At 41.4% G+C, this 70,931-nt stretch overlaps 5 protein-coding genes across 15 annotated transcripts; 2 read left to right on the top strand and 3 right to left on the bottom strand.

The window, feature by feature from the left end:
- Positions 1–4,146: 4,146 nt before the first annotated feature.
- On the top strand, positions 4,147–6,065 carry glrx2 (glutaredoxin 2). Of its 5 annotated transcripts, none has more exons than XM_014123060.2 (4): positions 4,147–4,211; positions 4,966–5,035; positions 5,110–5,286; positions 5,718–6,065. In XM_014123060.2, the coding sequence occupies exons 2-4, from the start codon at positions 4,967–4,969 to the stop codon at positions 5,880–5,882; spliced, it is 411 nt and encodes a 136-aa protein (XP_013978535.1). In that variant the 5' UTR covers positions 4,147–4,211; position 4,966; the 3' UTR covers positions 5,883–6,065. The 5 variants fall into 5 exon arrangements, with proteins under 5 accessions (XP_013978535.1, XP_013978533.1, XP_013978531.1 ...); XM_014123058.2 differs by lacking the exon at positions 4,147–4,211 and adding an exon at positions 4,218–4,257; XM_014123056.2 differs by lacking the exon at positions 4,147–4,211 and adding an exon at positions 4,218–4,425.
- Positions 6,066–6,251: 186 nt separating this feature from the next.
- uchl5 (ubiquitin carboxyl-terminal hydrolase L5) lies at positions 6,252–17,609 on the top strand. 3 transcript variants are annotated; one of them, XM_014122847.2, is made up of 11 exons: positions 6,252–6,507; positions 7,049–7,112; positions 8,031–8,136; positions 8,622–8,747; positions 8,874–8,935; positions 14,098–14,228; positions 14,903–14,966; positions 15,070–15,172; positions 16,075–16,188; positions 16,334–16,432; positions 16,656–17,609. In XM_014122847.2, the coding sequence occupies exons 1-11, from the start codon at positions 6,432–6,434 to the stop codon at positions 16,698–16,700; spliced, it is 990 nt and encodes a 329-aa protein (XP_013978322.1). In that variant the 5' UTR covers positions 6,252–6,431; the 3' UTR covers positions 16,701–17,609.
- A 2,702-nt stretch (positions 17,610–20,311) lies between these two features.
- LOC106560302 (regulator of G-protein signaling 21) lies at positions 20,312–22,295 on the bottom strand. Its single transcript, XM_014123055.2, has 5 exons — positions 22,133–22,295; positions 21,935–22,024; positions 21,693–21,754; positions 21,270–21,436; positions 20,312–21,147 (listed from the first exon to the last, which is right to left on the bottom strand). The coding sequence occupies exons 1-5, from the start codon at positions 22,219–22,221 to the stop codon at positions 20,953–20,955; spliced, it is 603 nt and encodes a 200-aa protein (XP_013978530.1). The 5' UTR covers positions 22,222–22,295; the 3' UTR covers positions 20,312–20,952.
- Positions 22,296–29,058: 6,763 nt separating this feature from the next.
- Positions 29,059–32,227, bottom strand: LOC106560300 (regulator of G-protein signaling 21). 2 transcript variants are annotated; one of them, XM_014123054.2, is made up of 5 exons: positions 31,635–32,227; positions 31,266–31,322; positions 30,828–30,889; positions 30,506–30,672; positions 29,059–30,320 (listed from the first exon to the last, which is right to left on the bottom strand). In XM_014123054.2, the coding sequence occupies exons 1-5, from the start codon at positions 31,718–31,720 to the stop codon at positions 30,132–30,134; spliced, it is 561 nt and encodes a 186-aa protein (XP_013978529.1). In that variant the 5' UTR covers positions 31,721–32,227; the 3' UTR covers positions 29,059–30,131. The 2 variants fall into 2 exon arrangements, with proteins under 2 accessions (XP_013978529.1, XP_013978528.1); XM_014123053.2 differs by having other exon boundaries at positions 30,828–30,892; positions 31,635–31,947.
- A 17,730-nt stretch (positions 32,228–49,957) lies between these two features.
- Positions 49,958–52,618, bottom strand: LOC106560359 (regulator of G-protein signaling 21). Of its 4 annotated transcripts, none has more exons than XM_014123200.2 (5): positions 52,431–52,618; positions 51,835–51,904; positions 51,656–51,726; positions 50,776–50,942; positions 49,958–50,582 (listed from the first exon to the last, which is right to left on the bottom strand). In XM_014123200.2, the coding sequence occupies exons 1-5, from the start codon at positions 52,495–52,497 to the stop codon at positions 50,406–50,408; spliced, it is 552 nt and encodes a 183-aa protein (XP_013978675.1). In that variant the 5' UTR covers positions 52,498–52,618; the 3' UTR covers positions 49,958–50,405. The 4 variants fall into 4 exon arrangements, with proteins under 4 accessions (XP_013978675.1, XP_013978674.1, XP_045543655.1 ...); XM_014123199.2 differs by having other exon boundaries at positions 51,656–51,747; positions 52,431–52,615; XM_045687699.1 differs by having other exon boundaries at positions 50,776–50,939; positions 51,656–51,747; positions 52,431–52,615.
- Between the last annotated feature and the right edge of the window lie 18,313 nt (positions 52,619–70,931).

Raw genomic sequence — 70,931 nt, 5'->3', positions numbered from 1 at the left:
GTCCTAGACTTGGTGCTCCGGTACTGCTTGCCATGCGGAAGCAGAGAGAACGAACAACTTGGGTGACTGGAGTCTTTGACAATTTTTTGGGGCATTTCTTTGACACTGCCTAGTATATACATTACCGTTCAAAAGTTTGGGGTCACTTAGAAATGTCCTTGTTTTTGAAAGAAAAGCAATTTTTTTGGTCCATTAAAATAACATCAAATTGATCAGAAATACAGTGTAGACATTGTTAATGTTGTAAATGACTATTGTAGCTGGAAACAGCAGATTCTTTATGGAATATCTACATTATCAGCAACCATCACTCCTGTGTTCTAATGGCACGCTGTGTTAGCTAATCCAAGTTTATCATTTTAAAAGGCTAATTGATCATCAGAAAACCCTTTTGCAATTATGTTAGCACAGCTGAAAACTGTCGTTCTGATTAAAGAAGCAATAAAACTGGCCTTTATACTAGTTGAGTATCTGGAGCATCAGCATTTGTGGGTTCGATTACAGGCTTAAAATGGCCAGAAACAAAAAACTTTCTTCTGAAATTTGTCAGTCTATTCTTGTTCTGAGAAATGAAGGCTATTCCATGCGAGAAATTTCCAAGAAACTGAAGATCTCGTACAACGCTGTGCACTACTCCCTCCACAGAACAGCGCAAACTGACTCTAACCAGAGTAGAAAGAGGAGTGGGAGAACCCGGTGCACAACTGAGCAAGCGGACAAGTACATTAAAGTGTCTAGTTTGAGAAACAGACGCCTCACAAGTCCTCAACTGGCAGCTTCATTAAATAGTACACGCAAAACACCAGTCTCAACGTCAACAGTGAAGAGGCGACTCCGGGATGCTGGCCTTCTAGGCAGAGTTCCTCTGTCCAGTGTCTGTGTTCTTTTGCCCATCTTAATCTTTTCTTTTTATTGGCCAGTCTGAGATATGGCATTTTCTTTGCAACTCTGCCTAGAAGGCCAGCATTCCGGAGTCGCCTCTTCACTGTTGACGTTGAGACTGGTGTTTTGCGGGAAATCCAGGATCCAGTTGCAGAGGGAGGCGCTTTTTCCCAGGGTCCTTAGCTTAGTGATGAGCTTTGTAGGCACTATGGTGTTGGACGCTGAGCTGTAATCAATGAACAGCATTCTCACATAGGTGTTCTTTTGCCAAGGTGGGAAAGGGCAGTGTGGAGTGCGATTGAGATGGCGTCATCTGTGGATCTGTTGGGGCAGTATGTGAATTGGAGTGGGTCTAGGGTTTCTGGCATGATGGTTTCGATGTGAGCCATGACCAGCCTTTCAAAACACTTCATGACTACTGACGTGAGTGCTACGGGGCGGTAATCATTTAGGCAGGTTACCTTCATTTTCTTTGGCACAGGGACTATGGTGGTATGTTTGAAACATGTAGGTATTATAGACTCGGCCAGGGAGATGTTGAAAATGTCAGTGAAGACACTTGCCAGTTGGTCTGCGCATCCTTTGAGTACAAATCCTGGTAATCCATCTGGCCCAGCGGCTTTGTGAATCTTGACCTGTTTAAAGTTCTTGCTCACATCGGCTATGGAGAGCGTGATCACACAGTCATCCGGAATAGCTGGTGCTCTCATGCATGTTTCAATGTAGCTTCCCTTGAAGCGAGCATAATCAGCATATCAAATTAAATCAAATCAAAGTTTATTTGTCACGTGCGCTGAATACAACAGGTGGAGACCTTACAGTGAAATGCTTACTTACAGACTCTAACCAATACTGCAAAAAAGGTATTAGGTGAACAATAGGTAGGTAAAGAAATAAAACAACAGTAAAAAGACAGACTATATACAGTAGCGAGGCTATAAAAGTAGCGAGGCTACATACAGCCACCGGTTAGTCAGGCTGATTGAGGTAGTATGTACATGTAGATTATGGTTAAAGTGACTATGCATATATGATGAACAGAGAGTAGCAGTAGCGTAAAAGAGGGGTTGGCGGGTGGTGGGTGGGACACAATGCAGATAGCCTGGTTTGCCACTGTGTGGGAGCACTGGTTGGTTGGCCCAATTGAGGTAGTATGTACATGAATGTATAGTTAGTGACTATGCATATATGATAAACAGAGAGTAGCAGCAGCGTACAAGGAGGGGTTGGGGTAGGCTCGTGTCACTGGGGAGCTCGCGGCTGGTTTCCCTTTGTAGTCCATAATAGTTTTCGAGCCCTGCCACATCCGACGACCGTAAGAGCCGATGTAGTAGGATTCAATCTTAGTCCTGTATTGTTGCTTTGCCTGTTTGATGGTTCGTCGGAGGGCATAGCAAGATGTCTTATAAGCGTCTGGATTAGTGTCCCGCTCTTTGAAAGCGGCAGCTCTAGCTATTATCTTGGTGCGGATGTTGCCTGTAATCCATGGCTTCTGGTTGGGAAATATACGCACGGTCACTGCGGGGATAGCGTCATTGGTGCACTTATTGATGAAGACGGTGACTGAGGTGATATATTCCTCAATGCCTATGGATGAATCCCGGAAAATATTCCAGTCTGTGCAATCAAAACAGTCCTGTAGCGTTGCATCCATGTCATCTGACCACTTCCATATTGAGCGAGTCATCATGGTCAGATTTGACAAATGGAGGGTGAGGGAGAACTTTGTATGCGTCTCTGTGTGTGAAGTAAAGGTGGTCTAGAGTTTTTTCCTCTCTGGTTGCACATGTGACATGCTGGTAGAAATTAGGTAAAACTGATTTAAGTTTTCCTGCATTAAAGTCCCCGGCCACTAAGAGCGCCACTTCTGGAGGAGCATTTTCTTGTTTGCTTATGGCATTATACAGCTCGTTGTGTGCGGTCTTAGTGCCAGCATTGGTTTGTGGTCGTAAATAGACGTCTACAGATAATATAGATGAGAACTCTCTTGTTAGATAGGCTGTAGACCACACTATCATGAGGTATTCTACCTCAGGCAAGCAATACCTCGAAAATTCTTTAAAATTAGACATCGCGCACCAGCAGTTACTGACAAATAGACACACACCCCCGCCGCTCGTCTTACCAGACGTAGCTGCTCTGTCCTGCCGTCTTGGTGAAACATAAGATATTACAGTTTTTAATGTCCCGTTGGTAGGATAGTCTTAACTGTAGATTGTCCAGTTTGTTTTCCAATGATTGCACATTGGCCAATAATACAGAGGGTAGTGGTAGTTTACCTACTCGTCAGCGAATTCTTACAAGGTACCCCACCCTCCTCCCCCACTTTCTCCAAATTTTCTTCACACTGATGACTGGGATTTGGGCCTTGTCTCGACAAAGCAGTATATCCTTCACGTCGGATTTATTAAAGAAAAAAATCTTCATCCAGTTTGAGGTGAGTAATCGCTGTTCTGATGTCAAGAAGCTCTTATCGGTCATAAGAGACAGTAGCATCATTATGTACAAAATGACTTACAAACAATGCGAGATTTTTTTTTTACAAAATAGCACAGTTGGTTAGGAGCCCGTAAAACGGCAAGCATCTCATCTGGCGCTATTAATCTCTAAGGAGAGATTGCGTGAAAATGTTAGAAAGGCTGGACAGGGTTGGGGTTTGGGTAGTGTAGTGGGGGAGGGAAGTGGTGTTTAGGGCTCTGTTTCACTTTCTTAGAGGAACAGGACTCATGAGAATTGAATTTAAGTAGGCCGTGACTGGCCTCACACTCCAGTAGGTGGCGGTGTATGCACATTAAAAGTTGGATGCGATCTGCCAACCCAATCTCAAAGAAGAAGAAGAAAAATAACGTTTTCTCACCACCAAATATGGTAGTGAGAGGAAGTCCAGTCGCAGGTAATGGGAGATGATGGAACTAGGTGAAACTGGGCCGACATTCTGCTAATTTTGTCATCGATGAAACATCTGATCTCAATACATTGTTCTGTTCCCAAACCTAAAATATGTAACGAAAACAGTACACTAATTTGTAGAGACTTGACGGTTTGCCAAAGTTTGTTAAATAATTGCGTTTTTTAGAAGGAGCGCAAAGTCGAATCGAATTTGTGCATACGCACAGAGGCGTTCCCTAACAGAAATATACAAATACATGCTACAACGCACCAATAGGATCTCGATAGTTTGTGGTTGGCTTTGCCCACCTCCTTGCTTGTTCTGCCCACTACGCTTCATTTGCTCCCACTGTAACTGACACAGCTGAACTTTCTTGGGTTAGTTATAAATATCTTTGACCCACCCCCTCTTGTATAATAATGTACTTCCGGTAGTCAAGGTAAGCATGTGCGGCCAATTGTACATCGCAAACAGAGCAAATGGAGGTAGTGGTCACACAGAAACGCTAATGTTTTTCTACACTACTGAGTGTATATGAACCGCATGTTCCACCTCGGCCAACAGGTTGATTCTATGTTATTTGCTTTCTCTTTGCTAATGATGTTAGCGCGAGGAGGACTCCTGTCCAGATTCGTATGGAACGGTTGCCGAAGGTCACTTTCCCTGCTAGTTAACATTGAAATGCCAATATTAAATAATACTGTCAGTATAATATAATGTATGTTGGCAGCCATGTGTTATTCATTTTAAACTATCGTAATATATGTGGACGGCGAAACCTTGAAAGCTAGCGAATCAAATGTGACCAGCATGCTAATGTTTACAAGTCTCGTGAAGATAGGTAGTTAACGTTAATTGATGGTTGCGGCAATCCTTATCCCACCGCAAACTAATCCTTCAGATTAGCCAGTGCCTTGCTGTGAATGTTCGACGGGTTGCTAGCGAACGCTACAGACAGCTAGTTTACCTCAGAATGGACACACAATACAAACTGAGTCTCACCTGTTTGATTGTTCTATTATCACTGATAATGGGAATAATCTCTTCTGCACACGCCTTGAAATGTTTAAGGTTATTGCTACAATATTTTCATTGATGGGTTGGGTGCATGTCTGTATCAGTGCTTTAGCTAGCAAGTTATCTATTTACTGACATAACGTTGGCTAGTTGACAACCTGTGTGTGTCCTTTCAGGATGGGGAATTTCACATCCTTCAGCTCAAGTGGTCTGTCAAGCACAGCAGCGTGTGGTCAGTTTCTACAGGTAAGATTTAACATTTATCTCATGATTCTGTGTGTGTTGGTGACTTGGTCTGACATTGATTTTCTTCTCTTCAGGAGGTGGTGTCTCATAACTGCATTGTCATATTTTCCAAGACCACTTGTCCATATTGCAAAATGGCCAAGAATGTATTCAATGAAATTGGTGCTACATACAAGGTGATAGAGCTGGATGAACACAATGATGGAAGACGACTACAAGAGGCCTTGGCGCAGATGACCGGTGCCAGAACAGTATGTAACAACCTCATGTTTATATCATGACCAATTTGCATTCTCCATGCCGTTTTACATTGCTATGTGCTGAATTACGTATCGCATTATATATCACATATGTCATCTTAGCTTTAGTATAATAGATAATTCTCTATAACCCTGAAAGTGAAAAGTAGGTTGTTGATTGAGTACTGTTCATGGTTTACCCTAAATACAATATGTACGCTACATAGATGTACAGTATGTATCTGACTCTACTGGTGATTCTGACATTTGACCTGACTGTATGTTGCTATCTTGTTGATAGCAATAGCACTAAGTTAACACAACTGGTACCCGACCAGTAGGGACATTGTTCTTATTAATATGCACACAGAACAGCTTAACTGAACTCTAGTTTAATGAACACCATTTAGTGCTATTTTTAATGGGATTACTTGTGGTTACAGGTTCCGAGGGTCTTCATCAATGGAAACTGCATTGGAGGAGGCTCTGACACAAAGGAGCTACACCAGAAGGGAAAGCTGCTGCCTCTGATAGAACAATGTGCCCCGTGCTGCGTGAAAACTAACTCTGAAGGCTCGGGCAGCGGACAGTTTGAGTCCACCAAATGACTAACCGTTCTAATTCTCACTGTAATTTATCCTGTGTTTATTTAATGTTTCTTCGACTTTGTGTGATACATTATATGGGTTTTATGTGGTTTATTTACCAAGATGCACACTTGTTATTGTCACTCTTCGTCTACATTCAGGGAATGTACAGTATTTTAATGAATTAAACTCCAATCTTTTCAAGGGAGGACTGTGCCTAATTATTTGCATGCCTGTGAAGTAAGAAATGCATTAACTGGTTTAACATGATACACTGGTTAAAATTATGGTAGTGCTTCATAATAAAAGCAATGTTATTTTTAGCGAAATAACGTTGTAGCAGCATTTGAAATGACAACTATATATAGTATGTAGAAAATAAATGTAGGCCTATGATAAATCTGCACAGACAGCCCCCCCTTGCGCGGTTTGCACACGATTCCTGTTGAAAGACATGCCGGGAGATTTTGCTTGAACACAACGTACGCAGCGGATTGATTCATTTTACTAGCCACTACAGATATAAGCTTGTCTACTGCAATACAACTACAGTTCTTGAAACAAATAAAAATGTCTGGAAGCGCAGGAGAATGGTGTCTTATGGAAAGTGATCCTGGGGTTTTCACAGAATTGATCAAAGGCTTTGGTGAGTGTGCTATATGCTAGCATGCTACTAGTACTTTCTAGCAAGATTGCCAACAAGCCATAGCAAAGTCTGAGCTAATTAAGTAGCCTTGGCTACGCACATCCTTTGTGACCGTAGTGTTAGTTTGCAGTGCAGCAAATTTCATAAACAGCTATTTGTGAATCAGATTGAACACCATCTAGCTATCTGCTACAGCTCACGTGCTAGCGTTATTTTTTCCAGCGTGGTAGCTAACTAAGCATGATGAGATAGCATTAGCATGATACCCACTGGCTCTGTACTGGTTTAACTAGCTGACTACTGAAATTCCTTTAAAAGCTGACACATTTTTACTGCATGCTTTTCCAGTTGAATATTGTACACATTAAGGCCTAACTAGTTAGATAAACTGGTCATAGTCGATGCAATCTTCTGCGAATTCAAATGGCTAGACTAGTTAGATTGAATAGCTAGTGTTCTGTCCACTATCCGTATAGTTAGTTAGCTATTGCTTTAAATTATCATAGTAACTAACCGAGATTTCCCCTTTCTACTAACCCAGGTTGTAAAGGAGCTCAGGTGGAAGAAATATGGAGTATGGAACCAGAGAACTTTGAAAACCTGAAGTAAGCCATGCCCTAATCTCTTTGCTTCGAAACACTTCACAAATGCATAATATTGCTGTGATGCTGTTGACTAACCCCATTCCATACAAATTTGCGCAACCCATTCAAACGAGGCTGCAATGAAAACTGGACTGTTGCGTCAACCTGGGGTGTGAACTACGTTTCTATTCAAGCGTTGATTGACATGGTAACAGCCCGATAGTATTGGAGAAAAGTAGAAAAAACGGACCCTCTGACGCTATACGTTAAATTGTGACCTGTCATAACGTGCCGTACATCACGCATAATGCAACTCATTCTGTGTCGTACAACCTCTCTCCACCAGGCGCAGCGCTTCTCTCGCAGATTAAAAACAAGAAAGGGACAGGGTGACGGGGATACCTAGTCAATTGTACAACAGAATGTATTTTTGCGTTATCACTGCAAGCCATCATGAATCTCAAAAGCCGCGGCAGCCGCTGTTTACTTCTGAAGATAACTTTAGCGCCGCCCTAAAAACCTGATTCAAATCCGACACTAACCTTCAAATAGGTATGTAATGACACATTATATAAACTCTTTATAGTTTTTTAGTTACATTTTAGAGGTGATAAATTGGACAGATTGAATGAAAAAAAAACTTTTCCCTACATGGCTTATCTACCCCTTTCCCTATCATGCAGTAGGTTTCGCTTCCCTACCCGCCATTTAAAAAAAAGATCGACGGAGCTCATTGCTTTCTTCAATCATGCAGAGACGGGCAGCATGAAGGTTTCGTCATTGATTTTGCTGGAAAGGGGAGAAATTGTGCTTTTTGTGAAATTACAGTTGACCTGGAAGTATTCCGTTTTTTGGGCGCGCTAAAATTAGGTCGAATAGTAAGATACAGCGCAATGTACAAAAGTGTGTTAGCAACTAGGCTTCTCTTTCTTCCTCCAGACCAGTTCATGGGTTGATCTTCCTGTTCAAGTGGCAGCCAGGTGAGGCACCAGCAGGCTCTATCGTTCAGGATTCAAGACTTGATAACATCTTCTTTGCCAAGCAGGTACATGGTTTGGTTAGACATATTTGACAAGGGGGAAATTATATATTCATTGTATGTATTGCAGAGTTTGCACATTTTCAAAATCCTCAGAAGTGTTTTCAGAAGTCACTTTCTTCCTGGCACTGATTCTGCTGATAGCAGAAGAGAAGTCTACTTGCAGTAAATGTGTTAAATGTATTGACTGCATTTGGGATCCTGAGTGGTGAGGTGGTCTACGGCACTGCATCGCAGCGCTAGAGGCGTCGCTACAGACCCGGGTTCGATCCTGCGCTGTATCACAACCAGCCGTGATTGGGAGTCCCGTAGTACTGCGCACAATTGGCCCAGCGTCGTCCGGGTTAGGGGAGGGTTTGGCCGGGGTAGCCCGTCATTGTAAATAAGAATTTGTTTTTCACTGTATTGCCAAGTTAATAAAAAAATAAAAAGTCACTCTGGTTAAGAGCATCTGGCAGGATCTCATATGTCTGTTGTGTGTGTTGTTTCAGGTGATAAATAATGCATGTGCTACCCAGGCCATTGTGAGTGTGCTGCTAAACTGCACTCACTCTGACATGCTGCTGGGAGAGACACTCACAGAGTTCAGAGAATTCTCACTCAGCTTCGATGCTGCTGTAAGTTGTGCATGATTCTGGGTGGCGTTTACTTTGTGCAGGCTGTTCTTTCTTTATTGTCAGTCTGTGTTTTGTCCTTGGGATGTGCATAACACCCACACATTGATGATATTCTCTTCTATAAAGATGAAAGGTCTGGCTCTCAGCAACTCTGAAGTTATTCGACAAGTTCACAACGGCTTTGCCAGGTGAGTTGGCTTTTACTTTTGTATTTTTTTAGACCTTTTTTTAACCAGGTAGGCAAGTTTGAGAACAAGTTCTCATTTACAATTGCGACCTGGCCAAGATAAAGCAAGCAGTTTGACACATACAACAACCCAAAGTTACACATGGAGTAAAACAAACATACAGTCAATAATATAGTAGAAAAATAAGTCTATATACAAAGTGAGCAAATGAGGTGAGATAAGGGAGGTAAAGGCAAAAAAGGCCATGGTGGCGAAGTAAATACAATATAGCAAGTAAAACACTGGAATGGTAGATTTGCAGTGGAAGAAAGTGCAAAGTAGAAATAATGGTGTGCAAAGGAGCTAAATAAATAAATACAGTAGGGGAAGAGGTAGTTGTTTGGGCTAAATTATAGATGGGCTATGTGCAGTGATCTGTGAGCTGCTCTGACAGCTGGTGCTTAAAGCTAGTGAGGGAGATAAGTGTTTCGAGTTTCAGAGATTTTTGTAGTTCGTTCCAGTCATTGGCAGCAGAGAACTGGAAGGAGAGGCGGCCGAAGGAGGAATTGGCTTTGGGGGTGACCAGAGAGATATACCTGCTGGAGCGCGTGCTACAGGTGGGTGCTGCTATGGTGACCAGCGAGCTGAGATAAGGGGGTACTTTACCTAGCAGGGTCTTGTAGATGACCTGGAGCCAGTGGGTTTGGCGACGAGTATGAAGCGAGGGCCAGCCAACGAGACCGTACAGGTCACAGTGGTGGGTACTATATGGGGCTTTGGTGACAAAACGGATGGCACTGTGATAGACTGCATCCAGTTTATTGAGTAGGGTATTGGAGGCTATTTTGTAAATGACATCGCCGAAATCGAGGATCGGTAGGATGGTCAGTTTTACGAGGGTATGTTTGGCAGCATGAGTGAAAGATGCTTTGTTGCGAAATAGGAAGCCAATTCTAGATTTAACTTTGGATTGGACATGTTTGATGTGAGTCTGGAAGGAGAGTTTACAGTCTAACCAGACACCTAGGTATTTGTAGTTGTCCACATATTCTAAGTCAGAACAGTCCAGAGTAGTGATGCTGGACGGTCGGGCAGCGATCGGTTGAAGACCATGCATTTAGTTCTACTTGTATTTAAGAGCAGTTGGAGGCCACGGATGGAGAGTTGTATGGCATTGAAGCTAGTTTGGAGAGTAGTTAAGTGTCCAAAGAAGGGCCAGAAGTATACAGAATGGTGTCGTCTGTGTAGAGGTGGATCAGAGACTCACCAGCAGCAAGAGCGACATCATTGATGTATACAGAGAAAAGTGTCTGCCCAAGATTTGAACCCTGTGGCACCCCCATAGACTGCCAGAGGCCTGGACAACAGGCCCTCCGATTTGACACACTGAACTCTAACAGAGAAGTAGTTGGTGAACCAGGCGAGGAAATAATTTGAGATACCAAGGCTATTGAGTCTGCCGATGAGGATGTGGTGATTGACAGAGTCGAAAGCCTTGGCCAGGTCAATGAATATGGCTGCACAGTATTGTTTCTTATCGATGGCGGTTAAGATATCGTTTAGGACCTTGAGCGTGGCTGAGGTGCACCCATGACCAGCTCTGAAACCAGATTGCATAGCGGAGAAGGTGCGGTGGGATTCGAAATGGTCAGTAATCTGTTTGTTGACTTGGCTTTCGAAGACTTTAGAAGGGCAGGGTAGGATGGATATAGGTCTGTAGCAGTTTGGGTCAAGAGTGTCCCCCCTTTGAAGAGGGGGATGACTGCAGCTGCTTTCCAGTCTTTGGGAATCTCAGACATCACGAAAGAGGGGTTGAACAGGCTAGTAATAGGGGTTGCAACAATTTCGGCAGATCATTTTAGAAAGGAAGGGTCCAGATTGTCTAGCCTGGCTGATTTGTATGGGTCCACATTTTGCAGCTCTTTCAGAACATCAGCTGACTGGATTTGGGAGAAATGGGGAAGGCTTGGGCGAGTTGCTGTGGGGGGTGCAGTGCTGTTGACCGGGGTAGGGGTAGCCAGGTGGAAAGCATGGCCAGCCGTAGAAAAATGCTTATTGAAATTCTCAATTGTAGTGGATTTATCGGTGGTGACAGAGTTTCCTATCCTCAGTGCAGTGGGCAGCTGGGAGGAGGTGCTCTTATTCTCCAAGGACTTTACAGTGTCCCAGAGCTTTTTTGAGTTTGTGTTGCAGGAAGCAAATTTCTGCTTGAAAAAGCTAGCCTTGGCTTTTCTAACTGCCTGTGTATATTGGTTTCTAACTTCCCTGAAAAGTTCCATATCATGGGGGCTGTTCGACGCTAATGCAGAACGCCACAGGATGTTTTTGTGTTGGTTAAGGGCAGTCAGGTCTGGAGAGAACCAAGGGCTATATCTGTTCCTGGTTCTAAATTTCTTGAATGGGGCATGCTTATTTAAGATGGTGAGGAAGGCATTTAAAAAAATAACCAGGCATCCTCTACTGAAGGGATGAGGTCAATATCCTTCCAGGATACCTGGGCCAGGTCGATTAGAAAGGCTTGCTCGCTGAAGTGTTTCAGGGAGCGTTTGACAGTGATGAGTGGAGGTCGTTTGACCGCTGACCCATTACGGATGCAGGCAATGAGGCAGTGATCGCTGAGATCTTGGTTGAAAACAGCAGAGGTGTATTTCGAGGGCAAGTTGGTTAGGATGATATCTATGAGGGTGCCCGTGTTTACGGCTTTGGGGTGGTACCTGGTAGGTTCATTGATAATTTGTGTGAGATTGAGGGCATCAAGCTTAGATTGTAGGATGGCTGGGGTGTTAACTTCTTGGGGCTATGTGGGACGCTAGCGTGCCACCCGTGGTGCACCCTATCAACAGCAGGTGCATTTCAAGAGCGGCAAATTTGAAACCAAATAAATGTCAAAATTCAAATTTTTCAAACATACAACTATCTTACACCCTTTGAAAGATAAACATCTCCTTAATCTAACCACGTTTTACGATTTCAAAAAGGTTTTACGGCGAAAGCATAAATTTAGAGTATGTTAGGACAGTACATTTACAAGAGTTGTGTGTAATGTTTTGTCAATTCAAAGACAGGCGTCACCAAAACCATAAAACCAGCTAAAATGATGCACTAACCTTTTACAATCTCCATCAGATGACACTCCTAGGACATTATGTTAGACAATGCATGCATTTTTAGTTCTATCAAGTTCATATTTATATCCAAAAACAGCGTTTTACTATGGCATTGATGTTGAGGAAATCGTTTCCCTCCAATAACCGGCAGTCAAGTCAGCACCACAAATTAAATAATTAAAATTAGAAAACATTGGTAAAATATTATATTGTCATTTAAAGAATTATAGATTTACATCTCTTGAACGCAATCAACTTGCCAGATTGAAAAATAACCTTACTGGGAAATCACACTTTGCAATAATCTGAGCACTGCGCCCAGAAAAATATGCTTTGCTATACAGACAAACGGCCATGTTGGAGAGATCTAAAATCGAAAATACTATGTAAATAATCCATTACCTTTGATTCTCTTCATCAGATGTCACTTCCAGGAATCCCAGGTCCATAACGAATGTAGTTTTGTTCAAAAAGCTCATTTATATCCAAAAAGCTCCGTGTTGTTAGCACATGATCTAAGCCAGCCGGACTTCTCGTCATGAACGAGGGGAAAAAATATATTTACGTTCGTTCAAACATGTCAAACGTTGTATAGCATAAATCATTAGTGCCTTTTTTAACCAGAACATGAATAATATTCAAGGTGGACGAATGCATTCTCTTTTATAACGTATTGGAACGAGGGTACCCAACATGAACTCGCGCCAGAGTCTAATCGGCCATCACCGTTCCATGGCTCTTGTTCGGTCAGATCTCACAGTAAAAGACTCAAAACACTTTGTAAAGGCTGGTGACATCTAGTGGAAGCAATAGGAAGTGCCAAAACATTAATCAACCCCTGTGTGTTTCAATGGCATAGGCTTAAAGGTCATTCAACACATCAGGTATCCACTTCCTGTCAGAAAATGTCTCAGGGTTTTGCCTGCCAAATGAGTTCTGTTATACTCACAGACACCATTCAAACAGTTTTAGAAACTTTAGGGTGTTTTCTATCCATATATAATAAGTATATGCATATTCTAGTTACTGGGTAGGATTAGTAACCAGATTAAATCGGGTACGTTTTTTTATCCAGCCGTGAAAATACTGCCCCCTAGCCCCAACAGGTTAAGCATGTCCCAGTTTAGGTCACCTAGCAGCATGAGCTCTGAAGATAGATGGGGGGGCAATCAGTTCACATATGGTGTCCAGAGCTCAGCTGGGGGCAGAGGGTGGTCTATAGCAGGCGGCAACGGTGAGAGTTGTTTTTAGAGAGGTGGATTTTTAAAAGTAGAAGTTCAAATTGTTTGGGTACAGACCTGGATAGTAGGACAGACCTCTGCAGGCTCTCTGCAGTAGATTGCAACACTGCCCCCTTTGGCCGTTCTATCTTGTCTGAAAATGTTGTAGTTAGGGATGGAATTTTCAGAGCTTTTGGTGGTCTTCCTAAGCCAGGATTCAGACACGGCTAGGACATCCGGGTTGTCAGAGTGTGCTAAAGCAGTGAATAAAACAAACTTAGGGAGGAGGCTTCTAATGTTAACATGCATGAAACCAAGGCTATTACGGTTACAGAAGTCATCAAAAGAGAGCGCCTGGGGAATAGGAGTGGAGCTAGGCACTGCAGGGCCTGGATTCACCTCTACATCACCAGAGGAGGAGTAGGATAAGGGTACGGCTAAAAGTTATGAGAATTGGTCGTCTAGGACGTCCGGAACAGAGAGTAAAAGGAGCAGGTTTCTGGGGGTGATAAAATGGCTTCAAGGTATAATGTACAGACAAAGGTATGGTAGGATGTGAATACAGTAGAGGTAAATCTAGGCATTGAGTGATGATGAGAGATTTTATTTCTAGAAACATCATTGAAACCATCATTTCAGAGAATGATAGTCTCACCGCAGACATCACTAGACAAATCAAAGGCTTCGCTATAAGCAGACAAACTGCCATTTTGTTTGCATGTAGTTTTTCAATAGACAGAGTTTGGGAGGAAAAAAAGGCTTTGGTTTTAATACGATGTTAGTTGCTCTGCTAATGAGATATAACTGTCAATTTCTTATTTTTGCCATCTTATTTTATTGTTTCTTTTGTTTTCAGGCAGCAGATGTTTGAGTTTGATGCCAAGTCTTCAGTGAAGGATGAGGAAGCATTCCACTTTGTGAGTTACGTCCCTGTCAACGGCAGGCTCTATGAGCTGGACGGACTACGTGAAGGGCCCATCGACCTCGGTATGCACATACAGGTCATATACACTGAGTATACAAAACATTAAGAACACCTTCTCTTTCCATGACAGACTCACCAGGTGAATCCAGGTGAAAACTATGATCCTTTATTGATCATTGGGTTTTTCATACTCAACAGTTTCCTGTGTTGATCAAGAATGGTCCACCACCCAAAAGACATCCAGCTAACTTGACACAACTGTGGGAAGCTTTGGAGTCAACATGGGCGAGCATTCCTGTGGAACGCTTTCGACACATTTTAGATTCCATGCCCCGATGAATTAAGGGCGGGGGGGACTCCATTTTAGGAAGGTGTTCCTAATGTTTGTCAGTGTATTTAGATTTATAGAGAGAAAGTTGTTTTATTGTCCTACATCATTTTACAAGTAATAGAGAGAACTGAATTTGAAATAAGCTGCCGTTTCAGATTCTTTTGGATGGCAATTCAGCGTTTTTTCTAGTGAATTGGGATTGTGGGTAGTGATGTCTTGAACCAGACAAACCCTATTCTACACTATATGCTTGTTGGCCATTGATGTATAGATTTTCTCTTTGGTTGTATGACTGGGAAAAGTAGGATACATGCTTCCATGTGTCTAGTCACTGCTCTACCATGAAATGTATATTTATTTAATAACGTTATTTATAGTTTCACCCCCTCTTGTTTTGTGTTTCAGGTGTATGCAACCAGGACGATTGGATCAACGCAGTTCGGCCAGTGATTGAGAAAAGAATACAGAAGTAAATATTTTGGATCCATTACATTTTGACCACTATTGAATAGTGTCATATTGATGCTGTTTGTGTTTATGCTTGCTCGTGTATCTTCCGTCACTCTTATCAGGTACAGTGAAGGAGAGATCCGCTTCAACCTGATGGCCATCGTGTCAGACAGGAAGATGATTTATGAGAGGAAGATAGCGGAGCTGCAGATCCAGCTTGCAGAGGTACTGTAAGTGGTGTCACTGTTACCCATGATGCCCATGGGGCAGCCTTCAGGCCAGGACCTTTCAATTACCAGCCCTCCAGGGCCATGGATAGACTTCTACCCATGTCACTGTCATTTATCAAGTCCTTTAAAATTGCTGCTAATGATGAAAGAAAGATGTAGTCTAACTGCGGTAAGTAACGTTGGTCTCATTCCAGCGTTTTCCATTAGCCGGTAATTGTCGGCTTTTGGCAGATAAAATGAATAAATAACCAAAAAATAAAAACATTGCAGCCTGGCAGAAAATATCCTGATAAAAAATAAAATCCTCTATAAATCACATTGCTATGCATGGAGTTTGGGTCAGGTTGTATTTCAATCGTATCATCTCTACTCTATCGTCTCTTGAATTTGCACTCTCGCTAACAAACGTAAAAAATTGTATCATGGTACTATCACGCAAAGTTTCCCATCACCAGTCAGTCAGACACTGCTGTATGCAGGCAGAGGATAAATGTTTAGCTAGTTTTTGATGTTTTGCTAGATTTAATCCCCCTTACAGACATTTACACCAAGGAGGAGTATTAAGACGAAGTGATTTTTGCTTTCCTTCTCTTCCTCTAAGCTGCTCGACCAGGCATTAGATATCTTAAAAATGCCAACTGTACAAATCAAGCTAGCTAGTCAACTAGCTACTATATCAAGCATGGAGGCACAGACATTTGGAAAGATAAATTGACACGGAAACAGAGGATATTGACAAGTGGGCACTCCTAAAAAGCATTACCATCATGTGGTGGCATTCAAATGGTTTTCTATTTGTTATGGTCGGGAAATCTTACATCTGTCCGGAAAATAAACATCTGGTTGGACATTTGACCGAATGGAAACACTGTCTCACCCTTCTTTTTTTTCCCCCAGGAAGAGCCAATGGACACAGACCAGAGTAGCACCCTCCTCAGCTCGATCCAATCAGAAATTGCAAAGTATCAGCTGCTGATTGACGAGGAGAATCAGAAACTCAAACGATACAAGGTGTGTTCACTGACCATGGGTCAAATAGCCGACAAATACAATGGTATGGGCATTTAGCCAACAAAAACGATGATTAGAGCATTTAGTGAGGTTATTACACATTTTAATGTTTGCCTTAAATATAATTATTTTTACTTTGTTATAGATCGAAAACATCCGACGAAAGCATAACTACCTACCCTTCATCATGGAACTGCTGAAGACACTGGCAGAATACCAGCAGTTGATACCTTTGGTGGAAAAGGTGAGATCTCTAGCCGATGCAGAAACTTGAATTTTGTGTGTATAATTTTGTTGTATGATGGTAGTTGAAGGTTCTCTACAAGGTACATGCAATATATGGCAAACCTTTGTATTTTTTAACTGTTTTGAAGTATAGTGTTATAACTTATATCCACTAGAGGGTGATATTTACCTCTCACAGACAGCTGCTCACTGGCACGAACTAATGTATGTCATTTCCACAGGCAAAGGAGAAGCAGAGTGCCAAAAAAGTCCAGGAAGCCAAGTGAACACAGTCACTAGTGCTGAGTGATTAACCAACATTTTTTTGGGGGGGGGGGGTTATAAAACAACTAATTGACCGACTTCAGTTTAATTACTTTAATTCCATTTAGATTGTTTTTTTGTTGTTGTTGTGAGCCCAACGTAGAAATCAAGTCAAGAACTGTGGGACGCTGGTCTGAAGGTAATTAGATACACATAGACCCACAACGACAAGAGGGATAGAGACAGTTTGTGAAAGGTATGCCTTAGCTACTTTGAAGAACTAGTAAAATGATTTCATCAGACAGCTCTGCATCATAGGCTACTTAGGCAGGCTAGCTAAATATGATACTAAAGACAGTACATTATAGGGAACACATAGATAACGTTACTGACTGCTACTGCCTGAGCAGAGATGAGATGATGACTTTAAGGAATAATGAAGTAAAAAAATAAAAACTTAGTAATATACACAACTGAAATATTGTATTATTTCATAGTAATTTTCTATTTTTCTATTGATGACAGAGACAATGGAATATTTTTAATGTTTTGGCAATTGAATGCTTACTATTTTTGGCTTTGGAATTTCCATTTAAAAATATTTATTTCATAATGCATTTAATGTTGGAAAAAATAATCAAAATCACAATTTATCTTTTTTATAATTGAACCGAAACCGAACCAACCTCAAAAAGCACAAATCACTCAGCACTAACACTCACACTCATCAGTCGTCGTATTCATGTGACCCCCTTCCCCACCATTGTATCATGTGACCCCCACCCCCCACAGACATGAGCACACGGGCAGTGGGACAGACAAGAACTGTGTTGACTCCCACCCACGTCTACCCCTAAGCTGTAATGTATGCCTGGAAAGACATGTTTAAATGAACCTGTCTTATTTTCATAATAAAATGTGTTGTAGTTTGATTAATTGCATTCTGTCATAGTGTAGGTCCACATGGTCAACTTTGTGTGTGTGCAAGTAAGTTTGCAGGTTTAATAGTGTTCAACTCCCATCATTATTAGTATCCATAAATAGTCATTAATGTCACAGATCATGTTCTATCCCATGGTGTATGATCCCCAAATTCCTTAATGCTGCTGGTCTTATCAGCAGGTTAGCATTTTTCGTCATGGATCTTGTTCTGGAGGCAGCTCTGCAGTGGGCACTAGCTGGCACAGTCATAAAATCAGATTTGAATCCTAACCTTAACCACACTCCTTAACCCTGACCTTAAATTAAGACCAAAAAGCTCATTCTTGTTTTTATGAAATGTTTATATTATAGCCAATTTTAACTTTGCAGCTGGTCTAAGAGGAAATCACTCAGACATGAGTCAAGACAAATGTCAACCTGTGTCTAATCACTAAGAGCCGCCTACGATGTCACAAATATACAGGCAACTCTGTATTGCACCTATCAATAATTGACTACACAAGCAACAGTTGTCACATCCAAGTGCCTTTAGATAAGTGCCACTCAATCTAAAATAAGAATACCAAATCAGGTTAAAATTCTTTATCAGGACGTTTAGTCATGTTTCACCTTAGGGACCATTACTGAACCTCTTAGCTGGCGCAGTGAGTTTTGACCATGTGACGTTAGGTTGACACAACGACGCAGAATTCTGACGCAGAGTTGGCTAGTTGTAGTCAGCCATGTCCACAACACTGGCAGACTATAGCTAACTGCATCAAACAGTAATTTCCTCCTTTTACCTTCTGCAGATTGTGCCTTACATAGGGCCATGACTTGCAGACAGCCAGATGCACACAGACACTGTCCTTCCCCTGTTTTTCACTGATAGCCATGTTTTGTGACCAAATTTGTTTTTCATTTTTTAGTACTCGTAACTTGGTTTTAGTATGCCTGATCTGTAGCCTACAGCTTTAAAGTACACTAAAGTTCTGCCAATGAACATGTATTTATATATGGTTTAAAGCATGCTTATGAGGAATTGTTTTTCTGCAATAGATACGATTAGAACATTTATTTGTTTCCTTTTAGTTGGGTGCTGTAGATTCTGTTCTCAAGTTGCCAACCTACATTTAGCAAAAACAATGAAATCTTGACCTTTTGAGTACTGTAAGAAACTTGGGAGTCCTTTTCAATCATGAAACCTCTTCAATCTTACGGCTCCATGTGTACTAATAATTAAGAAATCATGTGCCTGATGCTTTACTCATGCCTTTCTGGGTTTGAATTTACTGTACTTAGGCTGACGTTTACAACTTACCCTCTTCTATGTGTATCCTTTCTGTGTATACAAGAACCTAAGCACTCCTTGGAGTAGAATTTGCTGTTTGCAGGCCTGCCCAGTTCCACTGTAGGAGCAAATAAAACAAGTTTCGCAATCCACCCAAAAGAATAGAAGGAACACTTACTTCCTGAAAATAGGCCACGTGCATGTGTCATGAATAGATAGTGTATGTTTGGAATACATACCAACTGAGCTTTAAGATGTTATTTTAAGGTGTTAAGTGCTATGTCACTGACATCTCTGCACAGTTAGAGCATACTTTGTAATACTCTGTTTTCCTGATATGGGTGAGTCCATATATAGTTTAAGCACAAACTCAGAGGTAGAAAGACATGCAACGTTATGTTTTCTGATTCTCGTGGTGGTGTATTAGTATCCACCACGATAGTTCTTGCACAGTTTTGACTGGATGTTTAGTGGGGGGAGAAACTGCCCTTTTGCAAAACTATTAGCCCGTTGCTAAGAAACATATTCAGTTGTTTCTGGTCTGTTTGGACTAATGTGTTAGATGGATGTCTTATTATGCCTTCATGTTAGGAGTGTAGGGAGTTATTTTTGAGCTGTTTGGGTTGAGATGTGTTAGGAGAGAAATTGTCCTATATTAGGCCTGTGAAATATCAACACAAGCCATGGGTCCTAGTACTACAGGCCAGCTGTCAGAGAGGAGAGGTGTCTGGCTGTCTGCTCAGTGTCAGCTTTTACTATGAGCTCATGCACATCCTTACTAACAGCGCTCTGTCATGTCAGGAAAGTGACACAAAGTCTGCACATCCTCAGCGGTACAGAGATGCAGTGCCTTACGTCAGTCATGATGTTCTCGTTTGCATGTGGACCTCAGAACAATTCTTACTGGAACCTCTTAATATGGCCCCATCCCACTGCGGGAACACACTGTTCCAATGGAAGCAGAATTACATGTTCTGCAGACGTTATTTTACTGGTAGAGTACAGTAGATGGATTTCATCCAGGAGTTGTGAGAAAGGGAATTGATCTGATGCCGGTATTTATGTCTTTGATGTTTGAGTTTGTTGAGTAAATATTAGGCCTGGAAGGGAGAAGACTGGGGAGACCTCATATGTAATCTCTTTACACCAAAACATTGCCTTCCTCAGCTGCCTCCAAGGTAGGCCTACTGCTGGGAAGTTGTAAGGTATAACGTATAGTTTATCATGTCATGGACAGTCATTCGCTCTCATATTGAAATTATGGTTTGTTATTTCAGTTGGATCTGTGGTCTTTTTGTCATTACTAACACTGTTAAAACCTTCAGTGCCCAGTAACTAGAAAATACTTTGTTTCTGAATTCAACATTATTTTATTTGACATGTATATATTTAACAAATGATAAATAATGAAAAACAATAGTGTTGCAGTCCAGCTGCCACCATACCTTTACCTCTGTCATTTGTTTTATTTACAGCAAGTTCACCCACGATGAACTGAACTCATTGGAATGGTTAAAACCATTTCCGCTACAATGTTTAGTGTAAACACCTCTATGCAATGCAAAACATTCACCTCTCCAGCGAAACAGTTGCCAATGTAAACCTATATGACTGGTCCCAGGAAGTACTTGCGCGCATCATATACAATCAATTGCAAACAGTTAGTAGCCAGTTATTTACCGGTACTGGTGTTTGGTGAAACTGACTAAAGTGCATTCAAACACAACTGGATAAGCAATTCCATTTTGAGCCAATATCAAAACAACTTTACATCTTATCTGCATAATCATGTGCACAAAGCTCCTGGTGTTGTTTTGTCTGACTGCAAAACCAAGGATGCACAGTTGAATGAACATTTTTCAAGTGTAAAGGCAAAGCTATTTACAGCTAGATATTCACTGTACTTCCTACACTACAGTACTGTTTATAAATAGTGCGCTACAGCATTGCCAATGACCACATGGCTCAAATGTAAAATGGTTTTACATTCCATGTAACTTCATGGTGTCAGTGCAACTTCATGTAATGCGTGACTACATAGCCAATTCTTGCGAGTAGTAATCTTAAAACTTGAGATATTTCCCCTCTCCCCTGGCGATGGCACACAGTTCCTTGTAGAGCTCAGAGTGGATGAAGCGAGGGTACGAGTTGTTCTCCATCAGGTTAAACACCTTCTTCTGGGCCGACAGGAAACACGTCAGGCTGGGCAGACGCAGGCTCTGGATGATAGCATCCTTTGTCTGGTAGTCCAGGTTGATCTGCAGCCAAACATAGAGACAAGAACCACAGTAAGTCTTTGTACAATCAGAATGATCACATAATGGCATTAGATAGTTGTTTTTTCCCCAAATCACATCTGCCAGTAGTGAAAGAATCTCACCTCTTTAGGAGCATCACACTGGATGAACTCTTCATAGATGCTTCTGGCCCTCGACGACAGTTTCCCTAGAGACGTGATGGTCCTGAACTCCTCACAGGCCATCCAGAACTCTATGTTCTCATCACAGAACTCTGACTTCAGGAATATCTGAAACGCTGCCTTTCCATCTGCAGGACAGAAGGAGGAAGGAATGAGGGAGAGAGAACAGAGGGAATGTCAAAGCAAGCAGTGAAAGAGGCCTTCAAGCTAAGTTGAGGTCAAGGGTCAAATATCAACCAATCAGGGGTGCAGTTTAGTTAACTGTACTTCACTTCAAGTTGACTCACTTAATTCGTATACATTGTTACCCAATGACCTTTGTGCCAGTTTCATACAATCACGCTGCTATCATATGAGCTATAACACTCAGGGGGTGGCACTTACATTTGTGACTCAGGAGTTTGTCAAGTGACTGTGCCCATTGGTTGACTTCCTCCACTGTTGGCCTGAGGAAGGAGAGAACAGTCATATTAGAGCAACATGTACAAGAAGCATACTGTGGTAGTAGTCGTAAATACTGCTTATAGTGATACATATTAAGTTGGATCATTATTAGAAAATAGAGTCTTAACATAGTCCTTAATTTACTTCCATAATAGTACATAATTCAAATCCCTGAGCCTCACCTGTAAGATCTTCCTGCCATGCATTTTGAAGAAGAAGAAGAAGAGGTGATCTTCAAAAGATAGCGTATCCTTGTCCTCCAGTTTCTCTTCCTGAAAAATGCAATAATTTCTGTTAGGATAATGTGACTGCTATCATTGCTGAACAATGTCATAACAACCAGCTTTAATAACACAAACATTAATCATTAAATAACTTACTTGATTCCTTTTGTATCAATAGAGAAATCCGATTCCTTCATATAGTCTGTACACGCCATGTCCCTTTCTGATACAACACACTCTCTCATGATTCTGTGGTGAAACACTGAATATAGTCCTGACTATAGCAAGCAAGTTAATCGACCTCCCTCTGGAGCAGTCAGAGCACTTTATAGTTTCTCTCTGATATCGTCATGCTAGAAAGGTGGGCTTAGAGTGACAGATCTGGAACCTGATTGGCCAACTCTATGTAAACAGTTGACTAGCCCATCTGCTGATGGTGAGAGCCTGAAGGAGAAAAAGGCAGTGCTAGGGAATGTGATTGGCTGTTTAGTGTAAATGTTTACACTACTGAGAGTGCTTGTGCTTCCATGTTTAACTCAGGGTGAGGCGGTGAGCCAATGACGTAGAGGCACAACAAGGCCCTCCAAAACCATAATAAAGTTTAGAGGACTGATGAGGATAGGATTGGTCAGAGGGTGAGTTTGAAACCTTGTTTTGACAACATGAACATTTGTTCATCATGGGGCCTTGATGCCTTTTCTGAGTTGGGGTCTTTCCTATCCACTTAAACTGAAACTCTCCAAGTCTCAGGATAAAAGTTACAGCAACATCAAAGGAAATTACTGTAATACACTTCATACAATTAAAAATGTATTTCGCTCCTAAGCGCAAGTCTCAAATCCCCCCAACCCCCACCCATAGCAGTTGTAGAGACAAACATATATTTTATTAACTAAACCAATCAGATCTAATCAAGCAGTAGGAGATGTCATAAGAAAAGAATGCATGGAAAGTATGATAATGTGGAGGACTGAACATGATGCAATATCCGCTTCACAACACAAGTATAGGCCCTACCGTAAGATGCATACTGATTGGAATGCTGTAGCCCATCAAACACATTTCCTTACATTCCTGTTTCTTAATCATTAAGATACAACCAAGACTCTATTCATAGAGTGTAAAAAATAGTAACATGGGAAGAAGGGGTTGGAAATAAATTGCTTGATATTGTACTGCACTGTTGAGGGAGCTAGAAAGTAAGCATTTCGCTGCACCTTTTATACCTGATGTAGACCATGTACGTGATGAATACAATTTGATTCTCCAATTTTTATTCTAAATTTTTTCCAGTTAGAAATTAGCTAACCTGCAATTAACTTAGTAACCGCCTTCGTTAGATTGATATGAAAGAGGAGGGACATTACCGGATGCAACAATGTGCCAGGTAATGCAGTAAACCACTATCTGGAATAATTAGGAGGTTCACTGGTCAGGTTTTGAGGTTAACCACTTTGTTTTCTGTACAGATGACCTAAACCCTTTCACCTCTGAACTCTTACCTCTGCTCTCCCCCTCTCCTCTTTCTCCCTCTCTCCCTACTTCTCTCTTCTTACCCCCGTTCTCTCTTTCTCGCACTTTCTTTCTCTCTCTCTCTCTCTCTCTTTCTCTCTCTCTCTCACACACACACACACACACTCTCTCTCTCTCTCTCTCTCTCTCTCTCTCTCTCAGTCTCTCTCTACCTTCCTGAATAGATGGTTGTATTCGTCCAACTGACTCAGAGTGATAAGTGAGTTATCAGCATAGTGCTCCAACCTGAATGACTGGTTCTTGCCCCACCAGCATGGTAATTTAATAGCGCACACATCACCTGGCTTCGCGCTAGCTTTGCATCTTTCCACACTTTTATTTATTTTACTATGTTAATATTTATTTGAAGCTGTCAGAAGATGTCTGGGTTCATGCAAATGCATGGTGGATGTGATTTGAATATGTTTGTCCTTACCCAGAAAGTACAGCATACTGCAGGTGGAGTACTGTATGTCACTGTGGCACCACCCAAAAAAGTAATGGAAAATCTGTGAATTTGCATAAATACGGGAACAATGTTTTAAATGTTCCGTAAACACAAAGTGGTATATTTTACATCAGTGTCATTTAATTACTGCTCAACGTCATAGGCAGAATTCCTCAAAAGAGACTACAAGTGTTTGGATCTTGCCATGGGATTGATACCAGAGGGCTAGTGATTGAATTCAGATTGCCCATTAACAGTGTATCCGGAAAGTATTCAGACCACTTGACTTTTTCCACATTTTGTTACTTTACAGCCTTATTCTATAATGTATTAAATATTTTTTTTCATCATCAATCTACACAATACCCCATAATGACAAAACAGATTTTTTAGAAATTTTTGCAAATTTATAAAAAAATTCTAACAGAAATGCCATATTTACATAAGTATTCAGACACTTTGCTGTGAGACCGGAAATTGAGCTCAGGTGCATCCTGTTTCCATTGATCATCCTTGAGATGTTTCTACAAGTTGATTGGATTCCAGCTGGGTAAATTCAATTGATTGGACATGATTTGGAAAGGCACACATCTGTCTATATAAGGTCCCACAGTTGACAATACATGTCAGAGCAAAAACCAAAATATGAGGTCGAAGGATTGTCCGCAGAGTTCCGAGACAGGATTGTGTTGAGGCACAGATCTGGGGACGGGTACCAAAACATTTCTGCAGCCTTGAAGGTCCACAAGAACACTGTGGCCTCCATCATTCTTAAATGGAAGAAGTTTGGAACCAACAAGATGCTTTCAAGAGCCGGCAGCCCGGCCAAACTGAGCAATCGGAGGAGAAGAGCTTTGGTCAGGGAGGTGACCAAGAACCTGATGGTCACTCTGACAGAGCTCCAGAGTTCATCTGTGGAGATGGGAGAACCTTCCAGGACAACCATCTCTGCAGCACTCAGTCAGGCCTTTATGGTAGAGTGGCCAGACGGAAGCCACTCCTCAGTAAAAGGCACATGACAGACCGCTTGGAGTTTGCCAAAAGGCACCTAAAGGAACCTCAGACCATGAGAAACAAAATTCTCTGGTCTAATGAAAACAAGATTGAACTCTTTGGCCTGAATGCAAAGCGTCACGTTTGGAGAAAACCTTGGCATCATCCCTTCGGTGAAGCATGGTGGTGGCAGCATCATGCTGTGGGGATGTTTTTCAGAGGCAGGGACTGGGAGACTAGTCAGGGAAAGATGGAGCAAAGCAAAGCACAGAGAGGTCCTTGATGGAGCAAAGCACATAGAGGTCCTTGATGAAAGCCTGCTCCAGAGCGCTCACAACCTCAGACTGGGGCGCAGGTTCACCTTCCAACAGGACAACAACCCTAAGCACACAGACAAGACAATGCAGGAGTGGCTTCAGGACAAGTCTCTGAATGTCATTGAGTGGCTGAGCCAGACCCCGGACTTGAACCCGATGGTACATCTCTGGAGAGACCTGAAAATAGCTATGCAGCGATGCTTCCCATCCAACCTGACAGAGCTTGAGAGGATCTGCAGAAAATAATGGGAGAAACTCCCCAAATACAGGTGTGCCAAGCTTGAAGCGTCATACCCAAGAAGACTCGAGGCAGTAATCGCTGCCAAAGGTTTTTCAACAAAGTACTGAGTAAAGGGTCTGAATCATTAGGTAAATGGGTAACACATTTTTTTTATACATTTGCTCAAATTTATTGTGTGCAGATTGATGAGGGGAAAACACAATTTAATCAATTTTAGAATAAGGCTGCAATGTCATTTTTTTTTTAAGTCAAGGGGTCTGAATACTTTCCGAATGTACTGTAGTTCTCTAGGATGTGGTCTTGTGGGAGACACGGCGGAGACACTGTGTTGCTGTTGAGTGATTTAAAGTGGGGGGGAACGGGAACTGCTCTTAAGGCAATGCTAAAAGCTTGTTAAGTTTGATCCATAATTTGAGAGTGGCTATCGACGACAGCCACACATGCTGGCAATCACACTGTTAGGAGGAAATCAGAAAATACCAAAGTGTCCTCTGCAGGATAGAAAGGGCATGGGAAGAAATTACACAACCACATGACAAAATATATACAGTTGAAGTCAGAAGTTTACATACACTTAGGTTGGAGTCATTAAAACTCATTTTTCAACCACTCCACAAATTTCTTGTTAACAAACTGTAGTTTTTGCAAGTCGGTTAGGACATCTACTTTGTGCAAGACACAAGTAATTTTTCCAACAATTGTTTACAGACAGATTATTTCATTTATAATTCAATGTATCACAATTCCAGTGGGTCGAAAGTTTACATACATTAAGTTTACTATGCCTTTAAATAGCTTGGAAAATTCCAGAAAATTATGTCATGGCTTTAGAAGCTTCTGATAGGCTAATTGACATAATTTGAGTCAATTGTAGGTGTACCTGTGGATGTATTTCAAGGCCTACCTTCAAACTCATTACCTCTTTGCTTGACATCATGGGAAAATCAAAAGAAATCAGCCAAGACCCCAGAAAAAAATTGTAGACCTCCACAAGTCTGGTTCATTCTTGGGAGCAATTTCCAAATGCCTGAAGGTACCACGTTCATCTGTACAAACTATAGTATGCAAGTATAAACACCATGGGACCACATAGCCGTCATACCACTCAGGAAGGAGACGCGTTCTGTCTCCTAGAGATGAACGTACTTTGGTGCGAAAAGTGCAAATCAATCCCAGAACAACAGCAAAGGACCTTGTGAAGATGCTGGAGGGAACAGGTACAAAAGCATCTATATCCACTGTAAAACGAGTCCTATATTGAAATAACCTGAAAGGTCGCTCAGCAAGGAAGAAGCCACTGCTCCAAAGCCACCATAAAAAAGCCAGACTATGGTTTGCAACTGCACATGGGGACAAAGATCGTACTTTTTGGAGAAATGTCCTTTGGTCTGATGAAACAAAACTGTTTGGCCATATTGACCATCATTTTGTTTGGAGGAAAAAGGGGAGGCTTGCAAGCCAAAGAACACCATCCCAAACATGAAGCACAGGGGTGGCAGCATCATGTTGTGCTTTGCTGCAGGACGGACTGGTGCACTTCACAAAATAGATGGCATCATGAGGATGTAAAATTATGTGGATATATTGAAGCAACATCTCAAGACATCAGTCAGGAAGTTAAAGCTTGGTCACAAATGGTTCTTCCAAATGGTCAATGACCCCAAGCATACTTCCAAAGTTGTGGCAAAATGGCTTAAGGACAACAAAGTCAAGATATTGGAGTGGCCATCACAAAGCCCTGACCTCAATCCTATGGAAAATTTGTGGGCAGAACTGAAAAAGCTTGTGCGAGCAAGGAGGCCTACAAACCTGACTCAGTTACACCAGCTCTGTCAGGAGGAATGGGCCAACATTCACCCAATGATGAAACACCTTTACATGCAGTGTCATGTTGTCATAGTTATTAACACAAGGATCACAGTCTCTTATTAGATATCCATTAACTGTAAAAACACATTACTTCTCATAATCACCATGGTCTTGTGATGAGAAACTGAAACTCAGCAGCTCTTCCTGTTTCTGTTGTTCATGATGCAGAATTTTTTTTTTGAAACAAGACTAGTTTTTCAGATAAAAACAAAAGCATGTAGAATAGAATAGACATTTTAGAAAAAGTATAACACAGGAAGGCACAATTTGTAATACAATATTTACACATGTATCAGGTAAACGGGGGATATGGGGCAAGTTTTTAAATTGTGCATTATTAGTCATAGTAAATAAGAGTCTGGTAGCAGCAGATGTATGTGTAGCATGAATGTATATAGACTCACCGGCCAGTTTATGAGGTACACCACCCCATTCACAAAAATGAATCGCTTCTACAGACTGTGAGTCACGTGGCTTGCTATATAAAGTAGGCAGACAGGCATCGAGGCATTCAGTTACTCTTCGATTTAACGTTAGAATGGGCAAAGTGAGTGACCTAAGCGACTTTGAGCATGGTATGATTGTCAGTGCCAGGTGTGTTGGATCCAGTATCTCAGGAATGGCTGCCCTCTTGGGCTTTTCACGCATGACAATGTCTAGGGTTTTCCCGAGAATGATGCGACAAACAAAAAACATGCAGTCAGTGGCATTCCTGTGGGCGACAACAGCTCGTTAATGAGAGAGGTCAAAGGAGAATGGCAAGAATCATGTACTCTAACAGGCGGGCCACAAAAAGACAAATATTGGCACAGTAGAACAGTGGTGTGCAGAACAGCATCTTGGAATGCACAACTCGTCGATCCTTGTCATGGATGGGCTATTGCCGCAGACGACTACACCGGGTTCCACTCCTATCAGCTAAAAACAAGAAGAATCCGCCCCAGTGGGCATGTAGTCATCAACACTGGACAAATGAGGAATGGAAAAACATTGCCTGGAACATGACAGCGAGTTCAGTTTACTTGAGTGGCCTGCGCAGTCCCCAGACCTCAACCCAATAGAGCATCTTTGGGATGAGATGGAACGGACTGTTCACAGCATGAATGTACCGCCGTCCAATATGCAGAAATTGCGTGATGCCATCGCGTCAGCATGGACCAACATTCTTGTCGAACATTTACCCGACAACTTGTGGAATCCCCCGAACAATTCAGGCTGTTCTGGAGGCAAAGGGGGGTCCGACCCAGTACTAGATGGGTGTACCTAATAAACTGTCTGGTGTGTGATTTATTTTTATTTTTAATTTAGACTTCTTTTTTGCACATTGAGATGATTTCACATGCATTGGAGACCATCAAGTGTGCTCAAACTCATGATTTACTATATGGTAATAGCCCTATCACTACTTTCTGGGAAGGTGGTGTGTCAAGGGATAACATTTAACATTAGCATGTGACATTGATTTGGCAGTACTATTGCCACACATTTATAAATGTATACCACGCTTCATGGAATAGTGATATTATACTTATGTTTTGCTGGTAAAACATTGTCGTGATAAATCATGGACTGTCTGAGACATTTACTATGTAATGAGCTGTAAAGATTAAAGCAATCGCTATATGTAATGTTGGTTTTTAATTTAGTTGTTGAGAGTGAGCCAGAAGACATTTTTGCTAATTAGTGATTGACAACAAGTACCTTGTCTGCAAATAATTTAATCATTTATTGTCATCCTACATAATCATAACTTTTTTTTTTACAAGCATTACAAAAGTCAGCATCCAAACAGTAACTGTGTGTTATAAATAGTACAACATGCAAATCTGAATGACTAAACATTCTATTGTGCAAGCTCAGTAAGCAATCAGAAACATTCTGTATCAAATAAGTAGGAGTTAAGTTCAATATACAAAGTTGGACATAGACTATTCTTCTCTCTACAATTGCACAACTTAACCTATACTTCTCAATAGGTAATTCTTAAATGATAGACAGCGTAAGAAGTCTTTAACTGCCTTACAAGTGTAAAGATCAAAATTCCTTTCACAAAACTTGACTGATTTTAGAGACTAAATATTCATAGTGTAAAGGAGAGTATATTCTGTTTATCCGCTGTATATCCGCTGAATACATGCTCTTTCCTTCATTACATTCCTCCTGACCACGTAGGTTAGTACTGCTAGAGAAAGTCCACCCTGCATCTCATGTCTTATCACAGTATCATAGGCTTCCTGTTACACACACACACACACACACACACACACACACACGCACGCACGCACGCACGCACGCACGCACGCACGCACGCACACACACACACACACGCGCGCACACACGGACACACTCTTCTCTGTCTTTATCAAGACAGGAAGCACCTCCGGTTGAGTGGGGACTGCATGGTTCTCTGACGTTGTGTTTCAGTTCAATCGTCATTCACTATGTGATTCATTCACTGTCAAAGACGATCTGATCACTTATGATACGACATGTCACTCCCAGAGTCACTGATAGGACAGCAGCATCCAGTTCAAACACGCATCACCGTAGAGTTCCCCATATCCTCTCTGCTTTTCCATCTGTCTTTGCTTCTTTATTTTTCTCTTGGCTAATCCTGCTTGCAGAGTGTTTCAGGGTGTGGTCCTGCATTGTGGGAACCAATCTTGTAGGGCATGGCCTGTCAGTCTCTTTGTGCTTGGTCAGCCTTCCATCCTGTAGAAGCCCAAACATTCCAGTTACTGTTTTCATGTTCTCCTGTCGTCTTCTCCTCTCCTATCATCCCTTGATGGCGTCAGCGGCGAGGGACTCCAGGAGGGATCTGTAAATGTCTGAGCGCAGGAAGCGAGGGTACGAATCTCTCTCCATCAGCCCATAGACAATCTTCTGGGCATCGTCGAAGCATTGGAGGGTAGGAGTCTTCACAGCCCTCTTGATCTGCTCCCTTGTGTAGTAGTCAATGTTTATCTGGAACAAGATTCATTTAGATTTACAAAGTACAGAAGCATTTCATATAGCATGTCTGGAGACATTTGAGGGTGGTTTAATAACTGGATGGTGTTGATGAAATACATTGAAACATCAATGAGGTTACAGAGGGTTATTTGAATCTCTAACATGTAGCCATGTACTGTAATACATAACAGTCTTACCTCTTTAGGAGCCTCAGCCTTTATGAACTGCTCATAGATTTTCTTTGCCTTCGATGACATTCTGAATGATGACTTGATTTTCTTGTACTCCTCACACGTCAGCCAGAACTCAATGTTCTCATCGCTGAATTCAGACTTCAGAAAGGTTCTGAAGGTGGCCAGTCCATCTGTGGGGAAGAACAAAAACAAACCAAGGCATGAAACACTGATACAGCCCCAAGCCTGCACACATGGAATTTTTGTTCCACATTTTTAGATTTTAAAAATCTGATTTAGCTACTTATCTCTAACTATTTTGATCGTCTCGTGAAGTAAAACTTACATTTAGACTCAAGGAGTCTCTCCAGTGACTGAGACCATTGTTGGGTATCTTCTAAACTTAGCCTGCTGGGAAGAAAATGTGTGTTTGATGACTCAACTAGAGTCAAATCTGGGTAAAAATAAGCTGGTATTTGATGTGAGGACAAAAGGGCACATAGAATCAACATAATTAAGAAATTATTATAGCCGCACAGTTATCAAGTTCTTTCACATATCAAACACTTGGGCCTTGTGTGTGTGTGCGTGCGTGCGTGCGTGCGTGCGTGCGCCTGTGCTCTGCCAAAGTTAACATAAGTCCTGAAGTTTCATTTGAATCCGCACACACTACCATAGATGGATGCTAGAACACACATGGTACTTGAACAATAAAATACATGCAAAATATTAACAATTAGCATCAATGCAGAGTGACAGTGTAAGGAAGAGTAAGAATCCTTACCTCTCAGATGTGGAGTGTGAGAACATGCATTGCAGTCGGCAAATAAAGTTCTTTCCCCTATGGAGAGAAAAAGAGAAATGTCATGATCGTCTCATAAAACAAGACTTATTCCATTGCTGTATAAGGACATCTCAGTATGTAGTATCTAGGTAGGAGGTATTTACAGGTTTAGTATAACATATACGTATGTAAAAGCATTGTAAAAGAAACTATACAAAGTATTTTATATTTAGAAAGTATATTACAGATCCTTAGTATTACTAGACTACATTGAATATTTATCCTTATTACTTATACAAAAGCTCCGCAATACATTTTCCAAATTCCCCAGCTGTTGACTGCATAAAAAAATCTATAAGCTAAACTCACAGGTTCTTGTTCCTCCTCCTGTCGTCCTGCTCCATATTGAAGTGCTGTGTTTGTGTCAGTGTCTCTGTGATGATTAGGCTGGGCATGTTTTAACTCCACACTCTCTGTCTCCTGGTGCTGCTCATGCTGCGATGGATCACTCTCTGTATGGAGGGGTCTCCCCCCACTTCAGGCCTTATATGCAGGGCGCCCCGTTGCTTATGGGCTGGATGGTGAAACACTGAAACATCAGATCCAGCCCAGCAAACCGTAGCAAGAGAGGAAGCCTCCACGCTCTCTTTCTCTCTTCCTGTGACATGCTCTCTCTCTACCTCTGTTTTTAAGGGAGGGTCTAATGTCTCCTTGTTAAAAGCATGCTCTGTATGTCCACAGTATTTTTTATCTTCGCTGCTCAGATGCAAATGACAGAGACAGTGAGAGTGATAGGCAAATCATGACCTTCGCTTACTGCGTTTTGGTACCCTGTTGAAACATCATTGGGATGTTTAAGTTATATCCAAAAGCATCATATGCACCACAAGTTGTGTTTCTTTCTCTAAAGGTTGACAGTTTACAGGTAAAACCCCTGTGAATGGATTATCAAAGGCAAACTTGCTCTATTGACAAATATTAACAGCAGTTTTGGTCTGATCAATATAGAGCGATTACAGTAGGCAACATCAGATTTTTCACTCTCTTCTAACTAGCCTTTGCGTACAGTAGCCATAGTCATATAAACCTCACTTGCCAAATGATCTTTACCAGTAGGCAGCCATGTCCAATTGCCTGTCTGTCATTCTGCACAGTAACTGACTTGGTCCTCCTCAACTTGCCCAAAGATGGCCACAAGCAGTCAAGCCCAACCAAGGGACACCAAAACATGTCCAATTATATTTAATGTGCCTTGTGCCCTCTCGTCCACACCACCACAACTACCTTTATATAATACAGTAAAGCTCAACTGACCAGAGGTTTTAAATGAACACACCGCAATCGCCTGTGTGATTAACACCATACAAACACTATCCATTCTAGAGGTTCCTGAGTGACGGTATTGAGTAACTCAGACAGTGTCTGAAATGCACTGCACATTACCCACTTCCCTTCGGCTGTTATGACAACCGCTTGGGACTGAGCAAAACTGTGTCAGACTGTGTGTGAGGGACAAGGTGGCGTGATGTCGCCTACGTGCTGTGGTGATATAGGAGAGGTGAGCTCTTGGTCATTTAGCAAGAACATCGCCTTACACCAGCCGCCCTCAGCCCCTCCAATAAATAAATAAATAATGTTTGTAAATATAATATATTATACCATGCTCTAGGCTTACTGAGCAAATTAATAGTAAGATAAGGCACTATTGTCTGGTCTTCCCTCTATCCAATAGAACAACAACTCTCACATAATACAATCCCATTGAAGTCTGCTTTTATTCATAACCTTGTATGTGTAATAAATTGTAGTTTATCTCAGAATCATCATGCAATACTCAATTGAAGATCCTGCTGAGCTAGCCTTGTGTCTTTCAGCGGTTTGGACATCTAGATGGAGCGAAGAAGTGTGCATAGTTGCTAAAAGTCGCCATCGAAAAAAAACTGTTGTTCCTTGGTGATGAGATGACTTCCCTAACAAGGGGACAAATTCAGGGTGATTTGCCACGCATCACGGCATATGACTGAATCCACTGGTGGGTGTCCTGAGTCAAACTCACAGTTATTGTTAGAGCCATCCAGATGGCCTTTTTAAGACACAACTTTGAGGAATAGAGCCATCTACAGAGAGGGGTCAAGAGTGACAGGGCAATTTTTTTCCCAACTTCATGACACAGTTGACATGTGAGCACAACAGCCTTACAGGTAGGCAGGTAGCAGGCTGTGGAAAATGTTTTTGTGTGAGTCTCCATGCCCACCGACCACAGACGATTACTCAGTGTCATAGGACAAGTCAATGATAACCCTCCATCCTGACAACATTTACATCCTGATTTGTGGAAGTATAATGTACATTGAAACTGACATGATACATCCATGCTATATTAGTATTAACAGAGTTAAACAAATAACTGTTATTCATATTTCATATTGTTGACGTATACATATAATGCCCAATTAGCATGGAATGAAGAGAGATTTGTTCCTATTCCACAACAAAGGACACTTTAATAGAAGATTTAACAGCCTCTTAGTTCTGCATTTTTGCAACCATATGCAAGTTATTTCTGTAACCATTCATAACTTAAGTCTTTCCATTTAGACATGCTGTACCGTCATTCCAATCTATAAAAATTCCCTAGAATTTGACTTTTGACGCAAACGCCACTTTTGACTTGTCAGTCAGTCTACAGCAGGGGTGTCATACTTTTTCCATGGAGGGCCTAGTGTATGCAGATTTTTTGTTTTTCCTTTCAATTAAGACCTAGGCAACCAGGAGTCTTTAGTGACCCTTATTCATTGATCAAGTACAAGGGAGGAGCGAAAAACACGCATTTACTCGGCCCTCCGTGGAATGAGTTTGACACGTGATCTAGAGGTTTGAATGAATGTACTGTTAAGTACTCTGAATCATTGTCACCACTCATCACTACACACCACTCATCTCTAATCCTTCTCCATACTTTATATTAATTTATTCTTCATCTACAACTCATAAGTCATTTCCTGTGGTCATTCTCCTTGTTTGACTTTGTGAATCTTGACTCTGAAACCCTTGATCCCTGACCTCTACCAGAGGGTCCTGGCTTTGCGTCTGAGCCCTAGGTAGGCGTCTGACCTGAGGAACCTGGGGCATGAGTCTCTCTCCATCAGTCTGTACACATTTCTCACTGCCTCATCAAAGCAGCACAGACCAGGAGACTTCATGGATGTTTTGATCTTCATAGTGGTGGTCAATGTTATATTGTAGGGGCGAAACACAAACCATGACAATGAGTGTGAAGGGAAATTTTATGAAACGCCTGAGCGGAACGATATGGTCATCTTTCCACCCTAAGCTTGCCAATTCATTCATTCATTGCATGAGCTTGCTCAAATCATATATTGTCCCATCTGCTTGCTATTTGTATTTTGAAAGAGTAATTTTCCCATGTCAGAAAGTTACAATGGTTGTCAAATGATTCTGATGAGAGGCTGTTATCTTTGCCCGTCATCTTGCTATCTCTATTATGAAATAGCCTTTTCCCACATCAGCAAAGTACATGGTATTATCTAGTCACACTTTAGGAATTATACCTACATTTGTGGGTATGCTACTTTAGCTTGTAATATGTTATCATTTGGATAGCTGCTACTACCAAGGTGAAAGCTGAAGCATAGCCTGACTAACTGACCTCTCACTGGGCCTGGGGATGGAGGAACTCCTGGTAGATCTCTTTTGCTTTTTCCAGGAGAGGTCGGCTGGTGAGGTGTTCTCTCTGTAGTCACGGCATGCTAGCCAGAACTCAATATTCTCCTCACGGAATTCAGACTGCAGGAAGGATCTGCAGGCTGCAAAGAACCCTGTGGGATTAGCATGCTAAAGTCAGAAGGTGGTCTTATGAGACTGTACTATTGAAGATAACAAATGTACTCTGGGCCAATGTAGTTAAAACAGTTGTCCTTACTTTTGTCCTTCAACTCTTTCTCAAGAGTTGTTTGAATTCTTCTACTGTCCGCTTGACGACACGTTTTTGGATTAGATGGGTTTTGTAAATCAATATTACTATTTGACATGTTATTGTTGTGAAATAGTCTCTACTGTTGCTGTACTTACTTGATTTTTGTAGAAAAGGAGTCATCATTTATCTTCTGTACCAGAATACACTGAATGTCTTTTTTCTATCTTTTTCGGCTTAAAAGGATATCGATCCTGTGGAAATTGAGGAAGTAGTATACATTAAGATCTGATCTTGATATATTACCAACAGCTTCTCTTTATTTCTGTATTGGTGTAAATATAAAACACTTACTGCATTTCGTTTTATTATATTATATTTGTCCTCATGTGTTTGTATATATTGAATACTTAAAATGCCTCTTTCCTAGATATATACAGTACCAGTGAAAAGTTTGGACACACCTTCTCATACAAGGGTTTTTCTTTATTTTTACTATTTTCTACATTGTAGAATAATAGTGACGACATCAAAACTATGAAATAACACATATGGAATCATGTAGTAACCGAAAAAGTGTTGAACAAATGTGAGATTCTTCACCGTAGCCACCCTTTGACTTGATGACAGCTCTGCACACTTGGCATTCTCTCAACCAGCTTCACGAGGTAGTCACCTGGAATGCATTTCAATTAACAGGTGTACCCTGTTAAAAGTTAATTTGTGGAATTTCTTTCCTTCTTAATGTGTTTGAGCCAATCAGTTGTGTTGTGACAAGGTAGGGGTGGTATACAGAAGATAGCCCTATTTGGTAAAAGTTTATTCAAATAAGAAAAGAGAAACGACAGTCCATCATTACTTTAAGATATGAAGGTCAGTCAATGCGGAACATTTCAAGAACTGAACGTTTCTTCAAGTGCAGTCCCAAAAACCATCAAGCGCTATGATGAAACTGGCTCTCATGAGGACCGCCACAGGATAGAAAGACCCAGAGTTAAGTTCATTAGATTTAACTGCACCTCAGATTGCAGCTCAAAGAAATACATCACAGAGTTCACGTAACAGACACATCTCAACATCAACTGTTCAGAGGAGACTGCGTGAATCAGGCCTTCATGGTTGAATTGCTGCAAAGAAACCACTACTAAAAGACACCAATATGAAGAAGAGACTTGCTTGGGCCAAGAAACACGAGCAATGGACATTAGACCGGTAGAAATCTGTCCTTCTGTCTGATGAGTCCAAATGTGAGATTTCTGGTTCCAACCGCCGCAGAGTAGCGTCTCACACAGACATGTGTGTTGTTCCCACCATGAAGCATGGAGGAGGAGGTGTGATGGAGTGGGGGTGCTTTGCTGGTGACACTGTCTGTGACTTATTTAGAATTCAAGGCACACTTAACCAGCATGGCTACCACAGCATTCTGCAGCGATACTCCATCCCATCTGGTTTGCGCTTAGTGGGACTATAATTTGTTTTTCAACAGGACAATGACCCAAACCACACCTCCAGGCTGTGTAAGGATTATTTGACCAAGAAGGAGAGTGATGGAGTGCTGCATCAGATGACCTGGCCTCCACAATCACCCGACCTCAACCCAATTGAGAAGGTTTGGGATGAGGTGGACCACAGAGTGAAGGAAAAGCAGCCAACAAGTGCTCAGTATATGTGGGAACTCCTTCAAGACTGTTGGGAAAGCATTCCTCATGAAGTGTGCAAAGCTGTCGTCAAGGCAAAAGTTGGCTACTTTGAAGAATCTAAATATATTTTGAGTTGTTTATGAACACTTTTTTGGTTACTACATGATTCCATATGTGTTATTTCATAGTTTTGATGTCTTCACTATGTAGAAAATAAAGAAAAACCCTTGGATGTGTAGATGTGTCCAAACTTTTAAAAATGTTTTACCCCTTTTTTGTGTTATCCAATTGGTAGTTACAGTCTTGTCTCATTGCTGCAACTTCCTTATGGACTCGGGAGAGATGGAGGTCGAGAGCCGTGTGTCCTCCAAAACACAACCTCTTGACACAATGCCCACTTAACCCGGAAGCCAGCCATCTGTTGGAGGAAATACCGTACACCTGGCAACCGTGTCAGCGAGCACTGCGCCCAGCCCACCACAGGAGTCACTAGTGCACAATAGGACAAGGACATCGGCCAAACCCTCCCCTAACCCAGACGACGCTGGGCCAATTGGGCGCCGCCCCATGGGTCTCCCAGTTGCGGCTGGCTGCGACAGAGCCTGGACTCGAACCAAGAATCTCTAGCGGCACAGCTAACACTGCAGTGCCTTAAACCACTGCGTCACTCGCGGGGCCTGTGTCCAAACTTTTGACTGGTACGGTACATTAGCTTACCTTCTCGTCTGTGTCATATTTTGCAGCAGATCCTTAAATTCATTGATCTGTATCTTTGAAAATAATAGTTTTGGCATCTTCACGTAAATGACAGTGTTTCCTCCTAGGAGATAGCTGTACACTGTATGGGCATCTCAGGAGTCTCAGGAGAGGTTTGTTCTTGTGACATTTGGGACTTGCTGGTGCAAGCCACCCCTAGATACTGTACCTCAGGTATAAACACACAGCTTACCATAACTCCCCTAGGGCATTTACATTCCTGTACAGTTCTAATTTCAAATTTCTTCACATTTTCCCCGCTTTCTTCCACCGTTTTTTCCATTCATCAATATAATGGAACTTTTGAGAGATATTTCCTACAGTGTTTGTGTTTTATAGTATAAATAGTACATATATTACTAAATCACACTCTATGAAGACACATCTTTCATGATTCAACACTATAATAATTCCCTCTGAAGACATTGCATGCCAGTGAATGGAAATGACCATATTTTAAAACAGGAAGATATTAAGGAGCAGTGTCTGTCTGCCCACCTTAATATGATCGTCAGGGTTTACTCACATCTATACTCCTCCACATACAACTTCCTGAGAACATCTGTCATTTACTGTGAATGGTAACTTTGGTAACATAAGAGGGAGAATAATATGTAATAGAAAAAGGGGCCATGGCCATGGCAATCTGAATGGGTAACCATCATACTGTCCTATCAAGGTGTGTCTGTAAAACTGGGAGTGGTCCAATATTCTCATCTATTGCAACAAGGCTTGTGACTCAGATTATGTTGATCTTCTTATTGCTGCTTTATTTTGGCTTAGGTTACCCTAGCCATAGATAAGAATAGAAAGACTCACTGAAATCGTAGTCATATGGAATTTCATAACATGCAAATCATTTTTTTGAAGCTTCCCCCCGAGTTCCCCCTAGAGTGTTGTGGTGTGTTTGTGGACTCCTGTGGAGAGATCGGCTGGTCACATCTACCTATAGTTAGTGTGAGTATTTTGAACTTTCCTAGCTACAAACCCTGGTACTGACATGGTGTGTGATGTGGAGGGGTAAAAGCAGAAGGGCAACCCACCTACTGAGAATCGCCTCATGTGTATCTCATTTGACATGCTTGACTAATGGCTGGGTCCCAAAGGGGGTCACAATGAAAACATATAAACCCTGACATCAGAGGATATAAAAATGTATGTTGTTTGTGCTAGTGGAAATGGAAAAACTAAACCCCAGGAAGAAATAATTAATATACTCACATAGATGTGACCTTTTGTGGTGATTTGATTTGTGTTTCTTGTGTTATGTGTTTTGCACCAATAATGTGGTTATATGTTGATTTATAATTCCATACATATTTTAGGGATTCATTGTGAACTAACTAAGTTTTCCATTAGATACATACATGCAGATACTATGAAAATACATTGTCTTACACAAATACAACTAAACTAAATAGAGGTGTGTCTTGGTGAATCAGATTTGGACAAGGATGAACAGATGAGTCATGCTCTAGGTACAGTATGTACTGTAGCGTACGTGTGTGCCTGTGTGTGTGTGTGTGCGCATGTGCGTGTGCAGCATTCTCTCACTCTACTTCCACTCACATAAACACCAATGACCAGCCCCATATCATATCACTACCCTTGTGTTGACATTGTATCAGTAACAGAGTAAAGGTGTGAGAGAAAACACAAAATGGTATCTTATGGGGAAAACACTTTGGTAACACAATGTTCCATGGAAGTCCTGCCTGTCACTCTCAGTGAAGATTAGATTATAAATCTGAGATGTATGACTGGTTCTTAACAGAAGGAATCTACAATGACACCCTTTGAGCTCTGTGAGTATTTTGTTTTGTTTATTTTGAAGTTTGTGTAGCAGGATGGAAAAGATCACTATGGGTGATCCAGACACTCATCCAATGTTTATTGATGTGATTTACTGGAGCGGAAGTAATTGTGTTTTCCTGTTTGTTTCTTTTCATCCATTCCATTCAGGTGTATCAAATTTCAGGGTGGTAAAGAGGGACACCAACACATGCAACATGTGTGAACAAGACAATGTGAGCAAGACAAAGGAGCTGATCATGTAGTACAGGAAAAGGCGGGCCGAACGGGCCCCCATTAACATCGACGGGGCTGTAGTGGAGCGGGTCGAGAGTTTCAAGTTCCTTGGTGTCCACATCACCGACGAACTATCATGGCCCAAACACACCAAGACAGTTGTGAAGAAGGCACGACAACACCTTTTCCCCCTCAGGAGACTGAAAAGATTTGGCATGGGTCCCCAGATCCTCAAAAAGTTCTACAGCTGTACCGTCGAGAGCATCCTGACCGGTTGCATCACCGCATGGTATGGCAACTGCTCGGTATCTGACCGTAATGCGCTACAGAGGGTAGTGCGTACGGCCCAGTACATCACTGGGGCCAAGTTTCCTGTCATCCAGGACCTATATACTAGGCGGTGTTAGAGGAAAGCCCAAACATTTTTCAAAGACTCCGATCACCCAAGTCATAGACTGTTCTCTCTGCTATCGCACGGCAAGCGGTACTGGAGCGCCAAGTCTAGGACCAAAAGGCTCCTTAACAGCTTCTACCCCAAAGCCGTAAGACTGCTGAACAATTAATCAAATTGCCGCACCCCCCTTTCGTTTTTACACTGCTGCTACTCGCTGTTTATTATATACAGTATGCATTAGTCACTTCACTTTACCCTTACCTACAAATTACCTCCACTAACCGGTACCCCCGTCATTTTTTTGGTATTATTTCAACATAGGGTGTGAAACTACCAGTCAGCCATGATGTTGCATCATAGGATGTGGACATTGGGACATGTCGACTTGCAGTCCACAGTCAACATGATTGACAGAGAACTATATTGATACTGTAAATGGCTGCATTTATTTTATTTTTGTATTTTATTTTTACAATACAAAACTAAACATACACATACAAATGACAACATACAGACACACACAAACATCCACAACATCATCCCTGGCCAGACACAGCTGCTCATACCCCCATCTCCAGCGCCAGCATCACTCTCGGCCACATGGCCTCAAACTGTACCATTTCGTTTCTCTATGTCGCCCACACACTTTCAACATTTAGATAATAAATAAGTTGACATTTCCACTGTGTTAACTATGGAGGATTGGTTGATTTCCCATTTTGAAGTACTGTATATGTTTTTTTAGAAATGGTTAATGAGAAAAGTATCATCCAACCCAGCCGGTATCTCACTGCGCCCTCATATGCCATGTCTTGAAATATACAGACAGACAGATTAAAAGTACATTTACATTGTAAATGGCTCAATTCTTAGAATGTGTATTTTTACGCTAGCACTTGAACACATTATAGCAGGCAATTACTTCAGTCAAATTTCATTCGATTTTTTTTTACAATCGAAGTCAACATTCATTCAACTTCATTTAATTACTTACTATATAAAAGGTAATTGTTGACTGTAGAGGGCAACTAAAAATCCCCCAAAATTCCATTATTAGTATTTGTAGACTATGACCTGGAGGTTAAACCCTGACAGAGGGATTTATTTTGTGATATCTGATGTGACATTCCTAAATGTTTAGTGGAACTGTACTGTGCTACTGTATCTTCCAGCAGAGAAAGTTACCCTTAGAGCAGCTATTCCTCTTTCTGCCTCTCTCTCTCTCTCTCTCTCTCTCTCTCTCTCTCTCTCTCTCTCTATCTCACTCTCTCGCTCTCTCGCTCTTGCTCTCTCTTTCTCTCTCGATTTCTCTCTCTCTCTCTCTGTTTCTCTCTCTCTCTCTTCTCTCAAGTGGAGCCTCAGGCTGTGACACCTATTATGAGGTCTTTAGATGACTGGCTAATTAAATGTAGCTGTAATTAAATTATAATGAGTAGCTAAGAGACAGCAGAGGAAACAGTCAATTCATTAATTGCCTGGCCTGTGAATAGAGTAGGACCATGTTAGCTCTGTTAGTCTGTCTGGGTCTATCTGGGAGAGGGACGGCCACACCACTGTCCATAACGTACATTGAACCCAAACAGTTGTATTTGTGGTAGAGCATGAAGTCTTGTAGAGACAATTTGTTCTGTTCTGTAATTTTGATATTGTGTCAGCAGACAGTTGGTAAGGTTATTGTTTTGTCATTGACTTGTCTGCTTCCTTGTAAGATGGTGTGGTACCAAGAGAGAGGTTCTAGATGTGCTTAGTAAATATCATTTTGGTTTACAAAGAATGCACTCAAATCAACTTGCACCTAATCATCTCTGACATGACTAGAAACATAACCTTTCTCACATTCGCAATAACCATGAGTGAACTAACGCCTCAGGATGTCAATGTAACCGTTTATTTCCACCGATTACAGTGTTTTGGCAATCCCTATTGTGAAAGTGCTACTGATTTTAACTCAATTTAGCAACATAGCGTCAATTGTGAAATTCTGTACTTCAATATTCAACATTTTGAGAAAGGAGACTCAGTCTTGCCTCAGTTCTCAGTTTTCAGTTTTGTTCTTACTGTCAATAATATCTGACCTGCTAGCAGGAGTTGTTGCATTGCACTAGCATCTCACTAACATCTCATTAAATAAATCATCTTTACAATAATAACCTAGTAACAACACAGTCATTTACATAGTGTAAGAACAGGAAGGCAGATTACTACAGCGTTACAACATGAAGGTACAGTAGACAATGTAAAGAGGCATATTATCGGATAACTATTGTATATTGGGGAAAAACTGCAAATATATGAGGACAATCTCATCTCAGGAGTGCCAATGTTATTGTCAAACTATGCAAAGCAACTTTCAAATGCCAGTGTGCTGCTGAAACTTTATTGACACATAAAACAAGTGGACGTGCACACCCTTACTATTCTGCTGCCGCTTATGACGTACACACCTACGATAGGTGAGGCTATCATAGTTTTGTGATGCATGACTCAATGTGGGTCCCAATAGTCTTAAGTGGCTTCCTGTTCTCCTCCTTTCCTTTACCTGCAATCGGAAAACCAGTGGAGAGGTAAAAGCACTATGGACTAGGTGCTGCAGCAAGCTGGCACCCATTGTCAGGCTTATAGAGTGTTAGGATGAGGGACACCATTTTCCACAGCTCTAAGTGTTGGGATGAGGGACACCATTCTCCACAGCTCTGAGGACAGGCAGGGTGTCTGTGTCTGCAAAACCCTCACAGACTTCCTCTGAACTGAGGTGGAAGTGAAACGGCTTGGCATTCAAGGAAACACAGGAGATTCAGGAGAAGTCAGACTGACAGTGTTATATTTTGTGGTTTCTGAAATCCCCTCATAGAAAAAACAGCTCAGGCGTTATGGTTCAAATTCTCATGTCTGTCGGGCCTAGGTCAGCAGAATCTACAGTGTGGTTGCAAGGACTAGAGATTTGGTTCACTTGTTCACAAAAGTGAAAAGAGTTTATGCAATGGCATTATTCAGAAACAATAGCATATGGCCCTGTTAAATGTATAGGTTGAGATAAAAAATATATTTAAAAAAACTAAGCTGGTCCATGGTTCATTTGCTCATGAATTTCAATTTCTCTTTGAAACTTTGACTCGTAATTCATAATTTGTTCAGAAAAAGTTATGCATGAAATTGTATGAAATGTATGCACTCACTACTGTGCGTCGCTCTGGATAAGAGCGTCTGCTAAATTACTAAAATGTAAAATGTAAATGTAAATTTGAAATGGCGTCTTTGCTGCCATCTAGTGGATATTAATAAGAAACCGAGCTGTACATTCAGTAGTAGTTAATGCTGAGAAGGGAGCAAATATGATAAAATAATTTCATTTGAAAAATGTCTCCTCAAAAATGTATCCTCAAATACTGACTTTCCAAACATACCTGCAAACCCTTCATCATATATACTGAACTGTTAACCTTTACTGTCAAAGCAGCATCTGGGGTGAGGGAATCAGAGGTGAGGACTGTGTGTGCGTGTGTGTGTGTTCAGAATGGGGTGTTCAGAAGGAACTAGGGATAAGGTATGTTCCCAGATAATGTAAGAAACCCATTTCTAAACCTTTAATGCTTGGTATTAGAGTGCAGAAAGCCCTACTGCAGGAGGTAAGCTGTGAAAGGACTTCAGCCTTTCCCAGTCAGGACCAGGGACAATTTGTGGGACTCAGCAGAGTCTCAGACACCTTATCTCCCTCCCTCCATGAGTTCTTCCGCTGCTACTTTACCAGACGCAAAGTCCCAGGGAGTTATCTCTTCTGCTCTGCAGCCCAGAGAAGGCCAACCTGCTGGGGCCTCACGACCTCTATCCCCTCCCTGTCTGTCTCCCAAATCAGCACCCAGCCATCACAGGGGTCTATCAGAATAGGGATGGGATTAAATTAAACAGAATCCATAGAGCATATTTGTTGGTACTGTCCATCGATCGCTCGCTTTTGGAGTCAGGTCCAGGAATAGTACTTACTATCTCATAATATTTTAGATGGACCTGCAAACTGTATTGTTAGGGGATCTGAAAAACCACGATAGTCAATGGGAAATATTATTATAGTCTTGGGTAAAGTATTTATTTTTAGGGCAATATCAGTAGAATGTTACAAATAGGGAGGTTCAGGACCTTCGTAAGATATCATAGTAAAAGGGGGGAGTGCTGTGGGAATATTTAAGACCCTCTAAGAAGAGGTAGGGTTTCAGATATTTTCAGACACACACACACACACACACACACACACACACACACACACACACACACACACACACACACACACACACACCAAGAGATGATTGAGAGGCTTTCAGAACTATCCTTCTTCCTAATGTCCCTTGCCCTCTGCCAACCCAGTGGGACATGTGATTAGCATGGCATGAAGTCTCTACCATGTTGTGAGATTTCACAGTTATTTTGTCTGTCCCTGCCTGCGCTAACTTGTTTATGCAACCAGGTTTTAAAGGAACAAAGACAAAATAGTGTTTCTATATGTAATGTCACCTTCAACTACCGAATTAAAACTTCACTTTACACTTGGAACTTGAAGTCATGTTTCTTTGTTTCCAAATATATTATGCTGTGTTATTGTCTTTTCTTCAGTCCCAAACAATGCCCTGTCCTATAATTGACAGAGATATTGTTTATGTTGCTTTGATCCAATCTTTGTATTGGCTCAGGCAGATTTGTATTATCATCCCAGCCCTGAAAGGGAGATTATTTTAATGCAATAGTATGTTTTGTAGAGACCTAAATCCCTGCTGTATCCCCGGGCTGGTGTGGTATTATGTAGATGTTACTGTGTCACTGGTCTCATCTCGTTTATAACCCTACTGTCTTATTAATGTTCTGTCTTCAAGTTTCATATTCCAAATGGCAGACGCCGTCTTGGTTAGAGAACTTTCCTCTCTTCTGTAGTTAGACAGAAACACATGCACATACCACAAACAGAAACACATGCAAGCACGTACGCACACACAAGAACATTAACAACCTCAGTCACCCGAGCCACGGACTGTTCACTTGGTCATCGTCTGACAGAAAGAGACAGTACATGTGCATCAGAGCTAAGACCGAGAGCTTCTATTGGACCATCAGACTGTTGAAGAGCCATCACTAGCCATCTACCAGGTGATGCACACTCACTCACTATCACAAACACACACACAAGCTATCACAGACAAATGCACACACACACACACACACACACACACACACACACACACACACACACACACACACACACACACACACACACACACACACACACACACACACACACACATTCACACAGCCAACGCTGCTGTTCCATGGTATAGACAATAAACCACTGGACCCTACTGCATTCTCAACATACAGCTGTAACTCATTCTAATATTTAATCTACTGTACATTGTATTATAGTTACGCTGTTTATACACACTATAGTTCATAGTTCTCTCTAATAAATCTACTGCTGTACATCTCGTTCCTTGCTGATCTTGCGTAAATTACCCCGTTGTAAATACATATAAATTGCATTTGGATTACTGTTACAGTGCTATTTGGATTGTTAATTAGACTCGTTCCTAATTTTCTTGATATATATAAATATATATATATATATTTATTTAATTTATTATTTGTGTACTTGTTTGGCATTTTACTGCAGTACTTGTTTGGCATTTTACTGCATTGTTAGGAGATAGTGGGTGCAGAAAAATGCTTATGTTACTATAACATCTGCTAAACTTTGTATGCGACCAATACATTTTGACTTGATTTGACAAACTGCACACACACACACACACACACACACACACACACACACACACACACACACACACACACACACACACACACACACACACACACACACACACACACACACACACACACTTAGAGTCTTAGTAACAGATGGGCTGCATTGCAGAACCACCTGCTTTTTGGCAGAAACATCAGCATTACATTCTCCCAATGTGATCACTCTGACCTCCTCCCTATAGGCTGTCTCATCGTTATCGGTGACACTGTTGTGTCATCAGCAAACATAATGATGGTGTTGGAGTTATGCCTGGCCGTGCAGTCATGAGTGAACAGGGAGTACAGGAGGGGACTGAGCACGCACCCCTGGTGGTCTGCTTGAAACATGTTGGTATTACAGACTCAGACAAGGAGAGGTTGAAAATGTCAGTGAAGACACTTGCCAGTTGCTCAACGCATGCTCGGAGTGCATGTCCTGGTAATCCGTCTGGCCCTGTGGCCTTGTGAATGTTGACCTGTTTAAAGGTCTTACTCACATCGGCTGTGGAAAGCGTGATCACACAGTTGTTCAGAACAGCTGATGCTCTCATGCATGTTTCAGTGGTACTTGCCTCAAAGCGAGCATAGAAGTTATTTAGCTCGTCTGGTAGGCTCATGTCACTGGGCAGCTCTTGGCTGTGCTTCCCTTTGTAATCTGTAATAGTTTGCAGGCCCTGCCACATCCGACGAGCGTCGGAGCCGGTGTAGTACGATTCAATCTTAGTCCTGTATTGACACTTTGCCTGTTTGATGGTTCGTCGGAGGGCATATCGGGATTACTTATAAGCTTCTGGGTTAGAGTCCCGCTCCTTGCAATCGGCAGCTCTACCCTTTAGATCAGTGCGAATGTTGCCTGTAATCCATGGCTTCTGGTTGGGGTATGTACGTACAGTCACTGTGGGGACGACGTCCTCGATGCACTTATTGATAAAGCCAGTGACTGATGTGGTGTACTCCGCAATGCCATCGGAAGAATCCCGGAACAAATTCTAGTCTGTGCTAGCAAAATCGTCCTGTAATTTAGCATCTGCTTCATCTGACCACTTTTTTATAGACCGAGCCACTGGTGCTTCCTGCTTAATTTTTGCTTGTTTGCAGGAATCAGGAGGATAGAATTATGGTCAGATTTGCCAAATGGAGGGCAAGGGAAAGCTTTGTATGTGTCTCTGTGTGTGGAGTAAATGTGGTCGAGAATATTTTTCCCCTCTGGTTGCACATGTGACATGCTGATAGATATTAGGTAAAACTGATTTGTTTCCCTGCATTAAAGTCCCCTGCCACTAGGAGCGCCGCCTCTAGATGATCGTTTTCCTGTTTGATTATGGCGGTATACAGCTCATTGAATGCGGTTTTAGTGCCAGCATTGGTCTGTGGTGGTATATAGACAGCTACGAAAAATACGGATGAAAACTCTCTAGGTAGATAGTGTGGTCTTCAGCTTATCATGAGATACTCTACCTCAGTCGAGAAAAACCGTGAGACTTCCTTAGATATCGTGCACCAACTGTTGTTTACATAAATGCATAGGCCCCTGCCCTGTGTGTTACCAGAGTCTGCTGTTCTGTCCTGCCGATAGAGTGTATAACCCACCAGCTGTATGTTCTTAATGTCGTCGTTCAGCCACGACTCGGTGAAACATAAGATATTACAATTTTTAATGTCCCATTGGTACGATAAACGTGCTTTCAGTTCATCCCATTTATTTTCCAGCAATTGAATGTTAGCTAGCAGAACAGAAGGTCAGGGCAGCTTAGCTACTTGTCACCTGATCCTCACAAGGCACCCTGATCTCTTTCTGCAAAATCTCAGTTTCCTTCTCCAGCGAATAACGGGGATCTGGGCATGGTCGGGTGTCTGTATTATATCCCTCCAGTCCGACTCATTGAAGAATAACTCTTCTTCCAGTTTGAGGTGAACAATCCAGTTCTGATGTCCAGAAGCTCTTTTCGGTCATAAGAGACGGTAGCAGCAACATTATGTACAAAAAAAGTCATGAAAAACGTGAAAAAACAAACAAAATAGCATGGTTGGTTAAGAGCCTATAAGACAGGTGCCATCACAGTCTAACCTCAACCAAATGTTTTCTGTAGTTGCGGATAAGACCTGCACGACAGTCAGGAGTACTTTTGGAACATTCCTTTTTACAAATCTGTTTCAGTTCAGCAATATTCTTGGGATTTCTGGTGTGAACCGTTCTCGAGGTCATGCCACAGCATCTCAATCGGGTTGAGGTCAGGACTCTGACTGGGCCACTCCAGAAGCCGTATTGTCTTCTATTGAAGCCATTCTGTTGTTGATGTACTTCTTTTTGGGTTGTTGTCCTTCAATTGGCGGACAGACAGCCTAACATTCTCCTGCAAAATGTCTTGATAAACTTGGGAATTCATTTTTTTCGTCGGTGATAGCTAGCTGACCAGGCCATGAGGCAGCAAATTAGCCCCAAACCATGATGCTCCCTCCACCATACTTTACAGTTGGGATGAGGTTTTGATGTTGGTGTGCTGTGCCTTTTTTCTCCACACATAGTGTTGTGTGTTCCTTCCAAACAACTCAACTGTAGTTTCATCTGTCCACTGAATATTTAGCTAGTAGTGCTATGGAACATCCAGGTGCTCTTTTGCGATCTTCAGACATGCAGCAATTTCTTTTTGGACAGTAGTAGCTTCTTCCGTGGTGTCCTCTCATGAACGCCATTCGTATTTAGTGTTTTACATATCGTTGCCTCGTCAACAGAGATGTTAGCATGCTCCAGAGATTTCTATAAGTCTTTAGCTGATACTCTAGGATTCTTCTTAACCTCATTGAGCATTCTGCGCTGTTTTCTTGCAGTCATCTTTGCAGGACGGCCACTCCTAGGGAGAGTAGAAACAGTGCTGAACTTTCTCCATTTATAGACACATTTGTCTTACCGTGGACTGATGAACATAAAGGCTTTTAGAAATATTTTTGTAACCCTTTCCAGCTTCATGCAAGTCAACAATTCTTAATCTTAATCTTCTGAGATCTCTTTTGTTCGAGGCATGATTCACATCAGGCAATGCTTCATGTGAATAGCAAACTCACATTTTGTGAGTGTTTTTTATATTGGAGGGCAACTCTAACCAATCTCGTCTCATTGATTTGACACCAGGTTAGCTGACTCCTGACTCCAATTAGCTTTTGGAGAAGTCATTAGCCTAGGGGTTCACATACTTTTCCCAACCAACACTGTGAATGTTTAAATTATGTATTCAATATAGACAAGGGAAAAAAAATGTGTGTGTTGTTAGTTTAACACTGTGTTTGTCTATTGTTGTGCCATTTTTTGAACAATTTATGTAGAAAACGAGGTAATTCCAAAGAGTTCACATACTTTTTCTTGCAACTGTATAAGTTTGGCCGGAAACACAATTAAATTGCCTATGTGTGTGTGGATGTGTGGGACTCACTGAGGGAAGCAATGAACATGGTATCATATCCTAGAGCAGGTTGGTATGCGTTACATTTAATTGTGTCTATGTTTACTAGTGGAAGATGCCAGGTGTATATCCTTGTGGGGGTCTGTATGTGGAGGGAAGATGGTGTCTGGTGTGTTGGAGTGGAGGCAGGTGGTTGATCCTTCTAGAGTACATGGCCTCCGGCTGGGAGATATAAAAGGTGTGATGGGTCCATACTCAGAAAGATGTTGCATAAAGCTTACTTCATTTTTTAAAAAGTATTATTATTTTCGCTGCATCATGGATAGCGTACACAGACGGTGCTGGGGAGAAACTATACATACCTGGAATGGTGTTACACATAACACTGAGAGGTCAATTTAACTGTAAACAACATGAAATCCCACTGTACAATGTGTGAAAACACAACACACAAGAGAGAGGCAGAGATGGGAGCGAGAGAGAGGTCTCAAAGATGGCCCATTGGCCTGGTTGCCTAGGGAACAGAGCGTTTGGGGTTGCTCTGGGTCTGAGAGATAAAGAGGAACAACATGAGGGTATGACTGAGAGAAAGAGACTGACCTTAGCTGATGCTGCACTGATTGTGTTGGATTGGCTTTCTGAATCCTAATGACATACACCCGCATACACAACATTGCGTTGGGTTGGCTTATTGAATTCCTGTCATAGACAGAAACAACACATAAATAAAAAAACAGACTGACTGAAACTTTTTTTTCGTGGCTTTAATGGCAGGTCTGACATATCCTAGTTTACATAGACATCAGGAGAATACCATGCATTATTACAGTTAAAAGTAACAATCAATTGATAATCAATGGATAATAATAAGTTATAAAACATACATAATGCTTTATACTCTAAGTAAAGTCAGTACTGTATAACATTTGTAATCGTATCTATTATCTATAATATTAGCATATTTATATGGAGAGTATCCCACCTTACGTTGAAAATATTTTGGTTGGCCACACCTCAGAATACGATTGGGAGCCACTGAGCTAGATGATGAACTATTATTAGAGAGACTACAGAGCATGGGCCCTGTGTTTTGTGCTCCAGCCCGGAGTTAAACCATGCTGAACTAACATGGGCAGCTAGTTAGAGCGGAGAGAGTTGAATCCCTGTCAGCCCACAGACTGTTGGTTGTTGACAGGTTCTGGAACCTCAGCTGGCTTCTGATGGTTCTAAAAGACCTTGATAGATTTCAGATTTCAGGAATCTGGGATAACAGTCCTTTTTCATCAGCTTGTATATCAGTCTCTGTGCCTTGTCGAAGCAGCTCAGGGTCGGCTGAGACATGCTGTTTGTAATCTCCTGCCTGGTCCCACAGTCGATGTTTATCTGGAATTGAGTAATGAATGAAACATTGCCTTTGTGTAGCCATCATGTTGGACAGAGAGAGGGACACATAGACAGAATGATTGAGAGACAGCTTGAGGGGGAGAGCTAACAATTAAAAAAATAAATGAAAGAAAGAGAGAGAGAGGGGGAAAGAAGATTAAGCTACACCATTCCATCTAATGTCTTTACGTACCTGTCTGGGAGCGTCGACCTGTACAAACTCTGTGTAGATCCTTTTGGCTGCTATAGCTATCTCATTGCTGGTGGTGATGGTCTTGTACTCCTCACAGGCTAGCCAGAACAAGATGTTCTCCTCGCTGTACTCTGTCCTCAGGAACTCTCTGAAGGCCAGCTGCCCTGCTACACGGTAGAGACATAAAAAGGAGATTGTGTGAATCAGACTCACATTCACACAGGCAGGCACATACATGTAAGCATGGCCACTGACCACGACCTGCAGAACACAGGTTTAGTTAGAGAGAGCAGGCTAGCCCACAAAGTTGTCAAACTGGTTCAGGAAATTGACAGGGAGATATTAAGGAGATGCTTTTTCAAGTTCACCAACAGTTGTTCTGGGCTTCCATTTTTAAATGGGACATTTACAGTTGCTGACCAATGCAAATAAATTAGCAAACAATATAATAACTTTTGTTGCCTAAAAAAACATGTACAATGTCATAAAACATGTTTTAGATGTGAGTGAACCATTGCAGATGTCTTATGGGAGAATAATTGTCCTTTGTAGCCTACTGTTCCTTCTCAAAATGCTTAGCCTACTTATAAAGCCATGCAGGTGTACCATTTTTCATTAGTCTTTTGGGAACACAAACAAACAGCAAACTGCATTACTCACACTAATTGCTTAATATAAATCACAGCTGGAGAACTGACTCTAATCGACACAAGACAAAATATGTACAACGACAGCCAGCTTGTCCCCCCTGTTCCAATGACTTTAGGCTTATACTGGTACCACTTCCCTGCACATGTTTTGGTAGGACTGTATCAACAGTACCAATCAACAGTATCAATAGTAGTAGAGAGAGAGAGTAAAGAAGAGTACATTGTCTTACTTTTAGACTCCTGGAGTTTTTTCAGGGATTGTCGCCATGACACAACTTCATCGATGGGGGGTTTGGGGGCCCTACAAAAACAACAAAAAAGCCTAGAGACTCTTAATTTTTTTTGGAGGATGATGATGATGATGATGTTCAAATGGTTTACATTTATACAGAACAGAATGTTGACTTACTTCCTGTACATGCCCCTTCGCCTGATATCAGACCTTCTATCATGAGAGAGTGATGATGGAAACAGCTGATCTAAAATGAGGGAGAAAGAAAGACAGAGGCAACAGAGAGCACAGGAAGCCTGTCTAGTCAGATATGTTTTTTGCCCAAAAAATGCAAAAGCCGAACAGCAACTGGCCAGTTTCACTATGAATTATGGGACAGAAACAGGAAATGTCATAACTTCAGCACTCAGAATCTGCAGCCGTTTAAGAAGACACTGGTCATCCATTATGATTATTGATTCATTAATCGATAATAAGTATTAGCCAGAGATAAATTATTTTTGACCAATCATCCATGAGCAGTGTTCTGTATCAAACATTTATTTTATACACAAATGTGAATAGAGACTACCTACCTATGAACTACTAACCACTTACAATGAAGCATAACTCATTTGTGCCTAGAAATGCAAAAAGCTGAAGCAAACCAATATATTGTAGGTCAACCAACCCTGTTTAGTACGGAATTAAAGGAATGTGAAAGGAGTGGTCATGTCACAAGCATTTCTCTATTTCTCTATACAGCCAAAGCAAAGCTCAAAGCTAATACTTACAATGTATGCATATGATTACAATATCCCTGAAAAGCAGAGTTTGTTCGTCCTGAAGATCAGCACTCATATATATGCTCAACAACTTCTAATGTTTTTCCAAGTTCTAGTTAGACTTCCCTATTATATTCCCCTGTTTGCTATTCCCCTCTGGCTAGAGCACACAAGTATCCACATGTTGGGCTGGGAGGAGGATTGGCAGATGGGAGGGTTAAGAGGTGACTCAGAGTTTTTATTGTGCTTTTTTTACTTTGAAATTCCTCGGATGGGAATCAGGGAAGCTTGAAAAATCAGAGAGAGATGTTTGACCCAGTTCAACGACAAACTCTTCACCCATCACTCTCCTATGAAGACAGACAGCAGAGGATAGGAGGAAGGGAGGGAGACACCACTATCTCTGCCAGATGGGGGGGACCGAGACAGACACTGTCGGCCCCCAGCTTTGAAAATTACTGATGACAGAACAACTGGCAGTGTAGTGAGCAAAACGAGAGCAATGACAGTAAAAGGGACAGAGACAGCAGAGTGTCTCTACCTGTCCACCCCTCTCCAGTACCGACGACTGATTTATGGACCCTCAGCGGGACGCTCTGGGCCAGCTAGGAGAATGAGAACAGGTGCTGTAAAACACTGCTGCTGTGACTGCTGCAGCTGGGAATCTGGCTACCCAAACAAAATCTGGCAGATCTGATCATTCCCTCCCCTGAGCCTCTGTGCCATGTTCCATAATGTATGCAGGTATTTGTTCAGCCCAGCGCTTACACACCTGATTCAACTAACATTGGACTATTTTTAAGAGCATAAATTAGGTGGCTAGTGTTGAATCAGGTGTCGTAAAAAAGCCTGTACACACTGCTGTCCTCCATAACCATTACTGGCCATCCCTGTTCAGTGGTTTCCCCTGGCCTTTTACTTGGTCTGTGTCCAGGAGCAGACATAAAACCTGGCTTAGCCCTTTTCCTATTTGTCATGTATGTGTCTTGCATTAATTCCCTCTGAACTATTGCCATGGCAGGTGAAGGCCAGTTTATTCATTGGGCTCAGTGCTTCGGCCAAGCTGAATGAAACAGCCTTTCATCTCCCAGCCAACCTCCCTCTATTCATCCATTCACAAGGTGAGAAATCTCTGTCCTGTTGAGGCTTGTGATGAATTCATTTGTTTACCTTTATTTATTGACCTTCGTGCACTGAAGAGGATGTGTGGGCCAGCAGGGAAGGACCTATGTATGAGTGATAAATAATGCTTGTTAAATATACAACATCTATAGTCTTAAAGCAGATACCTGCAGTAAATAATGAATGTTTTATAACACTGCATCAACAAAAATGAGATTTTTAAATGAGCTACAGTGCTAAACAAAGATTTCACAAGTGTAAATGTAAACAGAAAGATATCCCTGAGTAGACTATACCTCCTTAGACACTTTTAGGTAAACAGTGTGTAAACTTCCGGCTATTTACAGAGGCAAAAGAGACTCCCTGAAGTAGTTTGTCTCAGCTCATCTCCTGTTTTGAACAACAAACACTGCTCTCCATGCATACTGAATAAATGTTTTATTTTATATAGGGAAATCATAACATTGCAATGATTCCTGATCAAATCTCTCTCTATTTACTCGAATTCATTCTCTCTATTGGGAGAAAATGGGAGATTGAGAAAGATGGAAAAATAGAGAGACATTGAACGAGATGGAGAGACAGGGGATACAAACAAGCGATTTGAATTGAATTATTATTTTCTTAATGAATTTTTCTGATGAGAGGAGAAATAGGACTGGGATGTTCATATCTAATTCATCTGATTTGTATTCTCACAAGGAGTCATGGTGATTACCATGCCAAACTGATTGGAGAGTTGATTAGCCAGCAGCCTTCATCTCCTCTCTCTCTCCTCTCTTCTGTTTACTCTGTGGCAACACTACACCCTACTTAGCATTTGACCACACAGCTTACCGGGAGAAACCCCTGTTCACTTCCAATGTTACAATAACAACCATATCCCCCTCTAACCCCCCCCCTCTTTGTCTGTTTCTTTTTCCATTTGGTGTACAGTACAGTACCTTATTGAATGCATCGCCCCTTCCCAAGATGACATCCCATGACCACCATACCATCAGCCACTGTGGGGAGCTCTGTCTCTACTTGGATTCTCTCCCTCTCCTCTCCTCTCTCCTTTGTCAGTGGGGTTTGCCATGCACAGAGTGTCTGTGGGTCGCTGTTGCTCATGTTAAAAGCTCAGCTGGGAGGACGGCCCCCAGGACCATTGATACATGGCCTTAGTGTTTGGCTCTCTGGCTCTGTGTCTCTGTGGCAGGACATACCATCTGGGTTGGGGGGGGCACTCCTGAACCAGAGCATCAATGTTATTACTTACAAAGGTTTTACCTTTTCTCTGTCTGGGTTCCCATTTTATGTGTTGTTTTGTCTGCCTGGGTTGCTGCCGCTTTCCGGCTGTAGGTGTGTAATGAGTAATCTGGTGGTCTCTGTGGGTCTGTGTCCCTTCACAATAACACCAGTCTGACTGCAGGCTCACCCCACAATAACAGTTCCATGCAGAGCCGCTGTACAGTACAAAGGGCTGTGGCTGTCATGAAATTTTGTCAGCCGGTGATTGTCAAGCAAATAACTACAGGTATCACCGTAATTTACCGTTAATTAATAACATAAACACATTTAGCATCTCGTGGCTTCCTACATAGCCTACAAGCCTTGTACCTTGGGAACATCTACATTTTAAAAAGTAAAAAAATCCATTTAATATAGCCTACACCATCACAATACATACATTATTTATTTTAGACAGGTCTAATATATAAAAAATATATAGAGTTGAAGTCGGAAGTTTACATACACCTTAGCCAAATACATTTAAACTCAGTTTTTCACAATTCCTGACATTTAATCCAAGTAAAAATTCCCTGTCTTAGGTCAGTTAGGATCACCACTATATTTGAAGAATGTGAAATGTCAGAATAATAGTAGAGAGAATTATTTATTTCAGCTTTTATTTCTTTCATCACATTCCCAGTGGGTCAGAAGTTTACGTACACTCAATTAGTATTTGGTAGCATTGCCTTTAAATTGTTTAACTTGGGTCAAACATTTTGGGTAGCATTCCACAAGCTTCCCACAATAAGTTGGGTGAATGTTGGCCCATTCCCCCTGACAGAGCTGGTGTAACCTGTCTGGGCTAGGGGGTAGTAATTTCACGGCCGGCTAAAAAACGTACCCAATTTAAACTGGTTACTACTCTTGCCCAGAAACGAGAATATGCATATTATTAGTAGATTTGGATAGAAAACACTCTGAAGTTTCTAAAACTGTTTGAATGGTGTCTGTGAGTATAACAGAACTCATATGGCAGGCAAAAACCTGAGAAAATTCCAAGCAGGAAATGGCCTGTCTGAGAATTTGTAGTTCTTCTTTTGATTCTCTATCGAAACTACAGTATCTCTGGGGTTACGTAGCACTTTCTAAGGCTTCCATTGGCTCTCTGAAGCCTTCAGAAAGCAGATTGAGGTGTCTCCTGTCTCTGGGCAGAGTATAGTAGCTCAGTTTCTCAGTGGTCTGCCTGGTGACAAAGAGATTGGATATGCGTGTTCATGAGACCACGCTGTTTTTTCTTTTCCTCTTTGAATGAATACACTATTGTCCGGTTGGAATATTATCGCTATTTTATGAGAAAAATACCATAAAAATTGATTTTAAACAGTGTTTGACATGCTTCTAAGTACAGTAATGGAACATTTTGAATTTTTTGTCTCGAAATGCGCTCGCGGGTTACCCTTTGGATAGTGACCTGAACGCACGAACAAAACGGAGGTATTTGGACATAACTATGGATTATTTGGAACATTTTCTGAACATCACACACCAATGTAAAAAGCTTTTTTTATATAAATATGAACTTGATTGAACAAAACATGCATGTATTGTATAACATAATGTCCTAGGAGTGTCATCTGATGAAGATCATCAAAGGTTAGTGCTTCATTTAGCTGTGCTTTGGGTTTCTGTGACATATATGCTTGCTTGGAAAATGGCTGTGTGATTATTTTGGGCTATGTACTCTCCTAACATAATCTAATGTTTTGCTTTCGCTGTAAAGCCTTTTTGAAATCGGACAATGTGGTTATATTAACGAGAGTCTTATGTTTAAAATGGTGTAAAATAGTCGTATGTTTGAAAAATTGAAATTATTGCATTTTTGAGGTATTTGTATTTCGCGCCACGCTGTTCCACTGGCTTTTGAATAGAGTGGGACGGTGACGTCCCACTAGCCCAGAGACGGTAACTGAGTCAGGTTTGTAGGCCTCCTTGCTCACACATGCTTTTTCAGTTCTGCCCACAAATTTTCTATAGGATTGAGGTCAGGGCTTTGTGATGGCCACTCCAATACCTTGACTTTGTAGTCCTTAAGCAATTTTGCCACAACTTTGGAAGTATGCTTGGGGTCATTGTCCATTTGGAAGACCCATTTGCGACCAAGCATAATTTACCATCCTCATGATGCTATCTATTTTGTGAAGTGCACCAGTCCCTCCTGCAGCAAAGCAGCCCCAGAACATGATGCTGCCACCCCCGTGCTTCACGGTTGGGATGGTGTTCTTCGGGTTGCAATCCTCCCCCCTTTTCCTCCAAACATAACAATGGTCATTATGGCCAAACAGTTCTATTTTTGTTTCATCAGACCAGAGGACATTTCTCCAAGAATTACGATCTTTGTCCCCATGTGCAGTTGCAAACGGAAGTCTGGCTTTTTTATGGTGGTTTTGGAGCAGTGGCTTCTTCCTTGCTGAGCGGCCATTCAGGTTATGTCGATTTAGGACTCGATTTACTTTTGGACCTGTTTCCTCCAGCATCTTCACAAGGTCCTTTGCTGTTGTTCTGGGGTTGATTTGCACTTTTCGCACTACAGTACGTTCATCTCTAGGAGACAGAATGCGTCTCCTTCCTGAGTGGTATGATGGCTGTTGGTCCCATGGTGTTTATACTTGCGTAATTTTGTTTGTACAGATGAACGTGGTACCTTCAGGCATTTGGAAATTGCTCCCAAGGATTAAGCAGACGTGTGGAGGTCAACATTTTTTTTTATGAGGTCTTGGCTGATTTCTTTTGATTTTCCCATGATGTCAAGCAAAGAGGCACTGAGTTTGAAGTTAGGCCTTGAAATACATCCACAGGTACACCTCCAATTGACTCAAATGATGTCAGAAGCTTCTAAGCATGACATCATTTTCTGGAATTTTCCAAGCTGTTTAAAGGCACTGTCAACTTAAGTATGTAAACTTCTGACCCACTGGAATTGTGATACAGTGAATTATAAGTGAAATAATCTTGCCAAAACTATAGTTTGCTAACAAGACATTTGTGGTGTGGTTGAAAAATGAGTTTTAATGACTCCAACCTAAGTGTTTATAAACTTCCGACTTCAACTGTATATATTTAAGAAGAACACAATAGCGCTCCTGTCCTTATATTAGTTCCTGATCTGGCTTTGCCATATGGCTGTGGGCTATACTAGTTCATTTAGCAGAGAAGATTTCCTTAGAGTTCCATGGCATTATTTTATAGTATGAAGAATACAATTGAACAAAGCTGAATAAAATAGAAAGGATATTGTCTTCAAACAATTTCTGAGGGAGTGCGCACATGCGGCTATTATGTATTGAGCATTTAAGCGCTAAACAAAGAAACAGGTCCACCTATACAGTGGCTTGCAAAAGTATTCACCCCCTTGGCATTTTTCCTATTTTATTGCCTTACAACCTGAATTTAAAATAGATTTTTTGGGGGGGTTTGTATCATTTGATTTACACAACATGCCTACCACTTTGAAGATGCTAAATATTTTTTCTTGTGAAACAAACAAGAAATAAGACAAAAAACTGAAAACTTGATCGTGGATAACAATTCAACCCCCCAAAGTCAATACTTTGTAGAGCCACCTTTTGCAGCAATTACAGCTGCAAGTCTCTTGGGGTATGCCTCTATAAGCTTGGCACATCTAGCCACTGGGATTTTTGCCTATTCCTCAAGGCAAAACTTCTCCAGCTCCTTCAAGTTGGATGGGTTCCGCTGGTGTACAGCAATCTTTAAGTCATACCACAGATTCTCAATTGGATTGAGGTATGGGCTTTGACTAGGCTACTCCAAGACATCTAAATGTTTCCCCTTAAACCACTCGAGTGTTGCTTTAGCAGTATGCTTAGGGTCATTGTCCTGCTGGAAGGTGAACCTCCTTCCCAGTTTCAAATCTCTGGAAGACTGAAACAAGTTTCCCTCAAGAATTTCCCTGTATTTAGCTCCATCCATCATGGAGAAGCATCTGACAGTCTTTAATATTGGCTGTACTAGATCATTTAAAACCTTTTTTGTAAGAACATAGTATCGTAATTTCCGGACTATTGAGCGCAGCTGAATATAAGCCGCACCCACTGAATTAAAAAATATATATTATTTTGAACATAAATAAGCCGCACATGTCTATAAGCCGCAGGTGCCTACCGGTACATTGAAACAAATGAACTGTACACAGGCTTTAACGAAACACAGCTTGTAACAAAAATAAATAGGCTTTAACGAAACACGGCTTGTAACAAAAATAAATAGGCTTTACCGAAACACGACTTGTAACAAAAATAAATAGGCTTTAACGAAACACGGCTTGTAACAAAAAATAAAAAATTAGCAGTAAGCTTTAGTTGTCTTTTTGCACTGAGTCAATTCCTCACGCTGCTGTTTCCAACGTCTTATCATCGACTCATTAAGACCAAGCTCTATTTCCTTTTCCAACAGCCAGATCAATCGCCTTCAACTTGAAAGCTGCATCATATGCATTTCTCTGTGTCTTTGCTATGATGAGGGTGACAAAATGACTACCGTAATCAGAATGATGGGAAGTTTGAGAGCGCTCGATTTCATCTAAACAGTAAACAAAAAAGTTGTTTGACCTTAACCCGTTCGGCAATTTCATTGGTCTAATGAAAGCTTCATGCCGCCAAAAAAACTGAACACGTCACAGAATGTGTTTTTTTGGAGAAAAAAATTTGAAAGCGGGAAAAATCCATATATTAGCCGCGTCATTGTTTAAGCCGCGAGGTTCAAAGCTTGGGAAAAAAGTTGCGGCTTATAGTCCGGGAATTACGGTATATGAGATTGATTTTAAGAAATGTAGCTTAATTAATTTGATTAATATTATGGTGTTTCTATTCCAAGAAAAACGAAATATGAAACCCTCAGGGTTATCATTAGGAACATATGGTACTGTACAATGTGACCGTTGTATTGTAATTCACCATATTGCAATACATTCACTCTATTATAATAAGCTGCCATGTCTTTAACATCAAACAATAATGCAATTCACCATCATTTGCTCATTTCCACATTATTCGGTTGAGGAATGAATCTTTAATAGATGTCGGAGATTCACATCGCCAAACCCTGCATAAATATGTTTTACATGTGACTATGACAATCAACGTGTAACAGTTTTAATCATTGCAGACTGTCATCTACATTTGACATAGCTTATGAAATCCCATGGTAAAACAGAGCAGGGCTGTTCTAGATTATCTTGGGACAAACGCTCATGCAGTATTTGTATGAATGGCTGATCATATAGGAAGCGCATCGGAATGAGAGCCTTGGGGCTACTGACGAGTGAAGATCAAAATAATCCTAACATTTCCACACCCTAATTGTAGGCTATCCAATACCCAAACAGAGATTCAGTGAAAAAATATATATAATTGATTTATCAAGACCAGTCCCCATGCATGTCTCAGAGCAGTACAAAACGGTACTGAAATAGTTGACCACACGCGGGTAGGCTATTGCTTCCAATCCTATTATAACAATTGTATGACTTTGGGAGTTTCAGTAAGCAACAATTAGTTGCCATAACTAGCCTACTTTATTCCAATATTTAGGTCATTGTAACCATTCAGATCACATTAACCATCCCATTGTTACACACATAGAGAGAACAATAGAGAGGCTGATGTCATAGAGCCCCTATTCATTGGAATGGCAGAATTTTTCAGCAATAAAATACATTTGTAAGAAGAAAAATAAGGAAAAATAAAGTTTGCAACACGGATCTTATTATTCAATATGAACTTCGCGTTCTGCAGGCCCAGGCATGGATCAAAGCTGGCAAGACATTCAATGACATCATCAAGAGATATGCTGGACCCTATGTCAGAGAGGTGTTTTTGGGACTACATCGTGTCTATTGTCCTGCTAATATAGCCCTTGTGAAAAACAAGTGATAGAAAACTTTTCCCCCTTCCACTTGCCTGTTCCATTTTTGCAGTAATGCTGCAATTAGTTGGTTGTAATTTTGTGTAGAGCAGTCATTTCCATATATTTGTGTTAGCTGTATGTGTGACATAACTCCACCAGTCCTATTTATGACATAATTTACAAAGATTACACTTTTTTTTAATCAATTAGTATATTTGAGTTTAACCACAATATTTGTTGTACCTGTCTTTTCTGGTGGATTAAACTGAAATTGCAACCAACTTTCTATGGCTTGTTTATTAAAAAATAACAATATTTTCGAGATGATTTCGTTTTCAAATAACCGAAAGTATCACGTTTCAGGAAAGAACCAGGTGCAGACAGTGTCGAAGTAACAAAAGTTTATTACTAGTACAGGGGCAGGCAAAAAAACAGGTCAAGGGCAGGTCAGTAATCCAGATAGGGTGAAAAAGGTCCAGAACGGCAGGCAGTCTCAGGGTCAGAGTAGACAGGGGTCAATAATCCAGTGCTGTGTGGCAAGGTACAGAACGGCATGCAGTCTTAGGGCAGGGCAGGCAGAATGGTCAAAAACGGGAAAAACTAGAAAACATGGAAAAGGCTGGTAGGTTTCACGAAACAAAACGGAACAGGAAACAAAGGGCTGTGAGACATGGGTTTAATTCTAGAAACATGAAAAGTGGGATGTATACTGAGGGTGTGGCGCAACAGAAGACGATCAGCAGAGGGGCTAATGACCTCGGAGATAGGAAGGGTCGAAAAACCAGGGGGAGAGTTTGCGGCATTCCACGTGAAGGGGCATATCCCAGGTGGACAGCCATACCTTCTGCCCGATACTGGGGAGCCGGGGTCCGGTGGCCATCTGCTTGTCGTTGATACCTGGATGTGGTCTTGAGAAGGGCAGACTGGGCTCTCTTGCAGGTTCGACGACAGTTGGCGGACAAACATCTGGGCCGAAGGCATGCTGGCCTCTTTCTCCTGCTCCGGGGGGCTGATACCCCAGTGAACACTCAAAGGGCGATAGACCTGTGGCAGAGCAAGGAAGGGTGTTACAGGTGTCGTGTCTTTGGCTATGCCGGATTAAGTGATATGACATGCTAACTTATAAAATGATTTCTCTGTAATTAATATTACCTGATTAAGCTAATCATGTAAATGTAATTAACTAGAAAGTCGGGGCACCACGGAAGAACGTTTATAGAGCCGTTATCTTCCGAATAAACTCTTAAAAAACTTTGTAATATTTTACATCGATAGCAGTCAATATTAACCCTTGTTTTATTTTCAGTCTCATAATGAAAGTTGTAAATTCTTGGCTATCTTCACGAACCCTGGCTAACAAGTTGAATCAGCAATACAAAATTGGGTTTAATTATTTATTTACTAAATACCTAACTAATCACACAGAATTACAAATACACAGAATACAATGATGTCATACAGAAAACGTCCCGGTAGACGGAACAGATATGACGGCTGGTTACACAAAGGAAAGGGGGTTGGGCTTGAATGAAAGAGCGGGATGATTTAGGAACAGAGAAACAGCAGCTAGGCTATCGTAAATACATTATCTTATGCATTCTAAATTACCGCCCATTTGGAAAAGGAAAATGCAATAAATATTTACTCTGAGCTGCGCTTCGGTAGATTGGTCGTAGATGCTGGCCGGGTTGGCCAACAGATCTTCCTGTAAACTCTTAAGAATGTCTCTGGTGGTAAATTGGATATGTGGTGGTATCTTCGTCCGTCTGATAGACTGGATCCGTCGTCCGTCCTTTCCTAGCCCACGTTACAGCGGCCGCTGCTAACTCAACGGCTAGGAAGTAGCACTTCTGTAGTGAATAAGCTCAAAGTTCATACCAGTTCATACCAGAGCTCACGCCGAGGTTGGCTTAGTTCTGTACTTGACATGTGTGTCCTTCTAACGTAGAGGCTGCAGACCTCCCGTACTGGAACCAATGTGGTTATCTTTTCGTCAAAGGATTATATAGTGGAGAGGGGGAGGGAGGTGTTTCATCGTTTATAACCCCTGTCTCTTCACAGGGTTGGGCCACTGATCGAGCAGGGCACTTTCCTTATGAAAACCCAAATCTCTCATTCGGAAGCTAAAATAAAATTTCATCTCCTAACAAACATTTTCAATATCAAACATTTCAATTGCATAACAATTCCATGTGACTCTGATAACTAGAGGGCGTATACTTTCTCAGATACAGTTTATGTCGTCCTGTCATCAGTCATAATGTCTCAGATGACAACCGAACTGACATACATACTCATTACGTTCCCAAGCATATTTCCAACTGGTTTTATTAACAAAATATGTGGTACCTTTCCCCATTTGTTTGATGTTCCCAGACTCTCTATATTTAACACAGGCTATTCAAGTCCTTCAGTAGATTCAGAGAGGGGAAGGGAAAAAGGTATTTATGGGGGGGTGTCATAGACCTTACCCACAGGCCAACGTCATGACACAGGCATTTTTGACCCACACTAGTTGCTGGCTCCAGGTGGAGGGGTTGGCAGAGACCAGGCAGCGCAGTGTTGTCTCCAGGTCTTGGTTGGTTCGCTCTGACTGGATGTTGGACTGGGGGTGGAACCCAAAGGACAGGCTTGCCGACGACCCAATGAGTGTGCAGAACACCTTCCAGAACTGGCATGAGAACTGAGGACCCCGGTTGGAGACCATGTCCACTGGCAGTCCATGAATCCGGAAGACTTGCTGCACCACGAGCTGGGCCGTCTCTTTAGCAGAAGGTAGCTTGGGGAGAGGAATGAAGTGGGCATCTTTGGAAAACTGATCCACTACGGTCCGGACAGCGGTGTTGACATCAGATGGGGGGAGACCGGTGACAAAGTCCAGGGATATGTGAGACCAGGGATGGTGAGGGACAGACAGAGGTTGAAGGAGACCAGCTGGAGCTTGCCGAGGAGTCTTGTTCTGTGCACAGATCGTGCATGCGACAACGAATGCGGAGATCTCAGGAACCATGGTAAGCCAACAAAAGCATTGTCGCACAAAGGCCAGGGTCCGCTGGGAGCCCGTGTGGCAAGCAAGACTGGAGGAGGTCTGGTGGTGGTCTGCATGAAACGTGTAGATATTACAGACTCTGTCAGGGAGAGGTTGAAAATGTCAGTGAAGATACTCGACAGTTGGTCCGCGCATGCTTTGAGTACACGTCCTGGTAATCCGTCTGGCCCAGCGGCTTTGTGAATGTTGACCTGTTTAAAGATTTTGTTCACATCGGCTACCGAGAGGGTTATCACACAGTCATCCAGAACAGCTGGTGCTCTCGTGCATGCTTCAGTGTTGCTTGCCTTGAAGCGAGCATAAAAGGCATTTAGCTCGTGTCTGGGTTTCCCTTTGTAGTCCGTAATAGTTTTCAAGTCCTGCCACATCCGATGAGCGTCAGAGCCGGTGTAGTACAATTCAATCTTAATCCTGTACTGACGCTTTGCTTGTTTGATGGTTCGTCTGAGGGCATAGCAGGATTTCTTATAAGCATCCAGATTAGTCTTCCGCTCCTTGAATGCGGCAGCTCTAGCCTTTAGCTCGATGTGGATGTTGCCTGTAATCCATGGCTTCTGGTTGGGATATGTACGCAAAGTCACTGTGGGGACGACATCCTCGATGCACTTATTGATGAAGCTGATGACTGAGGTGGTGTATTCCTCAATTTATTTATATTTAACTAGGCAAGAGAGTTAAGAACAAATTCTTATTTTCAATGACAGCCTAGGAACAGCCTTGTTCAGGGGCAAAATGACAGATTTTTACCTTGTCAGCTCAGGGATTCGATCTAGCACCCTTTCAGTTATTAGTCCAATGCACTAACCACTAGGCTACTTGCCATTGGATGAATCCTGGGACATATTCCAGTCTGTGCTAGCAAAACAGTCCTGTAGTGTAGCATCCACATCATCTGACCACTTCCGTATTGAGCGAGTCACTGGTACTTCCTGCTTTAGTTTTTGCTTGTAAGAAGGAATTAGGATGGTGGAGGGTGAGGGAGGGGGAGGTTGGAGGGGGAGCTCTGTATGCATCTCTGTGTGTGGAGTAAAGGTGGTCTAGGATTTTTTATCTCCTGGTTGCACATGTGACATGCTGGTAAAAATTTGGTAAAACTGATTCATGTTTGCCTGCATTAACCTGTTGGGGGTAGGGGGCAGTATTTACACGGGCGGATAAAAAACGTACCCGATTTCATCTGGTTATTACTACTGCCCAGAAACTAGAATATGCATATAATTATTGGCTTTGGATAGAAAACACCCTAAAGTTTCTAAAACTGTTTGAATGGTGTCTGTGAGTATAACAGAACTCATATGGCAGGCAAAAACCTGAGAAGATTCTGAACAGGAAGTGGCCTGTCTGACAAGTTCTTGTTCATCTTGGCTCTTTTTATTGAAGACTGAGGATCTTTGCTGTAACGTGACACTTCCTATGGCTCCCATAGGCTCTCAGAACCCGGGAAAAAGCTGAATGATATCGAGGCAGCGTCTGGCTGAAACACATTATCGCCTTTGGCAAGTGGCCGATCAGAGGACAATGGGCTTAGGCGCGTGCACGAGTCGACCCCGTGCTTTATTTTCTTTCGTCTTTTTACCTAAACGCAGATTCCCGGTCGGAATATTATCGCTTTTTTTACGAGAAAAATGGCATAAAAATTGATTTTAAACAGCGGTTGACATGCTTCGAAGTACGGTAATGGAATATTTAGAATTTTTTTGTCACGAAATGCGTCGTGCTCGTCACCCTTCTTTACCATTCGGATAGTGTCTTGAACGCACGAACAAAACGCCGCTATTTGGATATAACTATGGATTATTTTGAACCAAACCAACATTTGTTATTGAAGTAGAAGTCCTGGGAGTGCATTCTGACGAAGAACACCAAAGGTAATACAATTTTTCTTATAGTAAATCGGACTTTGGTGAGTGCTAAACTTGCTGGGTGTCTAAATAGCTAGCCCTGTGATGCCGGGCTATCTACTGAGAATATTGCAAAATGTGCTTTCACTGAAAAGCTATTTTAAAATCGGACATATCGAGTGCATAGAGGAGTTCTGTATCTATAATTCTTAAAATAATTGTTATGCTTTTTGTGAACGTTTATCGTGAGTAATTTAGTAAATGTTTAGTAAATTCACCGGAAGTTTGCGGGGGGTATGCTAGTTCTGAACGTCACATGCTAATGTAAAAAGCTGGTTTTTGATATAAATATGAACTTGATTGAACAAAACATGCATGTATTGTATAACATAATGTCCTAGGGTTGTCATCTGATGATCATCAAAGGTTAGTGCTGCATTTAGCTGTCTTCTGGGTTTATGTGACATTATATGCTAGCTTGAAAAATGGGTGTCTGATTATTTCTGGCTGGGTACTCTGCTGACATAATCTAATGTTTTGCTTTCGTTGTAAAGCCTTTTTGAAATCAGACAGTGTGGTTAGATTAACGAGAGTCTTGTCTTTAAAATGGTGTAAAATAGTCATATGTTTGAGAAATTGAAGTAATAGCATTTCTAAGGTATTTGAATAACGCGCCACAGGATTCCACTGGCTGTTACGTAGGTGGGACGATTTCGTCCCGCCGACCCTAGAGAGGTTAAAGTCCCCGGACACTAGGAGTGCTGCTTCTGGGTGAGCATTTTCTTCTTTGCTTATGGCCTTACAGAGTTGGTTGAGAGCGGTCTTAGTGCTAGTTTCGTTTTGTGGTGGTAAATAGACGGCTACGAATAATACAGATGAGCGGTCTACAGCTTATTATAAGGTACTCTACCTCAAGCAAGCAATACCTCAAAACTTCTTTAACCTGTTAGGGCTAGGGGGCAGTATTTGCACGGCTGGATAAAAAAAATGTACCCGATTTAATCTGGTTACTAATCCTACCCAGTAACTAGAATATGCATATACTTATTATATATGGATAGAAAACACTCTAAAGTTTCTAAAACTGTTTGAATGGTGTCTGTGAGTATAACAGAACTCATTTGGCAGGCAAAACCCTGAGACATTTTCTGACAGGAAGTGGATACCTGATGTGTTGTATTACCTTTAAACCTATCCCATTGAAAAACACAGGGGCTGAGGAATATTTTGGCACTTCCTATTGCTTCCACTAGATGTCACCAGCCTTTACAAAGTGTTTTGAGTCTTCTGGAGGGAGATCTGACCGAACAAGAGCCATGGAACGATGATGGCCCATTAGACACCTGGCGCGCGAGTTCATGTTGGGTACCCTCGTTCCAATACGTTATAAAAGAGTATGCATTCGTCCACCTTGAATATTATTCATGTTCTGGTTAAAAAGGCCCTAATGATTTATGCTATACAACGTTTGACATGTTTGAACGAACGTAAATATATTTTTTCCCCTCGTTCATGACGAGAAGTCCGGCTGGCTTAGATCATGTGCTAACAAGACGGAGATTTTTGGACATAAATGATGAGCTTTTTTGAACAAAACTACATTCGTTATGGACCTGTGATACCTGGAAGTGACATCTGATGAAGAGAATCAAAGGTAATGGATTATTTACATAGTATTTTCGATTTTAGATCTCCCCAACATGACGTCTAGTCTGTATCGCAACGCCGTATTTTTCTGGGCGCAGTGCTCAGATTATTGCAAAGTGTGATTTCCCAGTAAGGTTATTTTTAAATCTGGCAAGTTGATTGCGTTCAAGAGATGTAAATCTATAATTCTTTAAATGACAATATAATATTTTACCAATGTTTTCTAATTTTAATTATTTCATTTGTGGTGTTGACTTGACTGCCGGTTATTGGAGGGAAACGATTTCCTCAACATCAATGCCATAGTAAAACGCTGTTTTTGGATATAAATATGAACTTGATAGAACTAAAAATGCATGCATTGTCTAACATAATGTCCTAGGAGTGTCATCTGATGGAGATTGTAAAAGGTTAGTGCATCATTTTAGCTGGTTTTATGGTTTTGGTGACCCTGTCTTTGAATTGACAAAACATTACACACAACTCTTGTAAATGTACTGTCCTAACATACTCTAAATTTATGCTTTCGCCGTAAAACCTTTTTGAAATCGTAAAACGTGGTTAGATTAAGGAGATGTTTATCTTTCAAAGGGTGTAAAATAGTTGTATGTTTGAAAAATTTGAATTTTGACATTTATTTGGATTCAAATTTGCCGCTCTTGAAATGCACCTGCTGTTGATGGAGTGCACCACGGGGGGGACGCTAGCGTCCCACCTAGCCCATAGAGGTTAATATTAGACATCGCGCACCAGCTGTTATTGACAAAAAGACACATTCCCACCCCTCGTCTTACCAGAGGTAGCGTCTCTGTTCTGCTGGTGCATGGAAAATCCTGCTTGCTCCATATTGTCCGTATCTCCTTTCAGCCACGTCTCAGTGAAACATAAGATGTTACAGTTTTTAGTGTCCCGTTGGTAGGATAATTTTAATCGTTCGTTCCATTTTATTGTCCAATGATTGCACATTAACGAGAAGAATGGAAGGCAGTGGGAGTTTACTCGCTCGCCTCCGGATTTTCAAAAGGAAAAGAGGCCCATTTTCCGGCATCTTTTCTTCACGCAAAAGGCGTGGATCTGGGTCTGTTCCATTGAAAGCAGGATATCATTCTCGTCGGACTCGTTAAAGGAAAACTGTTTCTTCCAGTCCGCGGTGAGTAATCGCTTTTCTGATGTCCAGAAGTTATTTTCGATCATAAGAGACGGTAGCAGCAACATTATGTACACAGTAAGTAAAAAAATAAGCTATGGATCCATAACGAAAATAAACATCTGCATTTTGAAAGAGTGTTTTTAACATTATTTTATTAACGAAAGCATAATAATGTTGATGAAGAAGCCACATTTGCCTCGGAGTCCATCCCAGTTGGTATTCTGTGGAACCATGCTTTTTTTCGGTGCTGCCCGTCGGCATGGTTATATGCTCTGCAAATACACATTCACATTTTTAGTACACAATTATCGATTTTATTACACAGTATGCCTACACATTGGCTATATACATTTATTTTTAAGAAAATGCACTGAAACCAAAATACCTTAAGTTTTGGTGATCCTCTCAGCTCCGGCTCATTTTCAAGTCCTCTGGTGGTTACAGTCCTAACCCTGGAATGGGTAGCACCATAGAAAGAAGCTGTAAGCTATGTCTGTAAGCAGGAAAAGGGCTTACAGACCAAAACACACTGCTGCCTGGGTTTGCGTTGCAAATGAGGGCATAAACTGGGTCAAGACGCCAGAAGAGTAAGTAGACCTTTATGTTGTAAAATAACGGTCAAATAAAAATAAATAAATAAAAGACCTACAACACCTACGGCAGACCTACAGTATATCTACAAATATTTGTTTAATCTCTACATGTAGGTCTCCTGATTTAAACCCGATCGAACTTGTTTGGCATCACTTGAAAACATTCATCTGTAACTCTGCCAAGCCTAGAGTACAAGCAAAGAAGGCCATCGAGACGTTTTGGCTTGAGAAATTGATGATACAATTCTCCCCCTACCCTCCTTCTTGGCAAGAATCTATTGTCCTGCTAATAGCCCATAATGGGTGGATGGATGGCTTCTTTTCTATTCCAATGTATTCAATGAATGTATTAATTACAGACATTTACCAGTCTTATTCTCAGACTGGAAACGTTGTTTGCAGAGTTCACAATCTCATTTTCAAGTCCTTGTTTAAAAATAACAATATTTTGGAGATGATTTTGTTTTCAAATAATGGAAAGTGAGCGGTTGTAATCTGAATAAATGGAAAAAGGCCATTCTTGAACATGGGGTGAGACAATAGGCCCTTTTAATTTTGTCTGGCTTGCCATTCTGTTAGGTTCTAATTCTCAGAGTAAAAAACTCAACGGACATTATGAAAGCTTAACCAAGTTTAATTATTCCCAGAGGGTGCCGTTCCAAACAAAATTGAATATTTTTTGCTCATATCATTTAAACAGGTCGTTCTCCGCCTGACAATTTTTTTACAGCTTCCAAAAGCATAATCAGTGCTCTAACTCCCCCTTGCGGTGGTCTGGAGCATTGAAGCAGTGATGCAGGGTAACATACTAAACCACAATTTACCTCTAAGTCCTGCAGCATAATCTCAAAACTTTTAATTGAGGAACCACACAACTGCGCGTGTCCCACTTATCGAATTCCAAGGCGCATATTGAAGATGTTGGAAGAACTGTCCACATTCACTTTTTGTCAGCTAACAAGATGAGTAGGCCTAACGAACAGCAAAAGCACTAGCCTATGTCAATCTACTATCCCCCATAGTACAAAAGTAGTACAAAAGACCATTATCATACATGTCATCAATGCACTTAAATAGCGAATGGAGGACGCTTTTCCTGTAGTTCATTTTCATGCCAGCCAGGTAGGCTATACTCCTGTTGTAAAGATAAGCAATGTGCTTAATATTAGGAAAGTTGAGCAATAAATATAGTAGGCCTACCCTATACAAAGCTGATGGGAACCTACTCTTTTTAATAGAGGCCATCAAAACTCAGTATTCTCACGCAATTACATAGCCTATAGAAATCTTGTGCAACATAAGCTCATGGTCTCTCATGAAGTGTTTGATTCGATTTTTTATTACATTTGCATTGATGACAGAGTGATTAGAGGGACAATAGATTGCTGAGTACCAGGCAGTTAGCACGTTTGGTAGGCTACTAATGACCATCAGCTTCATTAGAGCTTGGAGAAGTTAGTTACCTTCACTGAACATTCATGTGGAATTTGACTGAGGTCATGACTTGTAACCACCGGTGTGGTGGTAATAAGGTCACCATAACAACCCTAACAATACCACTGTTCAACACAGTCTTTGCTGTTTCTGTACTTGAACTCTGTAATCGTCTTCTCACCACAGACTGGCATGGTGGATGCCATTGTGCCAGACATATTCATGGACACAAAGGAGACAAAGGAAAAGTGTTTTATAATTTTACACGACAAGACAACAGACGTTTTTTTATGTATTTTTTATTTCACCTTTTTTTAGCCAGGTAGGCCAGTTGAGAACAAGTTCTCATTTACAACTGCGACCTGGCCAAGATTAAGCAAAGCAGTGCGACATAAACAATACAGAGTTACACATGGGATAAACAAACATACAGTCAATAACACAATAGAAAAATATATATACAGTATGTGCAAATGTAATAAGATTAGGGAAGTAAGGCAATAAATAGGCCATAGTGGCAAAATAATTACAATTTAGCAC

The sequence above is a fragment of the Salmo salar genome, chromosome ssa10 (assembly GCF_905237065.1).
Source record: "Salmo salar chromosome ssa10, Ssal_v3.1, whole genome shotgun sequence".
NCBI lineage: Eukaryota > Metazoa > Chordata > Actinopteri > Salmoniformes > Salmonidae > Salmo > Salmo salar.
This window is presented reverse-complemented; position numbering and strand designations above follow the sequence as displayed.

Bases quoted from the DNA above. Each gene is read 5' to 3' on its own strand.
- glrx2 (XM_014123056.2), top strand. From the start codon at position 4,307: ATGAACCGCATGTTCCACCTCGGCCAACAGGTTGATTCTATGTTATTT. The intron at 5,036-5,109 runs GTAAGATTTAAC...TCTTCTCTTCAG, and splicing joins CGTGTGGTCAGTTTCTACAG to GAGGTGGTGTCTCATAACTG. The intron at 5,287-5,717 runs GTATGTAACAAC...TTGTGGTTACAG, and splicing joins AGATGACCGGTGCCAGAACA to GTTCCGAGGGTCTTCATCAA.
- uchl5 (XM_014122847.2), top strand. From the start codon at position 6,432: ATGTCTGGAAGCGCAGGAGAATGGTGTCTTATGGAAAGTGATCCTGGG. The intron at 6,508-7,048 runs GTGAGTGTGCTA...CTACTAACCCAG, and splicing joins AGAATTGATCAAAGGCTTTG to GTTGTAAAGGAGCTCAGGTG. The intron at 7,113-8,030 runs GTAAGCCATGCC...TTCTTCCTCCAG, and splicing joins GAGAACTTTGAAAACCTGAA to ACCAGTTCATGGGTTGATCT.
- LOC106560302 (XM_014123055.2), bottom strand. From the start codon at position 22,221: ATGAGAGAGTGTGTTGTATCAGAAAGGGACATGGCGTGTACAGACTAT. The intron at 22,025-22,132 runs GTAAGTTATTTA...TGCATTTTTCAG, and splicing joins ATTGATACAAAAGGAATCAA to GAAGAGAAACTGGAGGACAA. The intron at 21,148-21,269 runs GTGAGATTCTTT...GTTTGGCTGCAG, and splicing joins AGTGTGATGCTCCTAAAGAG to ATCAACCTGGACTACCAGAC.
- LOC106560300 (XM_014123053.2), bottom strand. From the start codon at position 31,720: ATGCCCAGCCTAATCATCACAGAGACACTGACACAAACACAGCACTTC. The intron at 31,323-31,634 runs GTGAGTTTAGCT...TTCTCTCCATAG, and splicing joins AGGAGGAGGAACAAGAACCT to GGGAAAGAACTTTATTTGCC. The intron at 30,893-31,265 runs GTAAGGATTCTT...TTTTCTTCCCAG, and splicing joins TCACACTCCACATCTGAGAG to CAGGCTAAGTTTAGAAGATA.
- LOC106560359 (XM_014123199.2), bottom strand. From the start codon at position 52,497: ATGAGTGCTGATCTTCAGGACGAACAAACTCTGCTTTTCAGGGATATT. The intron at 51,748-51,834 runs GTAAGTCAACAT...AAGAGTCTCTAG, and splicing joins CGAAGGGGCATGTACAGGAA to GCTTTTTTGTTGTTTTTGTA. The intron at 50,583-50,775 runs GTACGTAAAGAC...ACTCAATTCCAG, and splicing joins AGGTCGACGCTCCCAGACAG to ATAAACATCGACTGTGGGAC.